Source organism: Schistocerca gregaria, unplaced genomic scaffold (assembly GCF_023897955.1).
Source record: "Schistocerca gregaria isolate iqSchGreg1 unplaced genomic scaffold, iqSchGreg1.2 ptg000491l, whole genome shotgun sequence".
In the NCBI taxonomy this organism is placed as follows: Eukaryota; Metazoa; Arthropoda; class Insecta; order Orthoptera; family Acrididae; genus Schistocerca; species Schistocerca gregaria.
Window position 1 is genome coordinate 1,805,642 of NW_026061898.1, and position 72,089 is coordinate 1,877,730.

The following is a 72,089-nucleotide window of genomic DNA, read 5'->3' on the forward strand; positions in this document are numbered from 1 at the left end:
CGTAGCAGCAGACATAGCTTTGCAGACGAAAAGTGTAACACTTTCACAGAGAAGAGCGGCCAATGTGACGATCTGGCATTAAGTCGATTCCATAGCAAATGACGAAAACGGGCAGATTTTACAGGTTTTTACTACATATGAACACTTTTCACATTCTCCCGTCCAACGTGGCTGCTAGACCTCCCTTCAGGCAAAATCTCAAGGAACTAGCTCATGTCCACAGCGCGAAAGCCGGCTAAAAAAACAATAATCGATAACTCGAACTTGAATTTTACTTCTTCTTACTGGCTATTGCATCAACTAAGAAGCTTGTTTTATGTTCTACTATGGTGCTTTTAGTGTCTCCGCATACCGCAGCAAGTGAAATAGCTTTGCAGACGAAAAGTGTAACCGTTTCATAGAGAAGATCGGCCAATGTGACGATCTGGCATTAAGTCGATTCGATAGCAAGTGACGAAAACGGGCGGATTTTAGAGGTTTTTACTACATTCGAACACCTTTCACACCCTTCCGTGCAACGTGGCTGCTAGACCTCACTTCATGCAAAACCTTAAGGTCCTAGCTCTTGTCCAAGGCACCAAAGCCGGCTAAAAAGTCAATAATCGACAACTAAAACTTGATTTGTATAGCTTCTTACTGGCTATCACATCAACTTAGAAGCTTCTTCTGCGTTCTACTATGGTCCTTTTAGTGTCTTCGCATACCACAGCACGCGACGTAGCTTTGCAGACGGAAAGTGTAACCGTTTCTTAGAGAGGAGCGGCCAATGTGTCGATCTGGCATTGAGTCGATTCGATAGCAAATGACGAAAACGGGCGGATTTTACAGGTTTTTACTACATATGTACACTTTTCACATTCTCCCGTGCAACGTGGCTGCTAGACCTCAGTTCAGGCAAAATCTTAAGGTAGTAGCTCATGTCCAAGGCACCAAAGCCGGCTAAAAAAACCATAATCGATAACTCGAACTTGAATTTTACTTCTTCTTACTGGCTATTACATCAACTTAGAAGCTTGTTTTATGTTCTACTATGGTGCTTTTAGTGTCTCCGCATACCGCAGCAAGTGAAATAGCTTTGCAGACGAAACGTGTAACACTTTCATAGAGAAGAGCGGCCAGTGTGACGATCTGGCTTAGAGTCGATTCGATAGCAAAGGACGAAAACGGGCGGATTTTACAGGTTTTTACTACATACGAACACCTTTCATATTCTACCGTTCAACGTGGCTGCTAGACCTCTCTTCATGCAATATTTTAAGGTCCTATCTCATGTCCAAGGCACCAAAGCCGGCTAAAAAGACAATAATTGAAAACTAAATTTGATTTCTACTGCTTCTTACTATCTATCACATCAACTTAGAAGCTTCTTCTGCGTTCTACTATGGTCCTTTTAGTGTCTTCGCATACCACGGCACGCGACATAGCTTTGCAGCCGGAAAGTGTAACCGTTTCTTAGACAAGAGCGGCCAATGTGGCGATCTGGCATTAAGTCGATTCGATAGGAAATGACGAAACCGGGCGGGTTTTACAGGTTTTTTACTACATATGAACACTTTTTACATTCTCCCGTGATACGTGGCCGCTAGACCTCTCTTCATGCATACTCTTAAGGTCCTAGCCATTGTCTAAGGCACCAAATCCGGCTACAAAGTCAATAACCGATAACTAAAACTTGAATTGTACTGCTTCTTACTGGCTATTACATCAACTTCGAAGCTTATTTTATGTTCTACTTGGTGCTTTTAGTGTCTCCGCTTACCGCAGCACGTGTCATAGCTTTGCAGACGAAAAAGGTAACCGTTTCAGTGAGAAGAGCGGCCAATGTGACGATCTGGCATGAAGTCGATTCGATAGCAAATGAAGAAAACTGGCCGATTTTACAGGTTTCTGCTACATATGAACACTTTTCACATTCTCCCGTGCAATGTGGCTACTAGACCTCTCTTCATTCAAAATCGTAAGTTCCTAGCTCATGTCCAAGATACCAAAGCCGGCTACAAAGTCAATAATCGATAACTAAAACTTGATTTGTAGTGCTTCTTTCTGACTATCACATCAACTTAGAAGCTTCTTCTGCGTTCTACTATGTTGCTTTTATTGTCTCCGCATACCGCAGCACGTGACATAGCTTTGCAGACGGAAAGAGTAACCGTTTCATAGAGAAGATCGGCCAATGTGACAATCTGGCATTAAGTCTATTCGACAGCAAATGACGAAAAGGAGCAGTTTTTAAGGTTTTTACTACATATGAACACATTTCACATTCCCGCGTACAACATGGCTGACAGACCTCACTTCAGGCAAAATCTTAAGGTAGTAGCTCATGTCCAAGGCACCAAAGCCGGCAAAAAGAACCATAATCGATAACTCGAACTTGAATTTTACTTCTTCTTACTGGCTATTACATCAACTTAGAAGCTTGTTTTATGTTCTACTATGGTGCTTTTAGTGTCTCCGCATACCGCAGCAAGTGAAATAGCTTTGCAGACGAAACGTGTAACAGTTTCATAGAGAAGAGCGGCCAGTGTGACGATCTGGCTTAGAGTCGATTCGATAGCAAAGGACGAAAACGGGCGGATATTACAGGTTTTTACTACATACGAACACCTTTCACATTCTACCGTTCAACGTGGCTGCTAGACCTCTCTTCATGCAATATTTTAAGGTCCTATCTCATGTCCAAGGCACCAAAGCCGGCTAAAACGACAATAATTGAAAACTAAATTTGATTTCTACTGCATCTTACTATCTATCACATCAACTTAGAAGCTTCTTCTGCGTTCTACTATGGTCCTTTTAGTGTCTTCGCATACCACAGCACGCGACATAGCTTTGCAGACGGAAAGTGTAACCGTTTCTTAGAGAAGAGCGGCCAATTTGGCGATCTGGCATTAAGTCGATTCGACAGGAAATGACGAAACCGGGCGGATATTACAGGTTTTTACTACATATGAACACTTTTTACATTCTCCCGTGATACGTGGCCGCTAGACCTCTCTTCATGCATACTCTTAAGGTCCTAGCCATTGTCCAAGGCACCAAAGCCGGCAACAAAGTCAATAACCGATAACTAAAACTTGAATTGTACTGCTTCTTACTGGCTATTACATCAACTTCGGAGCTTATTTTATGTTCTACTTGGTGCTTTTAGTGTCTCCGCATACAGCAGCAAGCGACATAGCTTTGCTGACGATAAATATAACCGTTTCATAGAGAGGAGCGGACATTGTGACGATCTGGCATGAAGTCGATTCGATAGCAAATTACGAAAACGGGCGGATTTTACAGGTTTTTACTACATATGAACACTTTTCACATTCTACCGTGCAACGCGGGCTGATAGACCTCCCTTCATGCAACATCTTAAGGTCCTAGCTCGTATCCAAGGCACTATAGCCAGCTAAATAGACAATAATAGAAAACTTAAACTTGATTTGTATTGCTTCTTACTGGCTATCACGTCAACTTACAAGCTTCTTCTGCGTTTTACTATGGTGCTTTTAGTGTCTTCGCATACCACAGCACGCGACATAGCTTTGCAGACGAAAAGTGTAACCGTTGCATAGAGAAGAGCGGCCGATGTGACGATCTGGCATTAAGTCGTTTCGATAGCAAATGACGAAAACGAGCTGTTTTTAAGGTTTTTACTAGATATGAAATCATTTCACATTCCCGCGTACAACATGGCTGCTAGACCTCGCTTAAGGCAAAATCATAAGGTACTAGCTCATGTCCAAGGCACCAAAGCCGGCTAAAAAGTCGATAATCGATAACTAAAACTTGAATTGTACTGCTCCTTACTGCCTATTACATCAACTTAGAAACTTCTTCTGTGTTCTACTACGGTGCTTTTAGTGTCTTCGCATACCACAGCACGCGACATAGCTTTACAGACGTAACGTGTAACCGTTTCATAGAGAAGAGCGGCCAATGTGACGATCTGGTATTAAGTGTGAGATGATCCACATGAGTTCCAAAAGAAATCCGCTGAAATTCCATTACTCGATAAATAGTATAATTCTCAAGGCTGTCAATTCAACTAAGTACCTGGGTGTTAAAATTACGAACAACTTCAGTTGGAAGGACCACATAGATAATAATGTCGGGAAGGCGAGCCAAAGGTTGCGGTTCATTGGCAGGACACTTAGAAAATGCAACAACTCCACTAAAGAGACAGCTTACACTACACTCGTTCGTCCTCTGTTAGAATATTCATGCGCAGTGTGGGATCCTTACCAGGTGTCTCCACATACCGCAGCACTCGATATAGCTTTGCACACGATAAATTTAACCGTTTCAGGGAGAAAAGTGGCCAATGTGACGATCTGGCATTAAGTCGATTCGATAACAAATGACGAAAACGGGCGGATTTCTCAGGTTTTTACTACAAATGAACACTTTTCACATTCTCCCGTGCCACGCGGCTGCTAGTCCTCCTTTAATGCAAAATCTTAAGGTACTAGCTCATGTCCATGGTATCAAAGCCGGTTAAAAAGTCAATAATCGATAACTAAAACTGGAATTGTACTGCTTCTTAGTGGCTGTTACATCAACTTAGAAGCTTCTTCTGTATTCTACTATGGTGCTTTTAGTGTCTCCGCATACTGCAGCACGCGACATAGCTTTGCAGACGATAAATGTAACCATTTCAGAGAGAAGGGCGGCCAATGTGACGACCTGGCTTTAAGTCGATTCGATAATAAATAACGAAAACGGACGGATTTTCCAGGTTTTCACTACATGTGAACACTTTTCACACTCGTCCGTGCAACGCGGCTCCCTGACTTCCCTTCATGCAAAATCTTTAGGTCTTAGCTCATGTCCAAGACACCACAGCCAGCTAAAAAGTCAATAATCGATAACTAAAATTTGAATTGTACTGCTTCTAACTGGCTATTGTATCAACTTAGAAGCTTCTTCTGTGTTCTACTATGGTGGTTTTAGTGTCTCCGCATACCGCAGCACGCGACATAGCTTTACACACGAAGGATATAACCGTTTCAGAGAGAAGAGCGGCCAATGTGGCGATATGGAATGAAGTCGATTCGATAGCAAATTACGAAAACGGTCGTATTTCTCAGGTTTTTACTAGATTTAAACACTTTTCACATTCTTTCGTACAACGCGGCTCCCTGACCTCCCTTCATGCAAAATCTTAAGGTCTTACCTCATGTCCAAGGCACCAAAGCCAGCTAAAAAGTCAATAATCGATAACAAAAACTTTAATTTTACTGCTTCTAACTGGCGATTACATCAACTTCGAAGCTTCTTCTGTGTTGTACTGTGGTTCTTTTTGTGTCTCCACGTACCGCAGCACGCGATATAGCTTTGCAGACGTTAAATGTAACCCTTTCAGAGAACAGAGCAGGCAATGTGACGATCTGGCCTTAAGTCGATTCGATACTAAATTACGAAAACGGACGGATATCTCTTGTTTTTACTACATATGAACACCTTTCACATTCTCCCGTGCAACGTGGCTGCTAGACCTCGATTCATGCAAAATCGTAAGGTACTAGCTCATGTCCAAGGCACCAAAGCCGGTTAAAAAGTCAATAATCGATAACTAAAACTTGAATTGTACTGCTTCTTAATGGCTATTACTTCAACTTAGAAGCTTCTTCTGTGTTCTACTATGGTGCTTTTAGTGTCTCCGCATACCGCAGCACGCGACATAACTTTGCAGACGATAAATTTAACCGTTTCTGAGAGAAGAGCGGCCAATCTGACGGTCTGGCTTTAAGTCGATTCGATAACAAATGACGAAGACGGATGGATTTCTTATTTTTTTAATACATATGAACACTTTTCACATTCTCCCGTGCAACGCGTCTGCTAGTCCTCCTTTCATGCAAAATCTTAAGGTCCCGGCTCATGTCCAAGGCACCAAAGAATGGTAAAAATTCAATAATCGATAACTAAAACTTGAATTGTACTGCATCTTACTGGCTATTACATCAACTTTGAAGCCTCTTCTGAGTTCTACTATGGTGCGTTTAGTGTCTCCGCATACCACAGCATGCGACATAGCTTTACACACAACTAATGTAACGGTTTCAGACAGAAGAGCGACCAAAGTGGCGGTGTGGAATGAAGTCGAATCGATAGCAAATGACGAAATCGGCAGTATTTCTCAGGTTTTAACTACATATGAACACTTTTCTCATTCTTCCGTGCAACGCGGCACCCTGACCTCCCTTCATACAAAATCTTAAGGTCTTAGCTCATGTTCAAGGCACCAAAGCCAGCTAAAATCAATAATCGATAACTAAAATTTGAATTGTGTTGCTTCTAACTGCCTATTACATCAACTTCGAAGCTTTCTCTGTGTTCTACTGTGGTTCTTTTAGCGTCTACACGTATCGCAACACGCGATACAGCTTTGCACACGATAAATGTAACAGTTTCAGAGAGGAGAGCGGCCAATATGACGATCTGGCATTAAGTCGATTCGATACAAATGACGAAAACAAGCTGATTTCTCAGGTCTTTACTACATAAGAACACTTTTCACATTCTCCCGTGCAACGCGGCTGCTACTCCACCTTTCATGCAAAATCTTAAGGTCGTAGCTCATGTCCAAGGCACCAAAGCCGGCTAAAAGTTTAATAATCGACAACTAAAACTTGCATTGTACTGCTTCTTACTGGCTATTACATCAACTTAGAAGCTTCTTCTGTGTTCTACTATGGTGCTTTTAGTGTCCCCGCATACCGCACCACGCGACATAGCTTTGCACACGATAAATGTAACCGTTTCAGAGACAATAGCGGCCAATGTGACGATCTGGCTTTAAGTCGATTCGATAACAAATGACGAAAACGGGCTGTTTTCTCAGGTTGTTACTACATATGAACACTTTTCACATTCTCCCGTGCAACGCGACTGCTAGTCCTCCTTTCATGGAAAGTCTTAAGGTCCTAGCTTGAAACGTCCCCTTTGAAAAATTTATACACGACTGTGCTTAAACTGACACACAATATTTTAGCGCAACGCAATCTGACTTCCAAAAATCCCTACGAAAGAATGGCCCTGATTAACATTAACGTATACGTTTCACAAATCACTTACCTCAGAAAAATCTTCGTTACTCGAACTACTGCAATACAGCGAGCGCCACTACTGCCAGCTAACTAAAAGAATCAAACTACGGAAGGCACTAACTACTGATAGGTACAGTTAGCAAATTAAAGATTTTAATAGAGAACAAACAATGTATTTACCTTAATAGTCATAATATATATATCAGTTCATGACACCAATTCTTACAAATTTCAAAACTCCGCCATCTCTCTCCCCACGTCCACCACTGCTGGCGGCTCACCTCCAACTGCGCAAGGCTACGCGCTGTTAGCATCCAGCTGCCGCTGCCCAACACTACAATGGCAGACAACAATGCAAACTAAACACAGACTGCACACGGCACAGCCAGTGATTTTTTCATACCGAGCGCTATGTGGCGTTACCAGTAAGAAGACCTAAACAGCCTACTTACATAGCCCCCATGCTCCCCACAAAAAATTTTTACAAATTGTTTTGGGCAGTGGCCAATAATGATTTGATAAAATTTTTCATAATTATTATAACAAAGATATCAAATACACACACTTATTGATACAATGTTGGTCAGAAGCTAAAACTTTCTCACAGTCCATAAAGACAGTCCTGATCGTTCATCATAGTAAAATAGCAGTGTTTTTGATCAATGTCTATGCAGTAAAAGAAAATGCACACTGAAGTAGTGGATTTCCATGCAGTCTTGAAGAAGTAGTGTTTTCCTTCCAACAGAAAGACAGTGCTGGCTCTTCAGATGCTGACAGGTAATGGGCCACCACATAGCAAACCCACAGCAGAGTCAGCCCAAGTTTTGAAGAATATTGGTAGGTAGGTCGTCACAGAATAGGCCCATTGTAGTCCTGGTAGAGATTACGGTATTGGTGGGCCACCAGAGGTGCAGACCCATTGCAGTCCTTGTAGAAATAATGGTATTGGTGAGTCATCAAAGGTGTAGACCCACTGTAGTCCTTGTAGAGATGGCCAGCAGCTATCTGTTTGACTGTGCAGGCGCACAATCACCATTGAAGAGTCTTGCGGATAATATAACAAGTCCATAACCACCACTTGTGCACTCAGAAAAATTGTTTTTGAATTGTCCTTAGAACCAGCAATGCTGTTATCCATTCCCTTACAGAGTTATTAACACACGTGCAAACACTATCAGTCCCTACTTCTCACATATTGTCCATATACTATGACCAACAGAAACGTGTGACGTGAAATGTAATTTACAAGTTACTTAATTTGATGAACTGGTGTCAATTACAATTTTATAACATAAGAATGCAATAACAAAGGTACAAAATACATCTTTAAAGAACATAACAATACAGATAACATTTGCAGTAGTACAGGCTTTACAAAAGAATCGAAATAGCAAATATATCAGTGTTACAAAAATTACAACAAAAGTACATACATAAGGTTCAGAATAACTTTTGAAACATCAACTTCACACATGAGCATTAAAACAAAACACTATAAATAATGTCTGAACATATTTACAAAGAAAATGACATAGTATTTGAAAAATTCTACAACATAAATCTTATTAGCTAAACACATAAAGACAGGAAAAAGACAAATACACAAGGGTACATAAACACATAGAGGGATAATACGAAAGGAAAGGACAGGGTTTGTTTTACTGCAGTATTTTGCATAGAGATCTCCCTTAGTTCATCATTTTTCCAAAAAGTCCTATCTAAACCTGCTTTCTGTATTCGGTTCACATCCTCTTTCAAAAATAGTTTTTCTCCACTGTACACTACTTTTTTGGCCAAACCAGTTTCTTAAAGCTTCTCAATGCTTTTCTTCCAATTCATCATAGTTAGTTTCTTATATAGTCTACCCCCTCTTAAGCTAACTTAAATCTACTGAGCTCAGATACGAAACTAAGGGACGAGGCAATGCAGCAGCACAAAACAATTAACACAAACAGCAATGATAAAAAAATGGAAATTGGCAAAAAAAGGCAGCAATATTACAACTAATATAAGGCAAACAAGAAAAATAAATCAATAATAAAATTAGCTTAACCTAGTAATACAAAGTGACATTCAGTAGCACTATGAATGGCAAGCAGCCGCAGCAAATGCTATAACTTATACCTAAACATGACAAAGCTGAAGCTGAAAAAATATTACAGTATAAATGTTTAATACCTATGTCACATCTTAACACTAGAGTGATGCATCACGAAAACATACGCTAGCAGATAAGTTACCAAATCGTAAAAAGATTATTTTTGCAATTCCTGTGAAGGGAAATGTCTATTTGTGTTCTCTTTTCTAAGAAAGTATCATAAAATGATTCTTTACTGGGTCTGTAGACAGGAAATCGTGATATTAGTACATCTATTAAATTTTGTTTTAGCCAATGCTGCAGTGCAGATAGAAACTGGATATTAAAGAAAATGAGCAATCTCTCAGCTATAAAGACAATAGATATAAAATATTTCTCATCATTTCATTTCAGTAAATATCATAAATTAAGAGCTTCACAGTGTAATCATATGTTTTCAGGTTTGGGCGTGGCGTATTTGCGATGCTTTCTACAAAGGAATGAATGTCAATAGCGAGGATAATGGCCTCTTTTTTTTTACCTGTGTCTCTGAAAGGCACACACTAATGGCTTTCTTTTTGTCAGGTGGTTGTCGCGCAGCTGGGTGCCCACGACGCATTACATGCAGGTGGTCACTTAACTGTCTTATCGAAATATTTACGACACCAGTTTCCGCTACAGTGGCAGGCTCATATAAAAAAATTCACAGGTCAAGAATTTGCGTTACACATCTGTAGAAACAAAATACTATTGATATAACAGTGTCCAAAAAATTTTCGTCGGCATTGTAATACGTTCACGCATTTACATACATTTCATAACTCTTAAAGTACGATTCTTGGTTTCCAACAACTTTTTTCACAAACCAGAGTCCCTAACCTCTTCTCATTATTTCTTACCTTATTCGTCGACACTTCTTCAATATTTCATCATAACAGATACATAGCATAATCAAATGACTCATATAGCATCGGCTTATCGATCATAAACATACCGCAAGAGCATAATACACATAGTAATCGTAATAATAACATCATAACACCTCAGTCAACTCTCAAAATCTCCGTAACTTCCTCCAATAATTTCAAAACCTAAAAAAAAAAAATTCTCTGCTCATGTCAAAAGTGTCATCTGCCTCAAACGTACTTTAAAAATCGTGATCCCATACCAAATATGTCATTCAAAGCTCTCATAGTATCACAATGGTTCCGAAAAAATATGAACAGTTCACAAAGTACAGACAAAATACAACTTCGTAAGTGTGAAGTTATCCAATGGTGTAATTACGTAAACATCTGTCGCTAATGTAGTAAAGTAAATGTTTGTCTCTCTCAGTTAAATGATCAGATAGCTGTGTAATTTATGTGTTAGAGAAATATGGTACCGATGTGTAAAGTTGTATAAGCAAATACCATATTAGCTAGGGCTCCTTGTGCTTGCCAAACACATGGTACACAAAGCATGCGTGTACCCCCCTGAGGATAATGTAATTATATCCTCAAGTGTTACAGATTACAGCAATGGAATGAAATGTATTACGGAAAACTTTCTTTGTAATTAAAATATGTTGAAAAATAAATAGTTTAATGCGTGTCCTGTAGCGCTAAATGTGCGTCTTGCTGTAAGACAATCTCTGTGGAAGTGTCGTAGTTGTTGTCCTCCGAAGGCTAAGTTCTGCAGAAGTCAATGTACTTACCTCATGATAAACGAAATTGAAATGCTATGCGTATAGATATCATAGTTATTACACTTATTGCCGTGATGAAGTAAGTACTGTACTGTACGTATTGTTGTGCTACAGAAAAGGCTGTCTCATTGTAGCTATACCACAAACGTTACTACTAAAACATGTTTTACTTTCCAGAAAAATTCAGAAAAACTGTGTAGATATAAAACAGATAAACTGCAAAAGCAACGTTGTAAATTGTCACTCATCAGTGGCGTCGTGATAAAATCGTGTAGCTGTCACATAAACTAACCACTGTATCATCTGGTATCTCACAGAAAGTACTTTAAATCCAGAATGTATTTTCAAGTAAACCAAAATGTTGCATTAAAATCCCATTAGCAATACTGGTAAATGTTCTAAGTATGTGAACCTTATGGTCGTTACGTAATCGTGCAACTAACAAGCAAGAATGTACACGCACAATAACACTGTGACGTCTGTTCACTATAACAATGCATTCGTAATTTCTGTTTAAATATGTTCCGTAGGTTCTAAACTGGATAGTAAACTTCAAACATTGTTGCATGTTAACAGTTTCTCAGTGTGACAAAGCATACTAGAAATGTGAAGTGAAATGTTTTATGGCAAAGACAAAGTTAAAAAGCAGATTATCTTTCAATAAACGGTTTTACATGTGAAATGTGGTGTAAACCTTTACTCTTCCTAGTACGCAGAGTTTCAACTTCAACGCAATTATCATGTGGTATACGTCGGATTCTGTAAGGTCCATTGTAAACTAGAAAGAATTTGTGACTCAAGTGTTTCTTCTTATGTGACAATGGATGAGCTTTAATGAGAACTTTCTGACCAATATATAATTTCTTTGCATTTGCTTTACCGTGTAATTTTTTCCTTTTGTCTGCAGCAGAATTTATATTTTTAATAGCCAAATCAATTATGTCTTTGTGTCGAAGTTTACGTGTATTCGGAAAAGGTACAAGCTCTCTGACTCTGTTTGGTGGTTCTTTATTCTTCAGTACAAGAACAGGTGGTAAAGCAGTGGAGTCATGAGGCATTTCATTCAGCACGTTTTGAAATAAGTGTAAATATCTGTCCCAATGCTGATGCTTTCTGTGACAATAAAGTCTGCAAAGCTTATTGATTTCTTTTATAATCCGTTCAGACGGGTTACAATGTGGTGAGTACAATGAAATAAAAACAGATTTGATTTTATGGTTACGAAGCATGCGTGACCAAACAGCAGATCTGAATTGCGGTCCGTTATCTGAAATTACTTTACTAACGTGTCCAACTTCACGTAAGAAATTTCTAACAAAGGCGTTGGATACAGACCGTCCAGTGGCTTTACGTAACGGAGTGAAAGAAACGAATTTTGAAGTAAGTTCAACAGCGACTAGAACGTACGAAAATCCATTAGGTGTTCTGACAAGCGGTCCCAAGAGATCAACAGCAGCAAATTCTTTTAATTTAGAAGGAATGATAGGAAACAATGGAGCACGATGAGTGACAGTAGATGGTTTCGCCTTTTGACAAAGTTTACAAATAGACAAGACTCTTCGAATTCTCTTTTCCATATTGTTAAAATAACAAGTCGTTCGAAGAATATGATAACATTTTCGTGGACCAAAATGTGCATAGCTGAAATGAATGTACCAAATGAGCTTATTAACAAAATCGTCTGGAATGCAAAGTACCCATAGCTTGTCATCAACAGTGCATCGTTTGAACAGTATGTTGTTTCTAACCAGATAATAAAGCCGAATCTGTGTGTGTGTCTTTTCATGCCATTTACTTTTGATGTCTTTCCAAATCGGATCTTTGTCTTGTTCATGAGCAATGTCCTTTAAAGATGTGCTGATGAAGTTTTCAAAGGCGACTTTCTGGATGTAAAGAATACTGAAATTTCTCTCGAGGTTGCTTTCTGTGTTACTTTTCTCAAGCCCAGCCGGTGCGCGTGACAGTGCGTCCGCAACAATGTTCTCCTTGCCGGGAATGTAGACTATTGTGAAGTGGAATTCTTGCAGAAACAATGCCCAACGTTTTAACCTGTCATGATTTAATTTTGAAGACATAAGAAATTGTAATGCACGGTGGTCACTGTATACTTTTACGTCCTTACCATAAAGAAAGAAACGGAATTTGTTAAATGCCCAAACGATAGCTAAAGCTTCTAATTCAGTAACGGAATAATTTTTTTCAGATTTTGTTAGCACTCGGCTAGCAAAAGCAATGGTTTTCTGAACAGTAATGTCATTTTCTGTGTCTTCTTGAAATAAATGGGCACCAAGACCGACTTTAGAAGAATCCGTGCTTAGGCAAAAGTCTTGTGAAAGATCTGGATGAGCTAGTATTGGCGCGTTAAGGAGCGATTCTTTCAAAGAATTGAATTCCAACTGTGCTTGTTCGTCCCAGTTCCAAATAGTATTTTTTCCAGTGAGAGAACAAAGTTTTGGTGTAACTAGAATTTGCATATTCAGAAAACGACGGTAAAAATTTACGAGACCTAGAAAACTGCGGACTTGTTTTTTTGTGGATGGAATTGGAATGGCTCTGATTGCTTCTAACTCTTCAGGAACCGGCTGGATGCCTTCAGAAGAAATAATATGTCCCAAAAACTTCACTTTTGTCCTACCGAATTCAGACTTTTCCAAGTTAACTGTAATTCCAGATTCTGCAAAAATATGTAACACGCTGTTGAGGATGCGATTATGTTGTTCCCATGAGGCTTCTGCTATCAGAATATCGTCCACATATAAGGTGATGTGACGTTTTAAGAGCTCAGGTAATATGGAATTTAGCCCGCGAATGAATGCTGCCGAGGAAATGTTCAAACCAAAAGGAAGTTTCCGAAACTGATAACAAACGCCAAAACAAAGAAAAGCTGTATATTTTCTACATTCTGGATGAAGTTCGATCTGATAAAAGCTGGATCTGAGATCAATGGAAGACAACACTTTTACACCATTAAAATTTTGAAGAAGTTCTTCCAACGTTTGCGGCCTGTCTGTTTCAGGAATAATGATAGTATTGATTTGTCTCGAATCTAAGACAAGCCTGATCGATCCATTTTTCTTCTCAACAACATGTAATGGATTGTTGTATGAGCTTACTGCAGGCTCAATAATGCCGTCGTCAAGCATGGATTGTATTTCTGTTCTAACACGGTCTCTATAATGTGCTGGAATTACGTATGGTCTAACACAAAATTTAGTATGCTCATGAACACGAAATTGGTATTGAAATCCCTTGATTGTTCCTGTTTTGTGAGTAAAAACTGTGGAATGTGCTTGTAAAATCTCAGAAAGGTCCTGCCTATCAGTGTAATTACAATTCTCAATTGTTTGAATTTTATTCTGAATTAACTCATTAGTTTCAATTGTGCCGTCGATATCATCCCTGTCAGTACTTGCAGAGCGACTGTTAGTGTTTAGTTCCGTAGAAAATTCCGAACTGTTGTCTAACAGAAGGAAAATCCGATTAATTTCCTCGTCATGGTTTGAGAGCCAATCTTCAAATTTCAAAGCTATTGACTTACCTTCTTTCTCTAAACTTATTTCAGCATCGTGAAAGTTTAAGGTTGCTTTGTATTCATTCAAAAAGTCTACTCCCAGTATAATTTCCGTCGACAACAATGGAACAATAAGAAAGTTCATAGAGAAGCTGTGGCTCTGACAAAAGAATTCTAAGTTGGTTTGTTGGTGTACATCTACACTTTTTCCAATGGCTGCACTTTGTAATTTAATCTTGCGTAACGGAAGTGTGGGGCAATCGTTCGATTTATTGCATTTGCTAAAAGCTGTTTCACTAATTACTGAAATGGGACTGCCTGAGTCAAGTACTGCCGTAAATTTTACGTCATTTACAGTAATGTGAATCACAGGATATGCAATGTTGTTGTGTTTTACGTCGTGTTCCTGGAGTAATATGTCCCTAATGTCTTCCATTTCAACGTAATTACTAGCTACGGCAGCTGCGTCGTCAGTTTGATAAGTACGTTTTGAGGCTGCCAGCGGTATGAGTCATTGCCTATTGTGTCTTTGTTGGCGCGCGTCGTTATTGGGATTTGGAGACCTAACTTCTACAAATTCACCTTGTCGAGAGGGCCCTGCTCTGTTTGATTCCCGCCAGTTCTGCTGCAATTCAGGTCTGTCGTTACGATCATATCGTCTGTCGTCATGTCGGTAGATTCCATAGTTTCTTTCTTGTCGGTCACGTGGTGGAGAATTTCTCTCTGAATCGTAACTGCGCGCTGGACCGTTGCGTCTAAAGTTATTCTGTCTCCCTTGATAGTAATTATTTTGGTTCCCATATTGTCTGTTTCTCTGATTGTCTCTGTGATAGTCATTACCGCGGAGAGGTGACCTTTCCCTGTAATTATTACTACTCTGCCAACGGTTGTCATATGGGTGGTGTCTGTTTTGGTCACGATTTGTATTGTGAGAATAGCCTTGTCGTGTCCAGTTATTATTTCTTTCATCGCGGAATTGCGACGGATGTGACCTGTAATTGTTGTGTTCCTGTTTTCGCGTTCCGCGATTGTCAATGTCAATTTCTAATTCTTGTAAGAGTCCCTGAAAAGCTTCAATGTCGTCTTTGCAACGGCCTGCCAAAATAATATGCCGTAAATGTTCAGGCAATTTGATTAAGCAAATGCGGATGAGTTCTGACAGGCTGTATGGGTTTGACAGGTACTGATTCTTGTGCAACATGTCTTCAAAATATTTCACAAGACTGGAAAATTCAGATTGTTCGAAATGTTTCATCATCATGATGCCATGTTTTACTCGGTCTTGTGTGGCTTGCGGCCAATATGCTGAGAGGAAGGCATGGTAAAATTCTCCTTCACTGTGGCAATCGTGAATGACCGATCGCATTCTTACAGCTGGTTCATTCTCTAAGCAGCCATACATAAATTCTAATCTGTGCTCTAGTGACCAGTTGGGAGGAAAACAATGAGAGAATTGATGGAGCCACGCTTGTGGATGAATGTCGTTGCCAGAATTCTTAAATGTTTTGAATTTACGTGCAGTAATGAACAGCTTATAGTCAAAATCATCGTCTCGGCGGGTAGCATATCGGTCATTGTTACGTCGTGTCGGCGGTTCCATTTCAGAATTCGGTGTACCTTGCCAATTTCTTTCATAATTTCCGAAGTGCCCTGTGATATTATTTTGTGGCTGTTCCGTATTTCTATGTCCCTCTTTCCGTGTTGGAGCGCGAGTGTCCTCTGAAATACGTAATTGTTGTATTACCTGTGTCAGCTGATCTTGTACTTCCCGGATTTCTCTTTGGTGTTGCGTACTAATTTGATTCAGACTTTGTTTGAATTTCCTAATTTGTTCGCACTCTTCTGTGTCATTAAAGACTACCGGTTTTGTGTCATTCAAATTATCATCTACCTTCGTAGATAAATTAGTGAACTGATCCGAAAGTTCGGCTACTTTCTCCGATAGTGAACACATTTCCTCAGTGTGATTTTCTGAACCAAATTTCAGAATGTCCATTTGTGTTGAAATCGAATCTACTGTGTCCTTTAAGTTTTCCTGAGTTCTTGCAAGTTGCATAACCGAATCGGTGGATGCAACTGAGTCCATTTTAGCTTGCAAGGTGTCGTGATTTTCACGAACAACAGTTTGCAATTCTTTTATGGCTGCTTCGTGATTCTGTAATGATTTTTCATGCCGCGAAAAAATAGGTTGAAAATGCTCACAAATTTGTGTTTTTACGTCATTACAGATTTTTTGACATTTCGATTCAATGTTATGTAACTCAGTAGTTAAATCTTCACGTGTTTGTTCAAGTGTGGTGTCTAACTTCCGAAGATTATGTTCCATTGTGTCCAACTGTTGCTGTGTTTGTCTCTGATTTTGTTCCATTGTGTCTAACTTTTGAAGATTTTGTTCCATTGTGTCTAACTTTTGAAGATTATGTTCCATTGTGTCTAACTTTTGAAGATTTTGTTCCATTGTGTTTAACTGTTGCTGTGTTTGTCTCTGGTTTTGTTTCATTTGTTGCATTAATTGCAATAATAATGTATTAGTGTCTGGAATTTGATCATCTATGCTTTTCGGCAGTGCATTTGTACCGGCAATATTCACAGTTTGACAAGCAGAAAATGTGTCTCGGCTTATTTGAGAAAACGGTGAGGACGCAAACCTAAATGTACAGTATTTGCAAGATTGTGTCCTGTCATATCGGATTCCTGACGCGAGCTGTTGCCGACCAATCGATCGATAATGCTTCCCTGTTCACTAACTGTTTCACTTCCTACACCATTATTTGCAGCACGCTCCATTTTCCTATGCACTATTACCAAATTACTACTTTGAACATTTGTGAATTCATTACATGGTGGCGCTAACACATTGCTTCCGTCTTCACTGTCATTTCCCAGTTTACTTTGTAGCCTAGTATTACGTTTTTCACACGCCATTATTGTCACAATATTTCACACGATAAAACAGAAAAACACAATTTGAAGAGCAAAAATAACAGAACACATTAACATAGCACTGAAAATAATATCTAGTTAATTGCAAGCGCAGCTGCGAAATACTTGGTGCAACTCTACATGCATGCCACAACTGTTGTACTGTACAACAATGAAAGACTACAACTACAAAGGAAATTCACTCTAAGATTAGGCGCTAGCAATAAACAAAAGCTACACTAATTACACAAACTACAAGGAAAAAATCAGAAGATTCCAGTGAGGTATCCTCGGCTAAGGGTCGACATATGAAACGTCCCCTTAGAAAAATTATACAAGACTGTGCTTAAATTGACACACAATAGTTTTTAGCGCAACGCAATCTGACTTTCAATAATCCCTACAAAAGAATGGCCCTGACTAACGTTAACCTATATGTTTCACAAATCACTTACCTCACAAAAATCTTCGTTACTCGAACTACTGCAATACAGCGAGCGCCACTACTGCCAGCTAACTAAAATAATCAAACTGCGGAAGGCACTAACTACTGATAGGTACAGTTAGCAAATGAAAGATTTTGATAGAGAACAAACAATGTATTTACTTTAATAGTCATAATATATATATCAGTTCATGACACCAATTCTTACAAATTTCAAAACTCCGCCATCTCTCTCCCCACGTCCACCACTGCTGGCGGCTCACCTCCAACTGCGCAACGCTGCGCGCTGTTAGCATCCAGCTGCCGCTGCCCAACACTACAATGGCAGACAACAATGCAAACTAAACACAGACTGCACACGGCACAGCCAGTGATTTTTTCATACCGAGCGCTATGTGGCGTTACCAATAAGAAGACCTAAACAGCCTACTTACAAGCTCATGTCCAAGGCACCAAAGATGGGTAAAAAATTAATAATCGATAACTAAAACTTGAATTGTACTACTTCTTACTGGCTATTACATCAACTTAGAAGCTTCATCTGTGGTATACTATGGTGCTTTTAGTGTCTCCGCATACCGCAGCACGCGACATACCTTTGTAGACGATAAATGTAACCGTTTCAGAGAGAAAAGCGGCCAATGTGACGATTTGGCCTTAAGTCGATTCGCTAACAAATGACGAAAACGGACGGATTTCTCAGGTTTTTACAACATATGAACACTTTTTACATTCTTCCGTGCATCGCGGCTGCTAGTGGTCCTTCCATGCAAAATCTTAAGGTCCTAGCACATCTACAAGACACCAAAGAAGGGTGAAAAGTGAATAATCGATAACTAGTACTTGAATTGTACTGCTTCTTACTGGCTATTACATCAACTGAGAAGCTTCTTCTGTGTTCTGCTATGGTGCTTTAAGTGTCCCCGCATACCGCACCACGCTACATAGCTTTGCAGACGATAAATGTAACCGTTTCAGACAGAAGAGCGGCCAATGTGACGATCTGGCTTTAAGTCGTAACGATAACAAATGACGAAAACGGACGGATTTCTCTGGTTCTTACTACATATAAACTCTTTTCACATTCTCCCGTGCAACGCGGCTGCTTGTCCTCTTTTCATCCAAAATCGTAAGGTCCTAGCTCATGCCCAAGGCAACAAAGAAGGGTAAAAGGTGAATAATCGATAAGTAAAACTTGAATTGTACTGCTTCTTACTGTTTAATACACCAACTTAGAAGATTCTTCTGTGTTCTACTATGTTGCTTTTAGTGTCTCCGCATACCGCAGCACGCGACATAGCTTTGCAGACGATAAATGTAACCGTTTCAGAGAGAAGAGCGGCCAATGTGACGATCTGGCTATAAGTCGATTCGATAGCAAATGACAAAAACGGATTGATTTCTCAAGTTTTTACCACATATGAACACTTTTCACATTCTCCCATGCAACACTGCTGCTAGTCCTCCTTTCATGCAAAATCTTAAGGTCCTAGCTCTTCTCCTAGGCACAAAGGCCGGCTAAAACGTCAATAATCGATAATTAAAACTTGAATTGTACTGCATCTTACTGGCTATTAAATCAACGTAGAAGTTTCATCTGTAATCTACTATGGTGCTTTTAGTGTCTCCGTATACCGCAGCACGCGACATAGCTTTGCAGACGATAAATGTAACCGTTTCAGAGAGTATAGCGGCCAATGTGACGATCTGGCTTTAAGTCGATTCGATAACAAATGACGAAAACGGACGGATTTCTCAGGTTTTTACCACATATGAACACAGTTCACATTCTCCCGTGCAACGCGGCTGCTACTCCGCCATTCATGCTAAATCTTAAGGTCCTAGCTCATGTCCAAGGATCCAAATAAGGCTAAAAAGTCAATAATCGATAACTAAAACTTGAATTGTACTGCTTCTTGCTGGCTTTTACATCAACTTAGAAGCTTCTTCTGTGTTCTACTATGGTGCTTCTAGTGTCACCGCATACCGCACCACGCGACATAGCTTTGCAGACGATAAATGTATCCGTTTCAGAGAAAATAGCGGCCTTTGTGACGATCGGGCTTTAAGTCGATTCGATAACAAATGAAGAAAACGGACGGATATCTCAGGTTTTTACTACATATGAACACTTTTCACATTTTCCCGTGCGACGCGGCTGCTAGTACGCCTTTCACGCAAAATCTTAAGGTCCTAGCTCATGTCCAAGGCACCAAGGAAGGCTAAAAAGTCAATAATCGATAACTAAAACTTGAATTGTACTGCTCCTTACTGGCTATTACATCAACTACTATGGTGCTTTTAGTGTCTCCGCATACCGCAGCACGCGACATAGCTTTTCAGACGATAAATGTAACCGTTCCAGAGAGAAGAGCGTCCAATGTGACGATCTGGCTTTAAGTCAATTCGATAACGAATGGCAAAAACGGACGGATATCTCATGTTTTTACTACATATGAACACTTTTCACATTCTTCCGTGCGACGCGGCTGATAGTACGCCTTTCACGCAAAATCTTAAGGTCCTAGCTTATGTCCAAGGCACCAAGGAAGGCTAAAAAGTTAATAATCGATAACTAAATTTTGATGTACTGCTTCTTACTGGCTTTTACATCAACTTAGAAGTTTCTTCTGTGTTCTACTATGGTGCTTTTAGTGTCTCCGCATTTCGCAGCACGCGGCATAACTTTGCAGGCGATAAATGTAACTGTTTCAGAGAAAATAGCGGCCAATGTGACGATCTGGCTTTAAGTCGATTCGATAACAAATGACGAAAACGGACAGATGTCTCCGGTTTTTACTACATATGAACACTTCTCACATTCTCGCGTGCAACGCGGCTGCTAGTCCTCCTTTCATGCAAACTGTTAAGGTCCTACCTCATGTCCATGGCACCAAAGAATGGTAAAAAGTCAATAATCCATAGCTAAAACTTGAATTGTACTGGTTCTTACTAGCTATTACATCAACTTAGAAGTTTCTTCTGTGTTCTACTATGGTGCTTTTAGTGTCACCGCATACCGCAGCACGCTACATAGATTTGCAGACGACAAATGTAACCGTTTCACATAGAATAGCGGCCAATGTGACGATCTGGCTTTAAGTCGATTCGTTGACAAATGACGAAAACCGGCGGATTTCTCAGGTTTTCACTACATATGAACACTTTTCACATTCTCCCAAGCGACGCGTCTGCTAGTTCTCCTTTCATGCAAAATCTTAAGGTCCTAGCTCATGTCCAAGGCACCAAAGCCGGATAAGAAGTCAATAATCGATAACTAAAACTTGAGTAGTATTGCTTCTTACTGGCTATTACATCAACTTAGAAGTTTTTTCTGTGTTCTACTATTGTGCTTTTAGTGTCTTCGCATACCGCAGAACGCGACATAGCTTTGCAGACGATAAATGTAACCGTCCCAGAGAAGAGAGCGGATAATGTGACGATCTGGCTTTGAGTCGATTCGATAACGAATGACGAAAACGGACATATTTCTCCTGTTTTTACTACATATGAACACAGTTCACATTCTGCCGTGCAACGCGACTGCTAATCCGCCATTCATGCAAAATCTTAAGGTCCTAGCTCATGTCCAAGGCACCAAAGCCAGTTAAAAAGTCAATAATCGACAACTAAAATTTGAGTTCAACTGCTTCTTACTGGCTATTACATCAACTTAGAAGCTTCTTCTGTGTTCAACTATGGTCTTTTTAGTGTCTCCGCATTCCGCCGCACGCGACATACCTTTGCAGACGATAAATGTAACCGTTTCAGAGAGAATAGTGGCCAATGTGTCGATCTGGCTTTAAGTCGATTCGATAACAAATGACGAAACCGGACGGATTTCTCAGGTTTTTACCACATATGAACACAGTTCACATTCTCCCGTGCAACGCGGCTGCTAGTCCGCCATTCATGCTAAATCTTAAGGTCCTAGCTCATGTCCAAGGAACCAAATAAGGCTAAAAAGTCAATAATCGATAACTAAAACTTGAATTGTACTGCTTCTTGCTGGCTTTTACATCAACTTAGAAGCTTCTTCTGTGTTCTACTATGCTGCTTCTAGTGTCACCGCATACCGCACCACGTGACATAGCTTTGCAGACGATAAATGTATCCGTTTCAGAGAAAATAGCGGCCTTTGTGACGATCGGGCTTTAAGTCGATTCGATAACAAATGAAGAAAACGGACGGATTTCTCAGGTTTTTACTACATATGAACACTTTTCACATTCTCCCGTGCGACGCGGCTGCTAGTACGCCTTTCACGCAAAATCTTAAGGTCCTAGCTCATGTCCAAGACACCAAGGAAGGCTAAAAAGTCAATAATCGATAACTAAAACTTGAATTGTACTGCTCCTTACTGGCTATTACATCAACTACTATGGTGCTTTTAGTGTCTCCGCATACCGCAGCACGCGACATAGCTTTTCAGACGATAAATGTAACCGTTCCAGAGAGAAGAGCGTCCAATGTGACGATCTGGCTTTAAGTCTATTCGATAACGAATGGCAAAAACGGGCGGATATCTCATGTTTTTACTACATATGAACACTTTTCACATTCTCCAGTGCGACGCGGCTGCTAGTACGCCTTTCACGCAAAATCTTAAGGTCCTAGCTTATGTCCAAGGCACCAAGGAAGGCTAAAAAGTTAATAATCGATAACTAAATTTTGATGTACTGCTTCTTACTGGCTTTTACATCAACTTAGAAGTTTCTTCTGTGTTCTACTATGGTGCTTTTAGTGTCTCCGCATTTCGCAGCACGCGGCATAACTTTGCAGGCGATAAATGTAACTGTTTCAGAGAAAATAGCGGCCAATGTGACGATCTGGCTTTAAGTCGATTCGATAACAAATGACGAAAACGGACAGATGTCTCCGGTTTTTACTACATATGAACACTTTTCACTTTCTCGCGTGCAACGCGGCTGCAAGTCCTCCTTTCATGCAAACTCTTAAGGTCCTACCTCATGTCCAAGGCACCAAAGAATGGTAAAAAGTCAATAATCCATAGCTAAAACTTGAATTGTACTGGTTCTTACTAGCTATTACATCAACTTAGAAGTTTCTTCTGTGTTCTACTATGGTGCTTTTAGTGTCACCGCATACCGCAGCACGCGACATAGCTTTGCAGACGATAAATGTAACCGTTTCAGAGAGAAGAGCGGGCAATGTGAATATCTGGCTTTAAGTCGATTCGGTAACAAAGGAGGAAAATATACGGATTTTTGAGGTTTTTACTACATATGAACACTTTTTACATTCTCTCGTGCAACTCGGCTGCTAGTCCTCTTCTCATGCAAAATCTTAAGGTCCTACCTCATGCCCAAGGCACCAAAGAAGGGTAAAAAGTCAATAATCGATAATTAAAACTTGAATTGTACTGCATCTTACTGGCTATTACATCAACTTAGAAGCTTTTTCTGTGTTCTACTATTGTGCTTTTAGTGTCTTCGCAAACCGCAGAACGCGACATAGCTTTGCAGACGATAAATGTAACCGTTCCAGAGAGAAGAGCGGCCAATGTGACGATCTGGCTTTGAGTCGATTCGATAACGAATGACGACAACGGACATATTTCTCCTGTTTTTACTACAGATGAACACAGTTCACATTCTCCCGTGCAACGCGGCTGCTAATCCGCCATTCATGCAAAATCTTAAGGTCCTAGCTCATGTCCAAGGAACCAAGGATAGCTAAAAAGTCAATAATCGATAACTATAACTTGAATTGTACTGCTTCTTACTGGCTTTTACATCAACGTAGAAGTTTCCTCTGTGTTATACTATGGTGCTTTTTGTGTTTCCGCATGCCGCAGCACGCAAAATAGTTTTGGAGACGATAAAAGTAAACGTTTGAGAGAGAATAGCGGCCAATGTGACGATCTGTCTTTAAGTCGATTCGATGACAAAAGACGAAAACCGACGGATTTCTCAGGTCTTTACTACATAAGAAAACTTTTCACATTCTCCCAAGCAGCGCGTCTGCTAGTCCTCCTTTCATGCAAAACCTTAAGGTCCTAGCTCATGTCCAAGGCACCAAAGCCAGCAAAAAAGTCAATAATCGATAACTAAAACTTGAGTTCAGCTGCTTCTTACTGGCTATTACTTCAACTTGGAAGCATCTTCTGTGTTCAGCTATGGTGTTTTTAGTATCTCCGCATACCGCCGCACGCGACATACCTTTGCAGACGATAAATGTAACCGTTTCAGAGAGAATAGCGGCCAATGTGACGACCTCTTTAAGTCGATTCGATAACAAATGACGAGAACGGACGGGTTTCTCAGGTTTTTACTACATATGAACACTTTTCACATTCTCCCGTGCAACGCAGCTGCTAGTCCTCCTTTCGTGCAAAATCTTAAGGTCCTAGCTCATGTCCAAAGCACCCAAGAATGGTAAAAAATCAATAATCGATAGCTAAAATGTGAATTTTACTGCTTCTTATAGGCTATTACATCAACTTAGAAGCTTCTTCTGTGTTCTACCATGGTGCTTTTAGTGTCTCCGCATACCGCAGCACGCGACATAGCTTTTCAGACGATAAATTTAACCGTTTCAGAGAGAATAGCGGCCAAAGTGACGATCTGGCTTTAAGTCGATTCGATAACAAATGACGAAAGCGGGCGGATATCTCAGGTTTTTACTAGATATGAACACTTTTCACATTTTCCCGTGCAAGGCGGCTGCTAGTCCTCCTTTCATGCAAAATCTTAAGGTCCTAGCTCATGTCCAAGGCACCAAAAAAGGGTAAAAAGTCAATAGTCGATAGCTAAAACTTCAATTGTACTGCTTTTTAAAGGCTATTACATCAACTTACATGCTTCTTCTGTGTTCTACTATGGTGCTTTTAGTGTCTCCGCATACCGCAGCACGCAATGTAACCGTTTCAGAGAGAATAGCGGCCAATGTGGTGATCTGGCTTTTACTCGATTCGAGAACAAATGACGAAAACGGACGTTTTTCTCAGGTTTTTTCTACATATGAACAGTTTTTACATTTTCCCGTGCAACGCACCTGCTAGTCCTCCTTTCATGTGAAATGTTAAGGTCCTATCCCATGTCCAAGTCACCAAAGAAGGGTAAAAAGTCAATAATCGATAACTAAAACTTGAATTGTACTGCTTCTTACTAGCTATTACAACAAAATAGAAGCTTCTTCTGTGTTCTCCTATGGTGCTTTTAGTGTCTTCGCATACCGCAGCACGCGACATAGCTTTTCAGACAATAAATGTAACCGTTTCAAAGAGAATTGCAGCCAATGTGGCGATCTGGCTTTAAGTCGATTCTATAACAAGTGACGAAAACGCACGGATTTCTCAGGTTTTTAGTATATATGAACACTTTTCACATCCTCCCGTGCACCGCGGCTGCTAGTCCTCTTTTCATGCAAAATCTTAAGGTCCTAGCTCATGTCCAAGGCACCAAAGAAGGGTAAAAAGTTAATAATCGATAGCTAAAACTTGAATTGTACTGCTTCTTTCTGGCTATTACATCAACTTAGAAGCTTCTTCTGTGTTCTACTATGGTGCTTTTAGTGTCTTCGCATACCGCAGAACGCGACATAGCTTTGCAGACGATAAATGTAACCGTTCCAGAGAGAAGAGCGGCCAATGTGAAGATCTGGCTTTAAGTCGATTCGATAACAAATGACGAAAATGGACGGATTTCTCAGGTTTTTACTACATATGAACACAGTTCACATTCTCCCGTGCAATTCGGCTCCTAGTCCGCCATTCATGCTAAATCTTAAGGTCCTAGCTCATATCCAAGGAACCAAATAAGGCTAAAAAGTCAATAATCAATAACTGAAACTTGAATTGTACTGCTTCTTGCTGGCTTTTACATCAACTTAGAAGCTTCTTCTGTGTTCTACTATGGTGCTTTCAGAGTCTCGGCATTCCGCAGTACGCGCCATACCTTTGCAGACGATAAATGTAACCGTTCCAGAGACAAGTGCGGCCAATGTGACGATCTGGCTTTGAGTCGATTCGATAACGAATGACGAAAACGGACGGATTTATCCTGTTTTTACTACATATGAACACAGTTCACATTCTCCCGTGCAACACGGCTGCTAGACCGCCAATCATGTAAAATCTTGAGGTCCTAGCTCATGTCCAAGGAACCAAGGAAGGCTACAAAGTCAATAATCGATAACTAAAACTTGAATTGTACTGCTTCTTACTGGCTTTTACATCAACTTAGAAGTTTCTTCTGTGTTCTACTATGGTGCTTTTAGTGTCTTCGCATACCGCAGAACGCGACATAGCTTTGCAGACGAAAAATGTAACCGTTTCAGCGAGAACAGCGGCCAATATGACGATCTGGCTTTAAGTCGATTCGATTAAAAGTGACGAAAACGGACGGGTGTCTCAAGTTTTTACTACATATGAACACTTTTGACATACTCCCGTGCAACGCGGCTGCTAGTCCTCCTTCCATGCAAAATCCTAAGGTCCTAGTTCATGTCCAAGGCACCAAAGAAACGTAAAAAATGAATAATCGATAACTAAAACTTGATTTGTACTGCTCCATACTGGCTACTACGTCAACTTAGAATCTTCTGCTATGTTCTACTATGGTGCTTTTAGTGTCTCCGCATACCGCAGTACGCTACATAGCTTTGCAGACGATAAATGTAACGGTTTCAGAGAGAAGAGCCTCCAACGTGACGATCTGGCTTTGAGTCGATTCGATAACAAATGACGAAAACGGACGGATTTATCCTGTTTTTACTACAAATGAAAACAGTTCACATTCTCCCGTGCAACGCAGCTGCTAGACCGCCATTCATGTAAAATCTTAAGGTCCTAGCTCATGTCCAAGGAACCAAGGAAGGCAAAAAAGTCAATAATCGATAACTAAAACTTGAATTGTACTGGTTCTTACTGGCTTTTACATCAACTTAGAAGTTTCTTCTGTGTTATACTATGGTGCTTGTTGTGTCTCCGCATACCGCAGCACGCGACATAGCTTTGTATACGATAAATGTAACCGTTTCAGAGAGAATAGCGGCCAATGTGACAATCTGGCTTTAAGTCGATTTGATAACAAATGACGAAAACGGACGGATTTCTCAGGTTTTTACTACATATGAACACCTTTCACATTCTTCCGGGCAAAGCGGCTGCTAGTCCTCCTTCCATGCAAAATCTTATGGTCCTAGCTCATGTCCAAGGCACCAAAGCCGGCTCAAAAGTCAATAATCGATAACTAAAACTTGAATTCTACTGCTTCTTACTGGCTATTACATACACTTGTAAGCTTCTGCTGTGTTCTAGTATGGTGCATATAGTGTCTCCTCATAACGTAGCACGCGACATAGCTTCGCAGACGATAAATGTAACCGTTTGAGAGACAATAGCGGCCCATTTGACGATCTGGCTTTATGTCGATTCGATAACAAATGAGGAAAACGGACGGATTTCTTAGGTTTTTACTACAAATGAACACTTTTCACATTCTCCCAAGCAATGCGTCTGCTAGGCCTCCATTCATGCACAATCTTAAGGTCCTAGCTCATGTCCAAGGCACCAAAGCCGGCTCAAAAGTCAATAATCGATAACTAAAACTTGAATTGTACTGGTTCTTACTGGCTTTTACATCAACTTAGAAGTTTCTTCTGTGTTATACTATGGTGCTTGTTGTGTCTCCGCATACCGCAGCACGCGACATAGGTTTGCAGACGATTAATGTAATCGTTGCAGAGAGAAGAGCGGCCAATGTAACGATCTGGCTTTTAGTCGATTCTATAACAAATGACGAAAACGGACGGATTTCTCAGGTTTTTACTGTATATGAACACAGTTCACATTCTCCCGTGCACCGCGGCTGCTAGTCCTCTTTTCATGCAAAATCTTAAGGTCCTAGCTCATGTCCAAGGCACCAAGGAAGGGTAAGAAGTCAATAATCGATAGGTAAAACTTGAATTGTACTGCTTCTTACTGGCTATTACATCAACTTAGAAGCTTGTTCTGTGTTCTACTATGGTGCTTTTAGTGTCGCCGCATACCGCAGCACGCGACATCGCTATTCAGGCGATAAATGTAACCGTTCCTAGAGAGAAGAGCGTCCAATGTGACGATCTGGCTTTAAGTCTATTCGAAATCGAATGACGAAAACGGACGGATATCTCAGGTTTTTACTACATATGAACACTTTTCACATTCTCCCGTGCGACGCGGCTGCTAGTACGCCTTTCACGCAAAATCTTAAGGTCCTAGCTCATGTCCAAGGCAACAAGGAAGGCAAAAAAGTTAATAATCGATAACTAAATTTTGATGTACTGCTTCTTACTGGCGTTTACATCAACTTAGAAGTTTCTTGTGTGTAATACTGTGGTGCTTTTTGTGTCTCCGCATACCGCAGCACACGACATTGCTTTGCAGACTATAAATGTAACCGTTTCAGAGAGAAGAGCGTCCAATGTGACGATCTGGCTTTAAGTCGATTCGATAACGAATGACGAAAACGGACGGATATCTCAGTTTTTACTACATATGAACACCTTTCACATACTCCCGTGCAACGCGGCTGGTAGTCCTCCCTTCATGCAAAATCTTAAAGGCCTAGCTCATGTCCAAGGCACCAAAGCCGGCTAAAAAGTCAATAATCGCTAACTAAAACTTGAATTGTACTGCTTCTTACTTGCTTTCACATCAACTTGGAAGCTTCTGCTGTGTTCTACTATGGTGCATATAGTGTCTCCGCATACCTCAGCACGCGACATAGCTTGGCAGACGATAAATGTAACCGTTTCAGAGAGAAGAGCGGTCAATGTGAATATCTGGCTTTAAGTCGATTCGATAACAAAGGAAGAAAATGGACGGATTTTTCAGGTTTTTACTACATATGAACACTTTTCACATTCTCTCGTGCAACGCGGCTTCTAGTCCTCTTCTCATGCAAAATCTTAACGTCCTACCTCATGCCCAAGGCACCAAAGAAGGGTAAAAAGTCAATAATCGATAATTAAAACTTGAATTGTACTGCTTCTTACTGGCTATTACATCACCTTAGAAGCTTCTTCTGTGTTCTACAATGGTGTTTTTAGTGTCTTCGCATACCGCAGCACGTGACATAGCTTTGCAGACGATAAATGTAACTGTTCCAGAGAGAAGAGCGGCCAATGTGACGATCTGGCTTTACGTCTATTCGATAACGAATGACGAAAACGGACGGATATCTCAGTTTTTTCTACATATGAACACTTTTCACATTCTCTCGTGCAACGCGGCTTCTAGTCCTCTTCTCATGCAAAATCTTAAGGTCCTACCTCATGCCAAAGGCACCAAAGAAGGGTAAAAAGTCAATAATCGATACCTAAAACTTGAATTGTACTGCTTCTTACTGGCTATTACATCACCTTAGAAGCTTCTTCTGTGTTCTACTATGGTGTTTTTAGTGTCTTCGCATACCGCAGCACGTGACATAATTTTGCAGACGATAAATGTAACCGTTCCAGAGAAAGAGCGGCGGCCAATGTGACGATCTGGCTTTAAGTCTATTCGATAACGAATGACGAAAACGGACGGATATCTCAGGTTTCTACTACATATGAACACTTTTCACATTCTCCCGTGCACCGCGGCTGCTAGTCCTCACTTTTTTATGAAAATCATAAGATTCTAGCTCATGTCCAAGGCACCAAAGAAGGTTAAAAAGTGAATAATTGATAACTAAAACTTGAATTGTACTGCTTCTTACTGGCAATTACATCAACTACTATGGTGCATTTAGTGTCTCCGCCTACCGCAGCACGCGCCATAGCTTTGCAGACGATAAATGTAACCGTTCGAGAGAGAAGAGCGGCCAATATGACGATCTGGCTTTGAGTCGATTCGATAACGAATGACGAAAACGGACGGATTTCTTCTGTTTTTACTACATATGAACACTGTTCACATTCTCTCGTGCAACGCGGCTGCTAGTCCGCCATTCATGCAAAATCTTAAGGTCCTAGCTCATGTCCAAGGAACCAAGTAAGGCTAAGAAGTCAATAATCGATAACTAAAACTTGAATTGTACTGCTTCTGACTGGCTATTACATCAACTTAGAAGCTTGTTCTGTGTTCTACTATGGTGCTTTTAGTGTCTCCGCATACCGCAGCACGCGACATAGCTTTGCAGACGATAAATGTAACTGTTCCAGAGAGAAGAGCGGCGGCCAATGTGACGATCATTCTTTAAGTCTATTCGATAACGAATGACGAAAACGGACGGATATCTCAGGTTTTTACTACATATGAACACTTTTCACATTCTCCCGTGGGACGCGGCTGCTAGTACGCCTTTTACGCAAAATCTTAAGGTCCTAGCTCATGTCCAAGGCAACAAGGAAGGCAAAAAAGTTAATAATCGATAACTAAATTTTGATGTACTGCTTCTTACTGGCTTTTACATCAACTTAGAAGCTTCTTCTGTGTTCTACTATGGTGCTTTTAGTGTCTCCGCGTACCGCAGCACGCGACATAGCTTTTCACACGATAAATTTAACCGTTTCAGAGAGAGTAGCGACCAGTGTGACGATCTGGCTTTAAGTCGATTCGATAACAAATGACGAAAGCGGGCGGATTTCTCAGGTTTTTACTAGATATGAACACTTTTCACATTTTCCCGTGCAATGCGGCTGCTAGTCCTCCTTTCATGCAAAATCTTAAGGTCCTAGCTCATGTCCAAGGCAGCAAAGAAGGGTAAAAAGTCAATAGTCGATAGCAAAAACTTGAATTGTACTGCTTTTTAAAGGCTATTACATCAAGTTAGAAGCTTCTTCTGTGTTCTACTATGGTGCTTTTAGTGTCTCCGCATACCGCAGCACGCGACATAGATTTGCAGACGATGAATGTAGCCGTTTCAGAGAGAAGAGCGGCCAATGTGGCGATCTGGCTTTTACTCGATTCGAGAACAAATGACGAGAACGGACGGGTTTCTGAGGTTTTTTCTACATATGAACACTTTTTACATTCTCCAGTGCAACGCACCTGCTAATCCTCCTTTCATGTGAAATCTTAAGGTCCTAGCTCATGTCCAAGTCACCAAAGAAGGATAAAAAGTCAATAATCGATAACTAAAACTTGAATTGTGCTGCTTCTTACTGGCTATTATATCAACTTAGGAGCTTCTTCTGTGTTCTCCCATGGTGCTTTTAGCGTCTTCGCATACCGCAGCTACAAAGCGAGGTGGCGCAGTGGTTAGCACACTGGATCGCATTCGGGAGGACGACAGTTCAATCCCGTCTCCGGCCATCCTGATTTAGGATTTCCGTGATTTCCCTAAATCGCTTCAGGCAAATGCCGGGATGGTTCCTTTGAAAGGGCACGGTCGATTTCCTTCCCCATCCTTCCCTCGCCCGAGCTTGAGCTCCATCTCTAATGACCTCGCTGTCGACGGGACGTTAAACGCTAATATACTACTATACCGCAGCACGCGACATAGCTTTTGAGACAATAAATGTAACCGTTTCAAAGAGAATTGCAGCCAATGTGGCGATCTGGCTTTAAGTCGATTCGATAACAAATGACGAAAGGGGGCGGATTTCTCAGGTTATTACTACATATTAACACTTTTCACATTCTCCCGTGCAACGCAGCCGCTAGTCCTCCTTTCATGCAAAACCGTAAAGTCCTAGCTCATGTCTAAGGCACCAAAGAAGGGTAAAAAGTCAATAATCGATAACTAAAAAGAATTGCACTGCTTCTTACTGGCTATTACATCAACTTAGAAGCTTGTTCTGTGTTCTACTATGGTGCTTTTGGTGTCTCCGCATACCGCAGCACGCGACATAGCTTTGCAGACGATAAATGTAACTGTTCCAGAGAGAAGAGCGGCAGACAATGTGACGATCATTCTTTAAGTCTATACGATAACGAATGACGAAAACGGACGGATATCTCAGGTTTTTACTACATATGAACACCCTTCACATTCTCCCGTGCAACGCGGCTGCTAGTACTCTTTTCACGCAAAATCTTAAGGTCCTAGCTCATGTCCAAGGCAACAAGGAAGGCTAAAAAGTCAATAATCGATAACTAAAACTTGAATTGTACTGCTTCTTACAGGCTATTACATCAACTACTATGGTGCTTTTAGTGTCTCCGCATACCGCAGCACGCGACATAGCTTTTCAGACGATAAATGTAACCGTTCCAGAGAGAAGAGCGTCCAAAGTGACGATCTGGCTTTAAGTCTATTCGATAACGAATGACGAAAGCGGGCGGATTTCTCAGGTTTTTACTAGAAATGAACACTTTTCACATTTTCCCGTGCAACGCGGCTGCTAGTCCTCCTTTCATGCAAAATCTTTAGGTCCTAGCTCATGTCCAAGGCAGCAAAGAAGGGTAAAAAGTCAATAGTCGATAGCTAAAACTTGAATGGTACTGCTTTTTAAAGGCTATTACATCAACTTAGAAGCTTCTTCTGTGTTCTACTATGGTGCTTTTAGTGTCTCCGCATACCGCAGCACGCGACATAGATTTGCAGACGACGAATGTAACCGTTTCAGAGAGAATAGCGGCCAATGTGACGATCCCTTTATGTCGATTCGATAATAAATGAGGAAAACGGACGGATTTCTTAGGTTTTTACTACATATGAACACTTTTCACATTCTCCCGTGCAACGCGTCTGCTAGTCCTTCTTTCATTCAAAATCTTAAGGTCCTATCTCATGTCCAAGGCACCAAAGCCGGCTAATAAGTCAATAATCGATAGCTAAAACTTGAATTTTACTGCTTCTTACTGGCTATTACATCAACTTAGAAGTTTCTTCTTTGATCTACTATGACGCTTTTAGTGTCTCCGCATACCGCAGAACGCGACATAGCTTTGCAGACTATAAATGTAACCGTTTCAGAGAGAAGAACGGTCAATGTGAAGATCTGGCTTTACGTCGATTCGATAACAAAGGAGGATAACGGACGGATTTTTCAGGTTTTTGCTACATATGACCAGTTTTGACATTCTCTCGTGCAACGCGGCTGCTAGTCCTCCTCTCATGCAAAATCTTAAGGTCTTACCTCACGTCCAAGGCACCAAAGAAGGGTAAAAAGTCCATTATCGATAGCAAAACTTGAATTGTGCTGCTTCTTACTGGCTATTACATAAACTTAGAAGCTTCTTCTGTGTTCTACTATGGTGCTTTTAGTGTCACCGCATACCTCAGCACGCGACATAGCTTGGCAGACGACAAATGTAACTGTTTCAGAGAGAAGAGCGGTCAATGTGAATATCTGGCTTTAAGTCGATTCGATAACAAAGGAAGAAAATGGACGGATTTTTCAGGTTTTTACTACATATGAACACTTTTCACATTCTCCCGTGCGACGCGGCTGCTAGTACGCCTCTCACGCAAAATCTTAAGGTCCTAGCTCATGTCCAAGGCACCAAGGTAGGCTAAAAAGTCAATAATCGATAGCAAAAACTTGAATTGTACTGCTTCTTACTGGCAATTACATCACCTTAGAAGCTTCTTCAGTGTTCTACAATGACGATTTTAGTGTCTCCGCATTCCGCAGCACGCGACATAACTTTGCAGACGATAAATGTAACTGTTTCAGAGAGAATAGTGGCCAATGTGACGATCTGGCTTTAAGTTGATCCGATAACAAATGACGAAAACGGACAGATTTCTCCGGTTTTTACTACATACGAACACTTTTCACATTCTCGCGTGCAACGCGGCTGCTAGTCTTCCTTACATGCAAATTCTTAAGGTCCTACCTCATGTCCAAGGCACCAAAGAAGCGTAAAAAGTGAATAATCCATAGCTAAAACTTGAATTGTACTGCTTCTTACTGGCTATTACATCAACGTAGAAGCTTCTTCTGTGTTCTAATATGGTGCTTTTAGTGTCTCCGCATTACGCCGCACGCGACATACCTTTGCAGACGATAAATGTAACCGTTTCAGAGAGAGGAGCGGCGATTGTGACGATCTGGGTTTAAGTCGATTCGATAACAAATGACGAAAACGGACGGAATTCTCAGGTTTTTACTACATATGAATACATTTCACATTCTCCCGTGCAACGCGGCTGCCAGGAATCCTTTCATACAAAATCTTAAGATCCTAGATCATGTCCAAGGCACCAAAGAAGGGTAAAATCTCAATTATCGATTACTAAAACATGAATTGTACTGCTTCTTACTGGCTATTACATCAACTTAGAAGCTTCTTCTGTGCTCTACCATGGAGCTTTTAGTGTCTCCGCATACCGCAGCACGCGACATAGCTTTTCAGACAATAAATTTAACCGTGTCAGAGAGAATAGCATCCAATGTGGCGATCTGGCTTTTAGTCGATTCGAGAACAAATGACGAGAACGGACGGGTTTCTCAGGTTTTTTCTACATATGAACACTTTTCACATTCTCCCGTGCAACGCACCTGCTAGTCCTCCTTTCATGTGAAATCTTAAGGTCCTAGCTCATATCCAAGGCACCAAAGAAGGGTAAAAAGTCATAATCGATAGCTAAAACTTGAATTGTACTGCTTCTTACTGGCTATTACATCAACTTAGAAGCTTCTTCTGTGTTCTCCTATGGTGCTTTTAGAGTTTTCGCATACCGCAGCACGCGACATAGCTTTTCAGACAATAAATGTAACCATTTCAAAGAGAATTGCAGCCAATGTGGCGATGTGGCTTTAAGTCGATTCGATAACAAATGACGGAAACGGACGGGTTTCTCAGGTTTTTGCTACATATGAACACTTATCACATTCTCCCGTGCAACACGGCTGCTAGTCCACCTTTCATGCAAAATATTAAGGTCCTAGTTCGTGTCCAAAGCACCAAAGAATGGTAAAAAAAATCAATAATCGATAACTAAAATATGAATTGTAATGTTTCTTACAGGCTATTACATCAACTTAGAAGCTTCATCTGTGTTCTACCATGGAGCTTTTAGTGTCTCCGCATACCGCAGCACGCGACATAGCTTTTCAGACGATAAATTTAACATTTTCAGAGAGAATAGCGTCCAATGTGACGTTCTGGCTTTTACTCGATTCGACAACAAATGACGAGAACGGACGGATTTCTCAGGTTTTTCTACATATGAACACCTTTCACATTCTTCCGTGCAACGCGGCTGCTAGACCTCCTTTCATGCAATATCTTAAGGTCTTAGCTCATGTCCAAGGCAACAAAGCCTGCTAAAAAGTCAATAATCGATTACTAAAACTTGAGTAGTACTGCTTCTTACTGGCTATTACATAAACTTGGAAGCTTCTTCTGTGTTCTCCTACGGTGCTTTTAGTGTCTTCGCATACCGCAGCACGCGACGTAGCTTTTCAGACAATAAATGTAACCGTTTCAAAGAGAATTGCGGCCAATGTGGCGATCTGGCTTTAAGTCGATTCGATAACAAATGACGAGAACGCACGGATTTCTCAGGTTTTTAGTACATATCAACACTTTTCACATTTTCCCGTGCAACGCAGCTGCTAGTCCTCCTTTCATGCAAAATGTTAAGGTCCTAGCTCATGTACAAAAGCACCAAAGAAGGGTAAAAAGTCAATAATCGATAACTAAAACTCGAATTGTACTGCTTCTTACTGGCTATTAGATAAACTTAGAAGCTTCTTCTGTGTTCTACTGTGGTGCTTCTAGAGTCTCCGCATACCGTAGCACGTGACATAGCATTGCAGACGATAAATGTAACCGTTTCAGAAAGAAGAGCGGACAATGTGACGATCTGGTTTTAAGTCGATTCGATATCAAATGACGAATACGGACGGATTTCTCTGGTTCTTACTACATATGAACACTTTTCACAATCTGCAGTGCAACGCGGCTAATAGTCCTCCTTTCATGCAAAATCTTAAGTTCCTAGCTCATGTCCAAATTCACCAAAGAAAGGTGTCGATGAAAACACAGAAATTGCATCGCGATTGAATACAACAGGCACCATGCGGACTTTTCCCCATGGGAGTAATGTCTCAAACTCTCCACGCTTTGATCGTTCCCTAGCAGACCAATAGTAGTTTCCGAAGCACATCTGGAGGCAGTTCGTAATCTGTGGACCTTCAGAGTGTTGATGAAACACAGAAGTTGCACCGAGATGGAATACAACATTCACCATGCGGACTTTTCTCCTTGGGAGTAATGTCTCAAACTGTCTGCGCTTTGATCGATTCCTTGGAGACCAGTAGTGGTTTCTGAAGCACATCTGGAGGCAGTTTGTAATTGTGGACCTTCAGAGTGTTGATGGATCACAGAAATTATATCGAGATTGAATACAACAGGCACCATGCGAAATTTCTCCATAGGACTAATGTCTCAAACTGTCTACGCTTTGATCGTTCCCTGGAAGACCAGTAGCAGATTCCGGAGCACATCTGCAGGAACTCTGTAATCTGTGGACCTTCCTTTCAGAGTGTTGTTGAAATATTAAAATTGTATCCTGATTGAATACAACAGGCACCATGAGGACTTTTCTCCATGCGAGTAATGTCTCTAACTGTCTACGCTTTGATCGTTCCCTGGAAGACCAGTAGTAGTTTCCGAAACACATTTGGAGGCATTCTGTACTCAGTGGAGCTTCAGAGTGTTGATGAAGCACAGAAATTGCATCGTGATGGAATAAAATATTCACCTTGCGGACTTTTCTGGATGGGAGTAATGTCTCAAACTGTCTACGCTTTGATCGTTCCCTGGAAGACCAGTAGTTGTTTACAAAGCACAACTGGAGGCATTCAGTATTCTTTGGACCTTAAGAGTGTTGATGAAACACAGATATTGCATCGGGATTGAATACAACATGCCTCATGCGGACTTTTCTCCATGGGAGTAATGTCTCAAACTGTCTACGCTTTGATCGTTACCTGGAAGACAAGTAGTAGTTTCCCGAAGCAAATCTGGAGGCATTCTATAATCTGTGGACCTTCAGAGTGTTGGTGAAACACAGAAATTTCATCGAGATGGTATACAACATTCAACATGCGGAATTTTCTCCATGGAACTAATGCTCAAACTGTCTATGCTTTGATCGTTCCCAGGAAGACCAGTAGTAGTTTCCGAAGTACATCTGGAGGCATTCTGTAATCAGTGGACCTTCAGAGTGTTGGTGAAACAAAGAAATTGCATCGTGATGGAATACAACATTCACCATGCGGACTTTTCTCCATGGGAGAAATGTCTCAAACTGTCTAGGTTTACATCATTCCCTGGAAGACCAGTAGTATTTTCCGAATCACACCTGGAGGCACTCTGCAATCTTTGGACCTACAGTGTGTTGATGAAACACAGAAATTGCATCGGGATTGAATACAACAGGTACCATGCGGACTTTTCTCCATGGGAGTAATGTCTCAAACTGTCTACGCTTTGATCGTACCCTGGAAGACCAGTAGTAGTTTCCAAAGCATATCTGGAGGCATTCAGTAATCTTTGGACATTCAGATGTTGATGAAACACAGAAATTGAATCGGCATTGAATACAACACGCACCATGCGTACTTTTCTCCATGGGAGTAATGTCTCAAATTGTCTCCGGTTTGATCGTTCCTGGGAGACCAGTCATAGATTCAGAAGCACATCTGGAGCCATTCTTTAATCTGCGGACATTCAGATTGTTGAAGAAACACAGAAATTGCATCGGGATTGAATACAACAGGCGTCATGGAAGTAATGTTTCAAACTGTCTACACTTTGATCGTTCCCTGGAAGAACCAGTAGTAGTTTCCAAAGCACATATGGAGGCATTCAGTAATCTTTGGACCTTCAGAGGTTTGATGAAACACAGAAATTGATAAGGGATTGAATACAACAGGCACCAGGCGGACGTTTCTCCATGGGAGGAATTTCTGAAACTGTCTACGCTTAGATATTTCACTGGAGGACCAGTACTAGTTTCCGAAGCACATGTGGAGGCATTATATAATCTGTGGACCTTCAGAGTGTTGGTGAAACAAACAATTGCATCGTGATGGAATACACCATTCACCATGCCGAATTTTCTCGATGGGAGTAATGTCTCACACTGTCTACGCTTTGATCGTTTACTGAAAGACCAGCAATAGTTTCCGAAGCACATCTGGAGGCATTCTGAAATCTGTGGACCTTCAGAGTGTTCATGAAACACAGAAAGTGCATCGGGATTGAATACAACAGGCACCATGCGGCTGTTCCTCCGTGGGAGTAAAGTCTCAAACTGTCTGGATTTACATAGTTCCCTGGAAGACTAGTAGTAGTTTCCGAAGCACATCTGGAGGCACTCTGCAATCTTTGGACCTTCAGAGTGTTGATGACACACAGAAATTGCATCGGGATTGAATACAACAGGTACCATGCGGACTTTTCTCCATGGGAGTAATATCTCAAACTGTCTACGGCTTGATCGTTCCCTGGAAGACCAGTAGTATTTTCCAAAGGACATCTGGACGCATTCAGTAATCGTTGGACATTCAGAGTGTTGATGAAACACAGAAATTGCATCGGCATTGTAAACAACAGGCACCATGCGGACTTTTCTCCATGGGAGTAATGTCTCAAACTGTCTACGCTTTGATCGTTCACTGAAAGACCAGCAATAGTTTCCGAAGCACATCTGTAGGCATTCTGAAATCTGTGGACCTTCACAGTGTTCATGAAACTAAGAAAGTGCATCGGGATTGAATACAACAGGCACCATGCGGATGTTCCTCTGTGGGAGTAAAGTCTCAAACTGTCTGGATTTACATAGTTCCCTGGAAGACTAGTAGTAGTTTCCGAAGCACATCTGGAGGCACTCTGCAATCTTTGGACCTTCAGAGTGTTGATGACACACAGAAATTGCATCGGGATTGAATACAACAGGTACCATGCGGACTTTTCTCCATGGGAGTAATATCTCAAACTGTCTACGGCTTGATCGTTCCCTGGAAGACCAGTAGTAGTTTCCAAAGGACATCTGGACGCATTCAGTAATCGTTGGACATTCAGAGTGTTGATGACACACAGAAATTGCATCGGGATTGAATACAACAGGTACCATGCGGACTTTTCTCCATGGGAGTAATATCTCAAACTGTCTACGGCTTGATCGTTCCCTGGAAGACCAGTAGTAGTTTCCAAAGGACATCTGGACGCATTCAGTAATCGTTGGACATTCAGAGTGTTGATGAAACACAGAAATTGCATCGGCATTGAAAACAACAGGCACCATGCGGACTTTTCTCCATGGGAGTAATGTCTCAAACTGTCTACGCTCTGATCGTTCCCTGGAAGACCAGTAGTAGTTTCCGAAGCACATCTGGAGTCATTATGTAATCTGTGGACCTTCAGAGTGTTGATGAAACACCGAAATTGCATCGTGATAGAATACAACATTTACCAAGCAGACTTTTCTCCATGGGAGTACTGTCTCAAACGTCTACGCTTTGACCGATTCCTGGGAGACCAGTAGTAGTTTCCGATGCAAATCTGGATGCATTCAGGAATCTTTGGGCATTCAGAGTGTTGACGAAACACAGAAATTGCATCGGGATTGAATACAACAGGCACCATGCAGACTTTCCTCCATGGGAGTAATGTCATAAACTGTTTACGCTTTGATCTATTCCTGGGAGACCTGTCATAGATTCCGAAGCACATGTGGAGGCATTCTGTAATCTGTGGACCTTCAGAGTGTTCATGAATCACAGAAAGTGCATCGGGATTAAATACAACAGGCACCATGCGGACTTTTCTCGATGGGAGTAATGTCTCAAACTGTCTACTCTTACATCGTTCCTGGAAGACCAGTAGTAGTTTCCGAAGCACATCTGGTGGCACTCTGTATTCTGTGGACGTCCAGAGTGTTAATGAAACATAGAAATTGTATTGTGATTATATACAACAGGCACCATGCTGACTTTTCTCCATGTTAGTAATGTCTCAAACTGTCTACGCTTTGATCGTTTACTGAAAGACCAGCAATAGTTTCCGAAGCACATCTGGAGGCATTCTGAAATCTGTGGACCTTCAGAGTGTTCATGAAACACAGAAAGTGCATCGGGATTGAATACAACAGGCACCATGCGGCTGTTCCTCCGTGGGAGTAAAGTCTCAAACTGTCTGGATTTACATAGTTCCCTGGAAGACTAGTAGTAGTTTCCGAAGCACATCTGGAGGCACTCTGCAATCTTTGGACCTTCAGAGTGTTGATGACACACAGAAATTGCATCGGGATTGAATACAACAGGTACCATGCGGACTTTTCTCCATGGGAGTAATATCTCAAACTGTCTACGGCTTGATCGTTCCCTGGAAGACCAGTAGTAGTTTCCAAAGGACATCTGGACGCATTCAGTAATCGTTGGACATTCAGAGTGTTGATGAAACACAGAAATTGCATCGGCATTGAAAACAACAGGCACCATGCGGACTTGTCTCCATGGGAGTAATGTCTCAAACTGTCTACGCTCTGATCGTTCCCTGGAAGACCAGTAGTAGTTTCCGAAGCACATCTGGAGTCATTATGTAATCTGTGGACCTTCAGAGTGTTGATGAAACACAGAAATTGCATCGGGATTGAATACAACAGGCACTAGATTTTTCTCTATGGGAGTAATGTCTCAAACTGTCTACGCTTTGATCGTTCCCTGGAAAACCAGTAGTAGTTTCCGAAGCACATCTGGAGGCATTCAGTAATCTTTGGACATTCAGAGTGTTGATGGAACACAGAAATTGCATCAGCATTGAATACAACAGGCAACATGGGGACTTTTCTCCATGGGAGTAATGTCTCAAACTGTCTACGCTTTGATCGTTCCCTGGAAGACTAATAGTAGTTTCCAAAGCACAACTGCAGGCATTATGTAATCGGTGTACCTTCAGAGTGTTGATGAAAGATAGAAATTGCATCGGAATTTAATACAACAGGCACCATGCGAACTTTTCTCCATGGTTGGAGAGGAATGTAGAAAATTGGGATGTGGAAGTAGGTGAGAACCAATGATTATGCAACACTGAGTCTGTGACAATGGCAAAAAAGAAGAGAGACAGTGTGTCAGTGAGAAGATACAAAAGCAGTAGGAAGGAGTGAAACAGATAGTAGCAGTAAGATAGAGCAAGGCAGAGACAGTGACAGCAAGAGGAAATACTACTACTACTACTAGTACTACTAGTAGTGGTAGTAGTAGTAATAGTAGTAGTGAATGAGTGAGAATGGGCAAGCCGCTGTGAGGGGTATGAGTGACATTTTAGTGAGAAGAGAACAAGTATATTTGTGTACCAAAAGTTTTGGGAAATTTTTGGGAAGGTGCTGTGTAAAGTAGGATGAGGCAGCTAGAATCAGATTTTTCAGTCAATTATTTAAAAAGGAGCATATACACTTATTTGTGTTTAGAGAGGAGCATTTTCCCATTGGTAGATAAAACACTCAAAAAATATTACGTGTAACTGAACCAAGACATCAGATTCTTCCATTTTGTCCCTATATAACACTTAAAATGCTGAGATGAAGTGAGAGATATGATGCTGCGCGAAGAGTTTGACAGAGCACTGAAAGACCTAAGTTGAAACAAGGCCCTGGGAGTTGGCAACATTGCATTAGAACTACTGACAGCCTTAGGAGAGCCAGTCCTGACAAAACTCTACCATCTGGTGAGCAAAATGTATGAGACAGGTGAAATACCCTCAGACTTCAAGAAGAATATAATAATTCCAATCCCAAAGAAAGCAGGTGTTGACAGATGTGAAAATTACCGAACTATAAGTTCAATAAGTCACAGGTGCAAAATACTAACGAGAATTCTTTACGGATGAATGGAAAAACTGGTAGAAGCTGACCTCGGGGAAGATCAGTTCGGATTCCGTAGAAATATTGGAACACGTGCAGCAACACTGACCCTATGACTTATCTTAGAAGCTAGATTAAGAAAAGACAAACCTGTGTTTATAGCATTTCTAGACTTGGAAAAAGCTTTTGACAATGTTGGCTGGAATACAGGGAGTCGTTTCTGAAAGTATTTGTATGGAGTGTAGCTATGTATGAAAGTGAAACATGGATGATAAATAGTTCGACAAGAAGAGAATAGAAGCTTTCAAAATTTGGTGCTACAGAAAAATGCTGAAGATTAGATGGGTAGATCACATTACTAATGGGGAGGTATTGCATAGAATTGGAGAGAAGAGGAGTTTGTGGCACAGCTTGACTTGAAGTAGGGATTGGTTGGTAGGACATGTACTTAGGCATCAAGGGATCACCAATTTAGTATTGGAGGGCAGTGTGGAGGGTAAAAATCATAGAGGGAGACCTAGAGATTAATACACTAAGCAGATTCAGAAGGATGTAGGCTACAGTATGTACTGGGAGATGAAGAAGCTTGCACAGGATAGAGTTGCATGGAGAGCTGCATCAAACCAGTCTCAGGACTGAAGATCACAACAACAACAACAACAACAACAACACTAAAAATCTTGAAAACGGCTTAATGTTTTTACCATTTGTGTGTTATTATTAGTGTATCAAAGAAATAAAAGAAGAAACTACTCCATCTTCATCAGTGACCCATTATAAAGTTAGTTAGTTACACATTCCATGGACAATTTTGCATGACAGATTGTAATGATGTGGAGAAAGTCATTTTACATTGACATTCCAAGTTAATTTGTACATATAATTACTTTCCGATCATTTCCTAGTTTGTGTTTTTTCTTTATTATTTACAAAAAGAAAAGTGTGTTCAGATTTAAGTAAGTAATTACTGTTCACCATAGTATCCTTTGCATCACATACATGATGTAGGTATTGTCATAATGAGATACAGCATACATACATCACAATTCTAGATGTTAATATAACTAATATGAAATTAACATTATACAATGTGTTTAAAAAATTTCATAATGGACTAATGGATTGGTATTGGATGTGCCCTATAACAATTCTGACATACAAGCAGTACACTTCAAGAAACAAGAATATACAAACAATATTTAATATTTACAATCAGAACAGCATGTTTGAATGACAATGAAAAGAAAACAAGTGGTTATTAGTCATCAAGGAATTCAAAATACTCATCCATGATATAGAAACATTAATTTAATACTTAAGTTTTATTTCTGACTTAAATTTTTTGTCATCCATAATTCCCTTGATCTAAATTGACAGTGTGTTATACAGCTTTATTCCATAATGGCTCAACCTGTTTTGAGTTTTTGTTTTTATAGCTCTTTCTACATGCAGATTCTTACTGACGTGTGTTGTACTTCTGTAAATCTGAATTCATATGTAAATTACTTGTGTGTGTACTTCTATCAGACATACTTTTGAATATGAACAACAATGGTACTGTAAGTATTATTAAATGCATGAATAAGGGCTTGCAGTGTGTTTGTGGAGAGCTGTATTTAATAATTTTAATGACATTTTCCTGTCTTTTCAAAGTATCTGCAAGTGAGGTTTTTTGACACCTCAGAACATTCTTCTATAAGATACAGCAGACTGGAAATAAGCAAAATACACTAACATTGTACATTGTTTGTAACAAATTCCATAAATTATGCTCGGTGCAAAACATGCAGAATTGAGTTTTTGGGATATGTAAATGCAATGGCTTTTCCAGCTGAAGACATGGTCAGTGTGCATGCCCAATAATTCTGTAAACTTTACTTTCTCTATTTCGTGGGCACTCAATAAAAACTGGAGGATATACTTCTCATTTCCTTTACTGTACTGTAGCTAATTTATTTTATTTAAATTAAATGTTAACTTATTAGGAAGAAACTGCTGCAGCACGCATTTCACAACTTTTTCAGCAGTAATAGATAAGGATTTTCCATCATCACCAAATTATGGTTGTATGGTCTGCAAATAACATCATTTTTGACAAACTGTTTGGGCTTTTAATGTCAATTATATAGATCAGAAATTATAGGTGGGGCCATGAACAGTACCCTACAGGACACCTTTTGCCACCCTCTTAGCATTTGATAGCCACTTTATTTTTTGCCTGTTTTGAGACCCTGTGAGTTCCAAAACCTGTGTTCTATGTTGTAGATAGGATTAAGTTAGTTCCTTGCCAATATCTTTGATGCTATAGCTTCCAGTTTCTCATGGAGTATTTAGTGGTTTACTGTATCAAAGGCATTGATAAGATCTTGGTTGATTGCTACAACACTTTTGTTATGGTCGAAATTCCTTCTGGCTCCTTCATGAGGCTTGTATGGCTCCTGTGTTATAACCTGTATGAAAGCTGTGTTGATTACAATTCAGAAGATTGGAGGTGTCGAGATAGCTTATGATCCTGATTTTCATCAACTTCCTAAAGATTTATGAAAGAGATTGAAGGAGGGACATACGTCTGCAGTTTTCTACCTAGCATGAATACCCATTTTTGAACAGAGTTCTAACCTTAGAAATTTTCATCCTCTGTGTGAACACACCTTCACTGAATGAGAAATTGGCAGTATGTACCTGTGGCTACAAAATTTGTGGCGCAACTTTTTTATTTGTGACACTTGCACTTTATCCATTTCTGCAGACATTTTTGGCCTCAGACTATTAATTACTTCCACATTTCATATTCATTAGTGGACCTTGGAACTTATTCTCCTACTGATGCCTACTTTGGTGCTGGTTTTTACTTTTGTTTGTTAAAGTTCATGCTTAGTTTCTCAAGTACACTTAGAAAGTAGTTAATAATGTAATTGAGCAATGCTTCTTTTTTTAGTTGATTGTTATCTCCAGATATAAGTATAGTCTCCTGTTCCTTACTGCTTTTCCCAGTTCTCTTTAACTATTTACCATGTTCTGCTTGATTCATTGTCTGACTCCCTTACCAATCTATAATTATGTAATATGTATGCTACATTAATTATCCTTTTTATACACTTACATTTGCAGTTTCATACTTTTTTTCTTTTTTAGTGTCAGAAAAAATTTTCACTTCAGTGTAGAAGTTTCTCAGTGTGTTTTTGTAAGTGTATGTGAGTGGACTTTCATGAATCTTTATAGACAGCACATTTCCAGATCTATCATGGAAAGAGAGAACATGTCATTTGTATTTGTTTGTGACAATACGTATGCTGAGGATTGGTCAGTCAGTGTGGTAGTAAACTGGTGGCAGTTTTCAGGGGAGAAAATTCTTTTGTACCTATGATGTACTATTGTTGTATTTACGGGAAGTGTGAGAACTGTAATGAGTGCATTGTGGTCAGATAAGCCTAGGTCAATGTTCCTTACTTCTATATCTGAGGTTTCTAGATTTGAAGATGTATTGTCTATGAAACTTTTTGAAGAGTTTGTTAGCATAGCTGGGATATTTATACACATGCCGGAAAAGTTTTGCATCATCCCAGTTCCAAGAACTCCTGAAGATAGATGTTGACTGTGGATATTGTATTACAGACACAGTCCCTTTGACTGTTAAGAGATGTCACTAAACCCACCCAAAGATGTAAACAACCATGCATGAGCAGCACCTATTAGACGGAGGGGCTCCGACAGCCAATAAGTTCGAGTCATTCCACCTGGAAGGAGGTAGACAGCTCATGTTGTCTGAAGTTCAGCCATGCCTAGATGGCCAATACTGTGGTTTGATCACATCCACTTAGTTACTTTGTGCTAGGAAGGTCTCTCAACAGGGGAAGTGTCCAGGCATCTCGAAGTGAACCAAAGTGATAATGTTCAAACATAGAGGACCTACAGAGATACAGGAACTCCTGATGACAATCCTCACTCAAGCCACCCAAGGGCTACAACTGCAGTGGATGACTGCTAGCTATGGATTATGGCTCATAGGAACCCTGACAGCAATGCCAGAATAATGCTTTTTGTGGAGCCACAGGATGTCGTGTTATGACTCAAACTGTGCACCACAGGCTGTATGATGGGCAGCTCCACTCCTGACATCCATGGTGAGGTTCATTTTTGCAACCATGACAACATGCAGTGTCTTACAGATGGGTCCAACAACATGCTGAACAGACCACTCAGGATTGGCATCACATTCTCTTCACTAATGAGTATCATATATGCCTTCAACCACACAATCGTTGGAGACGTGTTTAGAGGCAACACGGTGAAGCTGAACACCTAAGACACACTGTACAGCAGGTGTAGTTTCATTATGTGGGGCTGATGTATGTTGCTGCTGGTCATGGAAGGCATCATAATGGCTGCATGATACATGAATGCCATTCTCCAACCAATAGCGCAATGATATCGGCAGCATATTCGTGAGGCATTAATTGTTGTGGACGAGAATTCATACCCCCATGAATGACTTCCTTCAGGATAATTATATTGTTTAACTAGAGTGGCCAGCATGCTCTCCAGACAGAACCCATCAAACTTGTCTGGGATTTATTGAAAATGGTTGTTTATGGATAACATGACCCGCCAACCACTCTTTGGGATCTATGCCAAATCGCCGTTGAGGACTGTGACAATCTGGACCAACAGTGCCTTGATGAACTTGTGGATGGTATGCCATGACAAATACAGGCATGCATCAATGCAAGTGGATGTGCTATTGGGTATTAGAGGTACCAGTGTATACAGAAATCTGGACCCCCTACCTGTGAAGGTATCACTGTATAGTGGTACAACATGCAGTGTGTGGTTTTTATGAGCAATAAAAAGGGCAGAAATGTTGTTTATGTTGATTTCTATTCCAATTTTCTGTACAGGTTCTCTACTCTCCAACTCTAGGGAATGAGGTTATGCAAAACTTTTTTGATGTGTGTATTAGAATAAAAGTTGAAACTACATAGAAAGTTAAGGAACGGAATTTTAATTGCACTGTGTACCAACATATTGACATTATAAAGTCCCCAGATACAATTATTGACTTTTTCTCACCACATAAGATGCGCAGTCTAATTAATAAAAATGTCTGGATCTCAGTTCTAGTTTCTAGAACACTTTCACAGCTGCAACACTTTCTATACCAAGAAGTCCCTTCCATACAGCCTAGTCATCCATGGCTGTTGCATCAGTAGTGATGAGCAGTTCCTCTGAAAATATGCTGAGGATCTCACTGAGGCCTTCACACACTGTTATTACCCTCCCAGCTTCGTACAACAACACATCCCCGTGCCTTATTGCTCCAGTCACCCACCACCTCCCAAAGGTGCAGCATTCCACTCATGAATGGTAGCACAATCAGGACTGGAGCAACCATATCATATTCTCCTTCTCCCCTGCAGGTCCGGGGTATTCCTGCCTGTCGTACAAGGTGACTAAAAGGAGTTTCACTTGTTTCAGCCTTTATGTGATGGCCCCCTGTAGGGTTTGACTTCCATTCTTCAAACATTTCCAAAAGAATGAGCCAACTGGAGAAGGGAGCCTTAAAAGGTCCATCGTGTTCTTCGTGAATTAAGATCTTTAGACCCATAACCACACAGGCATTGTGCTGCTGATGACTGCACTGTTAACTCCCTGCATATGCCAAGGGGTAGATGCCCATCCTCCTGAGGCATCAGGACTCCCAGCAAAGGCCATCCTATCAGGTGGCGCCTGTTGGGAGGGCCCCTGGTCAGAGTGGGCGGCATCAGGGTGGATGACAAACGATGAAGCGCAGTCCATCACCTCTTGCTGGTGGTGAAACACCAGCAGTCTCTAAGCGATCACAAGCACAATTCAACACACAACAGTACAACAAGTAAGAGCCTAAATGTGGTCCAGGGTATCACATTTCATAGAGACATTCTTTTGCAGTCCGAAATTGAGCTGCTGGCCAATTTAGAGTGACGAGGTGTAAATTTCGTCCAGCATGTCCACCGGGGTCGGAAGGATAATGAGGTTGCCAGCGGTGCCTTCATATTGGCCTTTGAGGGTGATACATTGTTCGAGAAGGTCAAGGTGATGGTCTACTGGTGTGATGTAAGGCCCTGTATCCACCCCCCAACTCGGTGCTTGAAGTGCTGGAAGTTCAGCAATATGTTTTCCCTCACTACTTCCAGTGTCACAAACCAAGATTTTGGATGCCCATCACATCCCAATACTCCATGTGCACTGCCTTCCACCTGTGTCAACTGCAGAGAGCACCATTCACCTTGCTCACCTGACTGCAGGATTCTCCAGAAAGAAAGGAGAATCATGGAGTACAAGACCCTGGAATGAATGACCTACACTGAGGATAAAAGAAAATTTGAACACCTGCATCCTGTGTGTATGACATAGTCTTACACCACCACTACAACAGTTCTGACACCATGAGCTCTGCCAACCCAGGTCAACTCTCAGAGCTGGTAGACTCACCTGCCCCCTTGATGTTGGAGAGCATTTCCATCCCTGTTGATCCTGCACCACCTACTTGAGGAGCAACACCACCCTGCCCCCCCCCCCCCCCCCCCGCCGCCCCCCGCCGCCACCATCATTGCGCAACAATCATGGCTGGAGCTGGAGAAGCGTAAGTGTTCTTCAGCTTCTCTCCCTAGGAAGTGGTCCCTTGGGTCACTCCATTCCTGGGTAGCTTCTAGTGGGAAACAAGACACCTGCCAGTGGCCAAAGAGCAAAAAAGCAGCTGGTTGTAGGACGTCACGCTCATCCTCAGTCCTGGAGACTGAGCCAGTGAAGTCCTCCCAGCCAGGGAAACCCAAGGAGCAGTGAGAGAAATCCAAAACGAAAACCGCTAAGACCAAAGAAATTGCGGTCGCACCCACACCACTGCTACCTACAGGCTCTGCAGCTGAGGGTGGGGTGGAGATTTGGGCACCTGCTAAGTACCTACACTCCTGGAAATTGAAATAAGAACACATTGAATTCATTGTCATAGGAAGGGGAAACTTTATTGACACATTCTTGTTGTCAGATACATCATATGATCACACTGACAGAACCACAGGCACATAGACACAGGCAACAGAGCATGTACAATGTCGGCACTAGTACAGTGTATATCCACCTTTCGCAGCAATGCAGGCTGCTATTCTCCCATGCAGACGATCGTAGAGATGCTGGATGTAGTCCTGTGGAACGGCTTGCCATGCCATTTCCACCTGGCGCCTCAGTTGGACCAGTGTTCGTGCCGGACGTGCAGACCGCGTGAGACGACGCTTCATCCAGTCCCAAACATGCTCATTGGGGGACAGATCCGAAGATCTTGCTGGCCAGGGTAGTTGACTTACACCTTCTAGAGCACGTTGGGTGGCACGGGATACATGTGGATGTGCATTGTCCTGTTGGAACAGCAAGTTCCCTTGCCGGTCTAGGAATGGTAGAACGATGGGTTCGATGACGGTTTGGATGTACTGTGCACTATTCAGTGTCCCCTCGACGATCACTTGAGGTGTACGGCCAGTGTAGGAGATTGCTCCCCACACCATGATGCTGGGTGTTGGCCCTGTGTGCCTCGGTTGTATGCAGTCCTGATTTTGGCGCTCACCTGCACGGCGCCAAACACGCATACGACCATCATTGGCACCAAGGCAGAAGCAACTCTCATCGCTGAAGACGACACGTCTCCATTCGTCCCCCATTCACGCCTCTCGTGACACCACTGGAGGCAGGATGCACGATGTTGGGGCGTGAGCGGAAGACGGCCTAACGGTGTGCGGCACCGTAGCCCAGCTTCATGGAGACGGTTGCGAATGGTCCTCGCCGATACCCCAGGAGCAACAGTGTCCCTAATTTGCTGTCAAGTGGCGGTGCGGTCCCCTACGTCACTGCGTAGGATCCTACAGTCTTGGCGTGCATCCGTGCATTGCTGCGGTCCGGTCCCAGGTCGACGGGCACGTGCACCTTCCGCCGACCACTGGCAACAACATCGATGTACTGTGGAGACCTCACGCCCCACGTGTTGAGCAATTCGGCGGTACGTCCACCCGGCCTCCCGCATGCCCACTATATGCCCTCGCTCAAAGTCCATCAACTGCACATACGGTTCACGTCCACGCTGTCGCGGCATGATACCAGTGTTAAAGACTGCGATGGAGCTCCGTATGCCACAGCAAACTGGCTGACACTGACGGCGGCGATGCACAACTGCTGTGCAGCTAGTGCCATTCAACGGCCAACACCGCGGTTCCTGGTGTGTCCGCTGTGCTGTGCGTGTGATCATTGCTTGTACAGCCCTCTCGCAGTGTCCGGAGCAAGTATGGTGGGTCTGACACACCGGTGTCAATGTGTTCTTTTTTCCATTTCCAGGAGTGTAGATCTTGCCAGATCCTCTCACATGATGGATATAGACTATTCAGGCAATAAATCAGTGGAAACAGGTGACTGTGAGCCATACAGTGCTTCACTGAATTTTCCGTGCCTTCCCAGTCTCACGATGTCATCTTCCAGTGCAACTGTGGTGGTTTTATCCACTGCCTGGCTGAGCTACAGCAACTGTTGAGGTTTAAACCTGCCATCTGCATTGCCCTCCAGGTAACCTGGTTCCCTGCCCTCCGTGACTATAAGGCATATTACAGCAACTACAGTGACTATAATCGATTGACAGGTGGAGTTTGCGTTTATGTTCTAAACTCAGTCTGTAGTGAACATGTGCCCCTTCAAAACTCTCTTGAAGCTGTGGCTGTCAGAATAAAGATGATGCAGGAAATAACTGTCTGAAATGTATATCTTCATCTAGATGGTGCAGTACCCCTGAATGTATTAGCTGCACTAATTGATAAACTGCCTAAACCTTTCCTTCTTCGGGATGATTTTAATGCCCATAACCCCTTGTGGGGTGGTACCATAGTTACTGGGCGAGGCAGAGTTGTCGAAATTTACTGTTGCAATTTGACCTATGACTCTTAAATACTGGGGCCGCCACATGTTTCAGTGTGGCTCATGGGAGTTACTAAGCCATTGACGTATCAATCTGCAGCCCAGAACATCTCCCATCCATCCACTGAAGAAGACATGACTACCTGTGTGGTAGTGAGCACTTCCCCATCTTCCTGGCAGTGCCCCAGCATCAGGCACACAGATGCCTGCCCAGATGGGCTTTGAACAAGGCTAACTGGGTAACTTTCACCTTAGCTGTCACCGCTGAATCTCCCCTACATTGTAATATCGATGTGATGGTTGAGCAGATGACTAGCACAATTGTTTATGTCACAGAAAACGGAATCCCTCGCTCTTTAGGTTGCCCAAGGAGTAAGGCAGTCACTTGGTGGTCACCGCAAATCGTTCAGGCAATTGAAGAGTGTCTGCAAGCTTTACAGCCCGTAAGTGGCACCCTTCCCTGGAGCACATCATAGTCTTTAAATGGCTCTGTGCCAGTGTTCGCTACCTTATCGAGCAACAGAAGGAGTGGTGTTGGGAGAGATAAGTCTCCACCATTGGAGGCCACATGTCTTCCCAAGTCTGGAAAAAGATCAAATGTCTCTTTGGGTACCAAGCCTCAATGGCTGTCCCTGGTGTTACCTTAAATGGCGAGTTATGTACCAACACAAATGCGATTTCCGGGCACTTTGCCGGGCACTGCATTGGATAATCACCCCCCAAGGTTTCGCACACTGGAACGGTGGCTGAAAGGTAATGTACTCTAATGCACTACATGCTGTGGTGAATCCTATAACGCCCCATTTACAAAGTGGAAGCTTTTCAGTGCTCTTGCACATTGCACCGACACAGTTCCTGTGGGTGACCGCATCCACAGCCAGGTGATTAAACATATCTCATCTGACTACAAGTGACATATAATCATCATCTTCAACCGGCTATGGTGAGATTGTGTAAAAACGCACTTGATGTGGACAGCTATCACACCATCTGCCTCACCAATGTTCCTAAAAAGCAATGCCACAAGAGTGAGAATAAAACGGATTAAATGTGTAACACAAAACAGAAAGAAAGGAAAAGCCATAAGAATGAAGGGCACACTATGAACACTAAAAGGAACAAAAGAGGACAAGGAAACAACAGAAGAGAGTAAAACATGAAAGCAGATTACAGTGGCTGGCAAGCACGAGAATAGAAAGGGAAAGCCAGTGACTCTGCAACACATTAAAAACTCAACCGTAAAGCACTAGGCTGGAGGACACAGAGGGTCAAAGGATACACTAAACCCTATATAGAAGTATAAAACCCACTCTCACGGATAAAATGTAAAACTAAAGCTGCTGTGGAGTCATTGTGTCCAACACCGAAGGCAGGTTGGTGGGAAAGTTGAAAGTCTGTCACAGAGGGGTTAAATGTGAGTAGTCCAGCAAGAGGTGAACAACTGTCATTTGGTAGCCACAGCGACACTTAGGTGGCTTCTCGCAACAGAGTAGTTAACCATGCATTAGCCTCATATAGTCAATGCAGAGCCGGCAGAGGATGACTGATTCCCTGGGAGAGGCCTGCCTGGAAGACTTCCACACATTCATAGCCTCCTTAACGACATGCAGTTTGTTATGTGTGCTGTTATGCCATTCCATCTCCCAAAGCCAGAAAACCCCATGGTGTAGACAGAATGTAGGTCAGCTTCAGAGAATGCCTATCTCATGAAGCAGTTTCCACGTCGCCTGCTTGGGAGCCATTCCGTGGTTTATCAGTGGACCCCAGGACACGTCATTATCCCTGGCCATGAACTTGTATGATAGGCAGTTGTGAGAAAATGCAAATCACCAAAATGTAAGTAGCTACTCTTTTTTTAAAAAAATGTGAATTTAACTGTTTAATAATATGAAACTAACACAACTGTATCGTTATAAATCCCACTGATGATACCTTAGAACAGGAGAAGGTGAAAAGTGTACGGGATAAATAAAGTAACTAGCAGCAGGGTAAGGCAGCTTTATTTACAAAACAAATTTTTATATGCTTGCTGCAGAGGATGGCCACACAAACAGACTTGTTATTCATGCCATGCCAGGCATTTCCACATGGCCCATACCAGAAATTCAGAAGAATCATCTGAACATCCATAAAACCATACAACACACAAAATTCAACATATGCAAATGTAACAATCTGGTACCTAAATATTCAATGTAAAAATTAAAAACAGTTCAACCACCACCCAAAAAGCAATGCATTCTGCTCAGAAAATATTGTTAAAATACGAGATAAAATCCCTAGACTCTAAAAAACAAGAGTTAAATTACGAGTTGTATAAAACATATTTACAACTCGCAGACACCATAAATAATATGAAAGTTTTCTCCCATCTGGTCAACAGGGTCGAAAAGCTTACAAAAACTGCTGCACAAAGAATAGAAACAGTTCATAGAAGAAAGATCAACCAACTCAAAAAACTCCAGTCACAACATATTACCTTTACTCACACACACAAATTCTACCCAAGATTAGTGAACCTTACAGACGCACAGTTAAACAGTAAAGAAAGACAGCTGTTGGAGAAAGGATGAAAATACAATCTAAATTCAGAAATAGATGAAGGTTACTTATGAAATCTAATTATAGAAGCATAAAGTGTTTTGACAAGGGATGATAGGAATGAAAATAGCAGTGTCAGCATTGGATTAACTAGAGAACTAGTAAAAAAAGAAATCCAGAATATAATAACCAGCATAAAAATGCAACAACACAAAACAACAAAAACTGAGATCTGCAACACTAGGAAAAATTAGGAGAAAACTACAAAAAACAAAATGTTATCATTTTAAAATAATAATTCCAATCCCAAAGAAAGCAGGTGTTGACAGATGAGAAAATTACCAAACAATCAGTTTAATAAGTGACAGCTGCAAAATACTAACATGAATGTCTTACAGACGAATGGAAAAACTAGTAGAAGCTGACCTCTGGGAGATCAGTTTGGATTCCATAGAAATACTGGAACACATGAGGCAATACTGACCTTACGACTTATCTTAGAAGAAAGATTAAGGAAAGGCAAACCTATGTTTCTAGCATTTGTAGACTTAGAGAAAGCTTTTGACTATGTTGATTGGAATACTCTCTTTCAAATTCTAAAGGTGGCAGGGGTAAAATACAGGGAGCGAAAGGCTATTTGCAATTTGTACAGAAACCAGATGGCAGTCATAAGAGTCGAGGGGCATAAAAGGGAAGCAGTGGTTGGGAAGGGAGTGAGACAGGGTTGTAGCCTCTCACTGATGTTATTCAATCTGTATATTGAGCAAGAAGTAAAGGAAACAAAAGAAAAATTCAGAGTAGGTATTAAAATCCATGGGGAAGAAATAAAAACTTTGAGGTACGCCTATGACATTGTAATTCTGTCAGAGTCAGCAAAGGACTTGGAAGAGCAGTTGAATGGAATGGATAGTGGCTTGAAACGAGGATATAAGATGAACATAAACAAAAGCAAAATGAGGATAAAGGAATGTAGTCAAATAAAGTCGGGTGATGCTGAAGGAATTAGATTAGGAAATGAGACACTTAAAGTAGTAAATGAGTTTTGCTATTTGGGGAGCAAAATAACTGATGGTGGTTGAAGTAGAGAGGATATAAAATGTAGACTAGCAATGGCAAGGAAAGCGTTTATAAAGAAGAGAAATTTGTTAACATCGAGTATAGATTTAAGTGTCAGGAACTCTTTCCTGAAAGTATTTGTATGAAGTGTAGCCATGTATGGAAGTGAAACATGGATGATAACTGGTTTGGACAAGAAGAGAATAGAAGCTTTCGAAATGTGGTGCTAGAGAAGAATGCTGAAGATTAGATGGGTAGATCACGTAACTAATGAGGAGGTATTGAATAGGATTGGGGAGAAGAGAAGTTTGTGGCACAACTTGACTAGAAGAAGGGATCGGTTGGTAGGACATGTTCTGAGGCATCAAGGGATCACCAATGTAGTATTGGAGGGCAGCATGGAGGGTAAAAATCATAGAGGGAGACCAAGAGAAGAATACACTCAGCAGATTCAGAAGGATGTAGGTTGCAGTAGGTACTGGGAGATGAAGAAGCTTTCACAGGATAGAGTAGCATGGAGAGCTGCATCAAACCAGTCTCAGGACTGAAGACCACATCAACAACAACAACAACAACAACAACAACATTTTAAAAGGAGACCACAATATTACTGATACACAAAGAACAATACATTGAAAAAACACAAGAATTCATTTTACAAAATAGCATTACAAATTTAAAATCAGACATGACATTCAGATTAAAGACAAAAGTAAAAAAAAAAAAAAGAAAACACACTCTGAAAAATATTGACATCATATTGGATAACATAGAGAAAAGAAAGTTGTCATAGATCAGTCCCACTGCGCTGGTTCTCCAAAGCCAACCAAAAATCCACAAACCGAATCTTCTGTGAGGCCAATACTGGATTTCAGAAACTCCCCCCACTTCAGAGCTTGCAGGATACATGTTAAAATTTCTGTCTGAAAATTTCAAAGTACAAGAAGACAGAACCATTAAAAACACTACACAGCAAATACAACGAACAAAAGATATAACCCTCTTTTCATTTGTTATAGAAATGATGTATTGCAACATACCAGTACCAGAAATGGTTCAAATGGCTCTGAGCACTATGGGACTTAACATCTGAAGTCGTCAGTCCCTTAGATCTTAGAACTACTTAAACCTAACTAACCTAAGGACAACACACACACTGTCATGCCCGAGGCAGGATTCGAAATTGCAACCTTAGTGGCTGCGCAGTTCCTGACTGATGTGCCTAGAATGGCTTGGTCACACCAGCCAGGAGTACCAGAAGTAATAGAAATTATAGATAAGTACCGGAAAACTTATAGTCACCTTCCTGATGAACAGATTAAGGAAATATACACACTAATAAAGCTCATAACACAACAAAATTACTTCAAATTCAGTAATGAATTTTATTTAGAAGAAGATGGATTACCAATTGGGTCCCCAGTTTCAGAAGCCTTAGCAGATATTTTGGTAAACCACATTTAACAGATCATTTTCACAAAAATATTAGCAAAAGAATACAACATATTATAGTGGTTCAGATACATGGATGACATCCTTTGCTTAAGAAATATACCACAAAGATAAATTGAAAAACTACATACTGACATCAGCAAGATCCATAAAAATATAAAATTCACAATTGAAAGAGAACAGAACAACCAAATTGACTTCCTGGATATAACAATAAAAAAACAGTACCATAAGCATATGTTTGAAATTTACCGTAAACCCACAGCAACAGACAATATGATTCCTCAGTCCTCTAACCACCCGCACACACAAAAGCAAACAGCACTTCAACACATGCTCCATAGACTCAACACAGTACCACTTGCCAAAGAAGGCTACCAAAAAGAATGGGACATAATGATGCAGGAGGCACAAAATAATGGTTACAACAGTAACACAGTAACAAAGCTTAACAACAAAATTAAAAGTAAAATAAAAGCAGAAAGCTCCAAACCACAGACAACAACACAACAGAACCAAACTTAAACATGTAGTCCCATAACAACTGCACAGGATGATCAGAAAAAGTTGAAAGAAAACAATAGATGGTACACAATGACATACAAACGCAAACTCACCTATCAAATCACCAACATTTTCAAGAGACAAGGAATAAACATAGCAGACACAACAGACAGTTCTATGCAAAAATACACCCCAAAACTGACTAATAACAGAGACATATACCAGAAAGCAGGTATATATCAGCTACAGTGTAACACTTGTGAAGGCAGTTACATAGAGCAAACAGGGGAACATCTGATGTCAGCTAAAAAAACACATGAGAGTTTGGAAATATGGGACAAACCACATCACATTTGCAGAATGCCTAAGAGAAAATGACCACAAACCAACCACTAGAGACAATGACATAAAATAATTATAATCGACAGTAAAACAACACCTCCTAATAATGCAAGAAAATTACCACATACAGAAAACCAAAGCAGAAGGGAAAATCCTGTTGAATGACCAAGTACACATGCCAAGCCATTCATTATTTAAAATAATAGAATACCATCTGCAAAAAGGATTAATAAAATAATACAGTCCAATATAATAATAATAGAATCCAAAAAATCCATGAGCCCCTCCACAGAATATTGAAAGGAAAAGTCAAATCAGCTGTCGCTGTCACCAAAGTTTTCAACCACTCACTGATAGCTTGTATTCCCCCCTCCACTGCCCCCCCCCCCACCCAAATTAAAACTTGTCAGCTCTATCCCCCTCCCTCCCTCTCTCTCAATCATACGCACACACAGTATAAACATCAGAAATAGAAGTTAGTCTCGAACATATACTTCGTTACATTTGCAACAAATAGGTAAATTTCTCAAAGAAGATGAAACAAATAATAGAGTTGCAATATTTACGTTGAGAAAAACAGTGTACGACGAAATAAATGTATTGAGTGACAAAGGAACAATAGTCGACCAAAGAAAGGGAAGAAATATGGTGAATGGTGTATGGAAGGTGAGAACACAAAAATTTGATTATATGGCAGTGATAAAAGTGGTAGTGTGACCTCCAGACCAGATGTGAGGATAAGCAAATTAGCAAATCATAAGTAATTACTTTTTTTTACAAAGTGAACTGTTTAATAATCTAAAGCTAACAAAATTGTATCATTATATATCCCACTGATGATGCCTTAGAACAGAAGGCGAAACACATATAGGATAAATAAAGTAACTAGCAGAAGGAAAAGGAAGCTTTATTTACAAACCAAAAATATATATCATAGTACCCTGGAATGGGGAATGTATTAAGCACTATCTTTTACATCCCTTCCACAGTAGTATTCCACTGACCACTGAACCTAGAGAATATCACTACTACACAACCCCTGCTTGCTGCCCTTTACCTCATGGCTCATGCCCCTGTAATAGACATAGATGCAAGACTTGTCCCATACATCCTCCCTCCACCACCTACTCCAGTCCACTCACAATTATCGCTTGCCCAATCAAAGACAATGCTACCTGTGAAACCAGTCATGTGATCCAAGAGCTAAGCTGCAACCACTGAGCTGTATTTTATGTTGACACGGCAACTGACAAAATGTATGTTCACATGAATGACAACCAAAATCCTGTGATGAAGAAACAGTTGGGCCAATCAATTGCTGAGCATGCTGCGCAGCATGACATTTGTCATTTCAGTGACTGCTTCACAACCTGTGCCTTCTGGATTCTTCCCACCAACACCAACTTTTCTGAATTGCACTAGTGGGAACTCTCCCTACAGTATAGCTTACATTTAAGTAACCCTCAACCTTCATTAGTCACTGTCTACCACCAAACTATACCATTCCTTGTTCCCATTCCAGAACTCAATTCCAGTAATGCACCCACAGTTTTTATAGCTACCTCCTTTTCTGATGGCCCTCCCACCCCCCTGCTGACATCTGTCTAATCTCCTGACTCCAACTAGCTGCCGTACTCTCTCCCCACTTTGTCCCTGTAACCGTCCACAAGCAGCATATAACTGTCCCCCTACCCTACTATCTCTCCCTGCCCCATTCTCCTCCTTCCCTACCACCTGTTTGCTTCTCCCACCATGTGCTTCTGCTTGCAGTCTGGTCTTGGGTGCCAGAGCTTGTGTGCTTTTGTGTTTGTTTTCCTTGCTCTGATGAAGATTTGTTATGATTATTAATATGCAGCCAATATGCAAGGTATCAACATTCTATTAAAGAATGGGATTATCATTGTCTACCGTCAAAGAAAAGCTCTACAGTTGGGTGCATTTCCTTGAAGAAGCTTCAGGCTTTGAAACAATTAAAACACTGTGGGCTCAAACTTATTTCTGTTATCTCTCTCTGAAAATAATGCTAATAATCAAGAACATATATTTAAGATTATTTCTATTTTCTTTCATCTGTGATCAGATTCTACATATTTCAAAAAATTTACTTATTTTCAGTCTTAATATCCATGGAGCAATAGTGACTGTTTACTAGCACTGAAGTTAACTAAATCAAAACAATAGTTGTTAGCAACACTATCCCACAAGGATTTTTGTGCATGATCTTTCACACAGCACTGAAGATGAGCTCCCACTGTCGTATTTGTAGTCCTCTACTATTTCATGTTTCAGGTTCAGAACCCACTAAATTATTGAGATGTTCATCATCATGATTATGGTTCAAGTAAGGTTAAACCCTGTAATGGATAGAATGGGATCTTCATTCCAGATGACAATAGAAAATATACCGTAGGTGTTATGTCACATCAATAGTTGTGATACAAGCCGTTCAGAAGCTGTACAGTTTCAGAGGATCAGCACCTGAAATTACTGTTGATAGTTCCGTACTTAAAATGGATAGCCAGAAGTTTCTTTTATAAGTTCAAAATTATGAGCTCACTAATCTTTAATCATGTCTTTAAGATCCTGTTGGGGATGACCAGATCTCTTACAGTTTCTAATGATGTATGCAGACAGGTACTTAGTATGGACATCTGTGGAGCACAATACTTATTATCTCTTCAGAAAGTAAATGTGCACACAATACAGATGAAGTGATCAAAAGTTGTTTCACATACAGTTAAGTAAAACACGGCAAAGAATGGTTGTTGTAAACACAAATATTACTAAACAAAACTGAAATACACACATAATGATATTTATTGCTCATAATTGTAAAATAAGTTCCCTCAGCCTGACTTAAATGAATGGAGAGGCAACACAAATAGTTCCCAAGAGTGGTCTAGAATGCAGCCAAGTTAAACTGAAGCCATACCTGAAGAAGATTAACAGCAGACTCAAGAAAGTGGAGTGAATGTAGGCCGTAAACAGATTTGTTCTACGGTATTAATGAATTATGTTAATTTATTATTATTTACAAAACCTGTGAGCCAGAAGGCCAAGTTTTATTGGCTGTGGATATTGTCATTATTTTTTGTTTGTAGCAGTATGTTACTTTGCATGAGCAGCGTCTATTCAAAAGTTCAATTCTAATTTATGCCTATGCATTGGAAATCAAGGGCTTATTATTATTATTATGGGACCCATCTTGCAAATTAAAATGTAGTTACTGAAAAATCTGTAATTTGTAATTCAGGACTCTTGCTCATTAGTACTGGTGTCAATAGAAATTAGAAAAATCAGATGATCAAAAGTGTATCAACAGATCCTGGAAATTCACAGCAATATGTCCATAACTGGCACTACAAATGTGGATAAAGTTAAACTAACAATTATCAATATCTGTTAATGCATATAACAAAGAAAGTTGCTGTGACTTACAAAATGAGAAAGTGATGGTAGATAGACACAATAAAAAATACACAAACACACACACAAATTTCAAACTTTCACAACCCATAGATGAAGCAACGTCTGTCTACCAGTGTTTTATCATTTGGTGAGTCACAGCATCTTTGTTTTTTATGTATATTTTTACCATGTGGAATGTTTCCCTCTATTATATTCAATATCTGTTAAGATAGTAAAGTTTACTGAAAAGAGGAAAAATAGCCCTTTAATTTGAAAGTGATCTTTCCTTCAAAGTATACCTATTAACTCGTAAGACTTTGCATAAAGTATGAACTTCATCATCAGAATTTTGAAAATAAAGTTACCAAAAGTCTTATGTGGATCTTAATATACGATACTGGTGTGGTGCCACTGCTCCACACTTCTCTCCAGTGCTAAACTAGTGATCCGTTAACATCTTAGAATGCATCCTGTCCGCTAATCCTTTCTTTTAGTCAGATTGTGTAGGAAATTTCTTTTCTCTCCAAGTCCATTCACCCACCTTATGTTCAGTATACATCTGTAGCACCACATTTCAGAAGCTTCTATTCTCATCCTGTCTAAGCTGTTTGAGATCCATGTTTCACTTCGTATATGACAACAATCAATACAAATGTTTCCAGAAAAATCTTTGTAACACCTAAATCTATAAACATGTTGTGAATATTGCAGTTCCATGTTGTGAATATTGCAGTTCTCTTTATTTCTGTGTCTAAGAAAATTAGAGAGAAATTTCCCCTCTCTTTTTTTTTCGGGCATGTTCATAGCTGTGTTTTCACACAAACCTGTTTCAGCATTTTCTGTACTATCTACATCTACATGTCTGAAGATAGCAAAAAAAAGTGCTGAAAAATGTCTCACTGAAAACAAAGCTACAAAGGTGTCTTGCATAAAGTGCAATTACTCTACAACCTAAGTTTATATTCAATGCTCCAAAATTTCTCTTCTTCAGAAACACTTTCCTCTCCATTGTCTGCCTAGATTTTATATCATCTCTACCTTGAACATCATTAGCGATTTTGCTACCCAAATAGCAAAAATCATCATCTTTAAGTGTCTCATTCATTAATCTAATTCCCTCACATCACCTGATTTAATTTGACTACATTCCATTATCTTCTTTTGCTTTTGTTTATGTTCATATCATATCTTCCTTTCAAGAACTGTCCATTCCGTGCAACTGCTCTTGCAGGTCCTTTGCTGTCTCTGACAGAATTACAATGTTGTCAGCAAACCTCAAAGTTTTTTTATTTCTTCTCCATGTATTTTAATTCCTATTCTGAACTTTTCTTTTGTTTCTTTTACTGGTGGCCAAATATACAGTTCGAATAACGTCACGTATAGGCTACAACCCTGTGTCACTTGCTCCCCAACCACTGCTTCCCTTTCATGCCCCTCAACTGTTATAGCTGCCATCTGGTTCTGTAAAAATTTTAAATAGTCTTTCACTCCCTGTATTTCATCCCTGCTTCATAATTTGAAGAAGAGCATTCCAGTCAACATTGTCAAAAGCTTTCTCTAAGTCTACAAATGGTAGAAACATAGGTTTGCCTTTCCTGAATGCATCTTCTAAGATAAGTTGTAGGGTCAGTATTGTCACATGTGGTCCTACATTTCTCCAGAATCCAAAGTTATCTTCTATGAAGTCAGTATCTGCTGCTTTTTGGTCCTTTTATATAAGAATTTGTGTTTGTATTCTGCAATGACAAATTCCTAAACTGACAGTTTGGGAATATTCACACCTCACAGCACCTTATTTCTTTGGAAGTGAAATTAATACATTCTTAGTGAAATTTGTGGATATTTCACCTGTTTCGTACATCTAGCACAGCAAATGGAATAATTTTGTCATTGTTGTCTCTCCCAATGCTATCGGTAGTTTTGACAGAATGTTGTCTACCCCTGGGTACTTGTTTCCTTGTTTCACTGTGAGTCTTCAGTGCTCAGTCAAATGCTTCTCACAGTATATCTCCCTTGTTACCTTCATCTGTCTCTTCTACTATTTGTATGATGTTGCCCTCAGTTATATCTCCCTTGTATAGATCCCCTATACACCGAGGAGCCAAAACATTATGACCACTGCCCACTGTGATGTCGGATGCCACCTGGTAGCGTTACAGGCATATGACACTCTAAAAACAGTAAGTAAGTGGGAAGCAGATGCATATGGGGATCACCCTAATGAAGATACAGGTCCTCACAGCTTTACTTCTGCCAGTATCTCGTCTCCTATCTTCCAAACTTTATAGAAGCTCTCCTGTGAACCTTGCAGAACTAGCACTCCTGAAAGAAAGGATACTGTGGAGATATGGCTTAGCCACAGCCTGGGGGATGTTTCCAGAACAGTTTTAATCTGCTAGAAAGTTTCATATCAGTGCACACTACACTGCAGAGTGAAAATCTCATTCTGGAAACATCCCCCAGGCTGTGGCTAAGCCATGTCTCCGCAATATCCTTTCTTTCAGGAGTGCTAATTCTGCAAGATTCACAGGAGAAAATCTGTAAAGTTTGGAAGGTAGGAGCCGAGATACTGGCAGAAGTAAAGCTGTGAGGACCGGGCGTAAGTCATACTATGGTAGCTCAGATGGTAGAGCACTTGCCCACAAAAGGCAAAGTTTCTGAGTTCGAGTCTCGGTAGGGCACACAGTTTTAATCTGCCAGGAAGTTTCATATCAATGCACACTCCGCTGCAGAGTGAAAATCTCATTCAGGAAACCAACAAAGTGATTGTATTGTGAGGGGGCTTCATGCAGCTTATGTCCCATAAAGCACTTAGGATTATGGATGAAATGGGATGACTGTTGCTTTGTAGTAACCATACCAACACAGTGTAATAGAGTGAGAGGAGCTTGCTGGAGCTTCTTTCAGAAATAATTCACATAGGGTTTTGGATGAAGTGTGATGGTTGTGGCTATGTAGTAACTATACCAACAGGATGATAGTATTGTGAGTGGAGTTTTCTGAAGCTCCTTTCAGAAATAATTCACATAGGACTATGAATGAAATGCAATGATTGTGGCTTTTTAGTAACTGTACCAAAACTCGTGGTATTGGTCGGAAAGCTTTTTACAGTTTCTTTTGGAAATAATTCACATAGGACTACGAATGAGATGAGATGATTGTGGCTCATTAGAAATTATACTGGAAAAGTGATAGTATTGTGAGGGGAGCTTCCTGCGGCTTCTTTCAGGGATAAATCACATAGGCTTATGGATGAAATGCTATGATTGTGGCTTTGTAATAGCTATACCAACAGATTGATACTTGAGTGAGAGGAGCTTGCTGCACCTTCTTTCAGAAATAATACACATATGGTTATGGATTAAATGCAATGTTTGTATGTCTTCAGTAACTATAACAACAAAGTGATAGTATTGTGAGGGAATCTTCCTGCAGCTTCTTTAAGAAATAAATCTCATAGTGTTATGGGTGAGATGCCATGTATGTGGTTTTGTTGTAGCTATACCAACAAAATGATTCTACAGTGAGAGTACCTTTGTGCAGCGTCTTTCAGAAATAATTCACATAGGTTTATGCATAAAATGCGATGGATATGACTTTGTAGTTACTATACCGACAAGGTGATAGTATTGTGAGCTTTCTGCAGCTTCTTTCAGAAATAATTCACATATCATTATGAGTGAAGTGCAATGATTGTCACTTTTTAATAACTATACCAACACTTTGGTTCTAGAGTGAATGGAACTTTTTGCAGATTCTTTCAGAAATATTTCACAGCATGCTATGAATCAAATGCAATAATTGTGGCTTTGTAGTAACTACACCATCAAGGTTTATAGTATTTTGAGGGGAGCGTTCTGTGGCTTCTTTCAGAAATAATTCACATGATGTTACAAATTAAACGCAACGATTGTTGCTTTGTAGTAGCTATATGAACAGATTGATTGTTAAGGAAGAGCATCTTACTGCAGATTCTTTCAGAAATAATTCACATAGTGTTATGAATGAAATGTGATGATTCTGGCTTTATGGTAACTACACCAAGAAAGTGATTGTAGTGTGAGAGGAGCTTTCTGCAGCTTCATCCAGAAATAATTCACATAGTGTTATGGCTGAAATGAGACGACTGTGGCTTTGTAGTAACTAACTGTGAAAGTGATTGTAGTGTGAGAGGAGCTTTCTGGAGCTTCTTCCAGAAATAATTATCATAGTGTTAAAGATGAAATGCCATGATTGTGGCTTTTTTGTAACTATACCAACAAAGGGATAGTAATTTGAGAGGAGCTTTTGTCAGCTTCTTTCAGATATAATCTTCATAGGGTTATCGATAAAATGCAATGCTTGTTGCTTGTTGTGGACCTTTCCTACAAGAGAGTGCAAGAATTCAAATACCTAGGGGCACTTTCCACTGTGAACTCGTCATGTGATGCAGAGATCAATGCCAGAATACAAGCAGGAAACCGATCTTTCCACAGCCTAGCACAACTGCTTTGGTAGAAATATCTCTCCAGACAGTTCAAGATTCAACCGTACAAAACCTTTATCCAGCCTCTTGTTCTATATGGCTGTGAGATATGGAGTATCCGGAAACAGGGCTTCCATAAGCTCCTTGTTTTTGAGAGAAAAGTGCTTCGGAAGATTTTTGGTACAGTTCTGGATGCAGATACTGGGGAATGGAGGATCAGATACAATGAAGCGCTTGAGGAACTATTACAGTGGCCCAACATAGCAGGTACCCTCAAAGCCAAACAAATGCAGTGGGCCGACATTATAGCTTGGATGGAGGATCACAGATGGCCTCGGAAGCTCCTGGATTTCACACCTACAGGAAAGAGACTTCCTGGGAGACCCAAGAACCATTGGAGTGGTGGATCCCATGAAGATTTAATCCAAGTGTCAATAGATGTGGACGAATGGCAGATAGCAGCATTGGACAGAATACAGTGGAGGAGGTAACTTGTAGATGTGTGTGGTCTACTGGGCCTGATCACATAGTAGTAGTAGTAGTATTGCTTTGTGTAAAATTTCAAACAATGTGACAGTACTGAGAGAGGTGCTTTTGCAGCTTCCTTCAGAAATAGATCACAACTGAACCAACAATGTGATAGTAATGTGAGACAATCTTTCTGCAGCTTCTCTCAGAAATAATTTCCACAGATTTATGGATGAAATGCGATGAATGTGGCCTTGTAGAAACTGTACTAACAAAGTTACAGTACTGTGAGCAGAGCTACAAGCAATTCATTTCAGCAATAATTAACCTATGGTAGTGGATGAAATCAGAAGATTCTGGCCTTGTTGTAACTATACCATGAAAGTGATAGCAGTGTGGTAGGAGCTCCCTGCAGTTCCTTTCAGAAATAATACTCATAGGGCAATGGATGAAATGTGATGATTCTGTCTTTGTAGTAACCGTAGGATCAAAGTGTAGTAGTGTGAGTGGAGCTTTCTGCAGCTCCTCTCAGAAATATTTCAGGTAGTGTAATGGATAATATGCAATGATTCTGGCTTTTATGTAATCATACCAACAATGTGAAGCTGCTGTGGTATGAGCGTTCTGCTGATTCTCTTGAAAAAAAAAAATTCACATATGGAAATGCATGAAATGCGATGATTCTGGCTTTGTAGTAATCATACCAACAAAGTGATGCAAATGTGGGAGGAGCTTTCTGCAGCTTCATTCAGAAATAATTCGCATAGGGTTATTCATGAAATTCAATGACTCTGGCTTTGTAGTAATCATACCAACAAAGTGATGCGAATGTAGGAGGAGCTTTTTGCAGCTTCTTTCAGAAATAATTCGCATGGTGTAATTGATGAAATGTAATGATTCTGGCTTTGTAGTGTGACGCAAGTGTGGGAGGAGCTCTTTGTAGCATCATTTAGAAATAATTCTCATAGGGTAATGGATGAAATGAAATGATTCTGGCATTGTTGTAATCATAGCAACAAAGTGACACAATTGCGGCAGGACCTTTCTGCAGCTCCTTTCAGAAATAATTCACATAGGGTAATCAAAGAAATGCAATGATTCTCACTTTGTAGTAATCATACCAAGAAAACAACGCAAATGTGAGAGGCGTTTTCTGCAGCTTTTTCCGGAAAAAAATTCAAATAGGGTAACAGATGAAATGTGATAATTGAGGATTTGTATTAATCATACCAACAGAGTGACGCCATTGTGGGTGGAACATTTTGCAGCTTTTTTCAAAAGTAATTCACATAGGGTAATAGATGAAAATTGATGATTCTGGTCTTGTAGTAATGACACCAACAAAGTAACGCAAATATGGATGGAGCTTTCTGTAGCTTCTTTCAGAGAAAATGCACGTAGTGTAATGGATGAAATGTTTTGATTCTGGTTTTGGAGTAATCATACCAACAATGTGACGCTGCAGTGGGAGGTTCTTTTGACACTGCCTGTGAGAAATAATTCATATAGTCTTAAGGATGAAATGAGATGATTCTGGCTTCGTAGTAATCATACCAACAAAGACACGGTGCTGTGGGAGGAGATTTCTGCAACTTCTTTCAGAAATAATTCACATAGCATGATGGATGAAATGGGATGATTCTCACTTTGCAGTAATCATATGAACAATGTGACACTGCTGCCTGAGGAGCTTTCTGCAACTTCTTTTAGAAATAGATCAGATACGGTTATGGATGTAGTGTGACGGTTATGGCTTTGTTGTAATGATACCAAAAAAGAGATGCTGCTGCGGGAGGAGCTTTCTGCAGCTTCTTTTAGAAAATAACCACATACAGTAATGGATGAAATTGGATGATTCTGGCTTTGTAATAATCATACGGAGAAAAAGATGCAGCTGTGGGAGACGCTTTCTGTAACTTCTTTGAGAAATGATTCACATAGGGTAATGGATGAAATGCGATGATTCTGGCATTGTAGTAATCATAGCAACAAAGAGATGCTGCTGCAGGAGGAGATTTCAGCAGCATTGTTCAGAAATAATTCACTTAGGGTAATAGATGAAATAGGATGATTCTAGCTTTGTAGTAATCATAACAACAGAGAGGTGGTGAGGTGGGAGAAGCCTTCTGCAGCTTCTTTCAGAAATAATTCACATAGGATAATGGATGAAATGCGATGATTCTGGCTTTGTGGTAATCATACCAACAAATAGACACTGCTGCTGGAGGAGGGACTGCAACTTCTTTCAGAAATAATTTGCATAGGGTAATGGATGAAATGTGTGATTGTGGCTTTGTAGTAATCATATCAACAAAAAGATGCTGCTGTGCTAGGAGCTTTTCTGCAGCTCCTTTCAGAAATAATTCACATAGTGTAATGGATGAAATTCGATGATTCTGGTTTTTATAGTAATCTGATGAAAAAAGAGAAACTACTGTGGAAGGAGATTTCTGCACCTCTTTTCGGAAATAATACACATATGGTAATGAATGAAATGGAATGATTCTGGCTTTGTAGTAATCATATGAACAAAAAGACGCTGCTATGTGAGGAGCTTTTTGCAGGTCCTTTCAAAAATAAATCACATATGCTAATGGATTAAATGCATTGATTCTGGCTTTGTAGGAATCATACAAGCAAGGAGACACTACTGCAGAAGGAACTTTCTGCTGCTTCATTCAGAAATTATTCACATAGTGTAATGGATGATATGCGATGTTCCTAGCTTTGTAGTAACCATAACAAGAAACAGGTGGTGCTGTGAGTGAAGCCTTCTGCATGTTCTTTCAGCAATAATTCACATAGGATAATGTATGAAATATGTTGATTCTGGCTTTGTGGTAATCATACCAACAGAGAGACGCTGCTGTGGGAGGAGCTTTCTGCAACTTCTTTCAGAAATAATTCACATAGCGTGACGAATGAAATGGGATGATTCTAGCTTTGTATTAAATATACGACCATAAAGACACTGATGTAGCAGGAGCTGTATGGAACTCCTTTCAGAAATAATTCGCATAGGGTAATGGATGAAATGCAATAATTCTTGCTTTGTAGTAATCATATCAATATAGATATGCTGCTGCAGGAGGGGATTTCTGCAGCTTCTTTCAGAAATAATTCACATATGGTAATGGATCAAATGCAATGATTCTGGCTTTGTAGTAATCATACGAACAAAGAGACACAAATGATGGAGGACCTTTCTGCAGCTTCTACATCTACATCTACATCTACATCTACATCTACATCTACATCCATACTCCGCAAGACACCTGACTGTGTGTTTTTGGAGGGTACCCTGAGTACTTCTATCCGTTCTCCCTTCTATTCCAGTCTCGTATAGTTCATTGAAAGATGTATTGTCGGTATGCTTCTGTTTTTGCTCTAATCCCTGATTTTGTACTCATGGTCTCTCTGCGAGGTATATGTAGGAAGTAGCAATATAATGCTTGACTCTTCGGTAAAGGTATGTTCCCGAAACTTTAACAAAAGCCCATACCGAGTACTGAGCGTCTCTCCTGCAGAGTCTTCCACTGGAGATTGTCTATCATCTCCGTAACCCTTTCGAGATTACTAAATCATCCTGTAACGAAGTGCGCTGCTCTCCGTTGGATCTTCCCTATCTCTTCTATCAACCCTATCTGGTACGGATCCCACACTGCTGAGCAGTATTCAAGCAGTGGGCGAACAAGCGTACTGTAACCTACTTCCTTTGTTTTCGAATTGCATTTACTTAGGATTCTTCCAACGTATCTCAGTCTGGCATATGCTTTACTGACGATCAACTTTATATGATCATTCCATTTTAAATCACTCCTACTGCGTACTCCCAGATAATTTATGGAATTAACTGCTTCCAGTTGCTGACCTGCTATTTTGTAGATAAATGATAAGGGATCTATCTTTCAGTGAATTTACAGCACATTACACTTGTCTACATTGAGACTGAATTGCCATTTCCTGCACCATGCGTCAATTCGCTGGAGATCCTCCTGCATTTCAGTACAATTTTCCGTTGTTGCAACCTCTCAATACACCACAGCATCATCTGCAAAAAGCCTCAGTTAACTTCCGATGTCATCCACAAGGTCATTTATGTATATTGTGAATAGCAACAGTCCTATGGATGTCTCTATAGGCCTCCTGGCTCAGCAGCTGTTGTCGCTGAGCACCTGAAGGGTAATTTGGAAAATATTTTGAGCAGATTTCTCCACCATGTTATAGTTCATGGTGGAGATTTTAATTTGCCAGATATAGACTGGGAGACTCAAACGTTCATAACGGATGGCAAGGACAAAGAATCCAGTGAATTTTTTTTTAAGTACTTTATCTGAAAAATACCTTGAGCAGTTAAACAGAGAACCAACTCGTGGCGATAACATATTAGACCTTCTGGTGACAAAAAGACCTGAACTATTTGAAACAGTGAATGCAGAACAGGGAATCAGCAATCATAAAGCAGTTACTGCATCGATGATTTCAGCCATAAATTGAAAAATTAAAAAAGGGAGGAAGATTTTTCTGTTTAGCAAAACTGACAAAAAGCAGATTACAGAGTACCTGACAGCTCAACACAAAAGTTTTGTCTCAAGTACAGATAGTGTTGAGGATCAGTGGACAAGGTCAAAACCATCGTACAATATGCGTTAGATGAGTATGTGCCAAGCAAGATCGTAAGAGATGGAAAAGAGCCACCATGGTACATCAACCGAGTTAGAAAACTGCTGCGGAAGCAAAGGGAACTTCACAACAAACATAAACATATCCAAAGCCTTGCAGACAAACAAAAATTATGCGAAGTGAAATGTAGTGTGAGGAGGGCTATGTGAGAGGCACTTAATGAATTCAAAAGTAATGTTCTATGTACTGACTTGGCAGAAAATTTAAGAAATTTTGGTCTTACGTCAAAGCGATAGGTGGATCAAAACAAAATGTCTTGACACCACAGATGACAAAAGGGTAGATACCAAAATAGACGACAGAGTGATAGAGAAAAAATTAAAATCACACAAAAGAGGAAAGCCCACAGGACCTGAAGGGATACCAGTTAGATTTTACACAGAGCACGCGATGGAACTTAGCCCCCTTCTTGTAGCAGTGTACCGTAGGTCTCTAGAAGAGCATAGCATTCCAAAGGATTGGAAAACGGCATGGTCTTCCCCATTTTCAAGAAGGGACTTGGAACAGATGTGCAGAACTATAGACCTATATCTCTAATGTTGATTAGTTGTAGAACTTTGGAACACGAATTATGTTAGAGTATAATGAGTTTTCTGGAGACTACAAACCTACTCTGTAGGAATCAGCATTTGTTTTGAAAAAGACGGCCATGTGAAACCCAGCTCTTGCTAATCATCCACAAGACTCAGAGGACCATAGACATGGGTTCACACTTAGATGCCGTGTAGCTTCTTTCAGAAATACTTCACATAAAGTAATGGATAAAATGCAATGATTCTGGCTTTGTAGTAACCTTACTAACAAAGAGAAGCAAATGAGAGATTAGCTTTCTGTAGCTCTTCTCAGAAATACTTCACATAGTGTAATGGATGAAATGCGATGAATCTGGCTTTGTAGTAACCATACCAACAAACAGACGCCAATGGGGGATGAGCCTTCTGCAGTTTCTCACAGAAATGCTTCACAAAGGGTAATGCATGGAATGCATTGATTCTGGCTTTGTAGTAACCGGAAGAACAGAGAGAGGCAAATGAGGGAGGAGCTTTCTGTAGCTTCCCTTAAAAAATTTCACATAGGGTAAAGGACCAAATGTGATGATTCTGGCTTTGTAGTCACTTCTCCAATAAAGAGACACCTATGAGGCAAGCACATTCTGCAGCTCCTCTCAGAAATACTTCACGAAGTGTAATGGATAAAATGCGATGATTCTGATTTTGTAATAACCTTACCAACAACGACACGTCTTTGAGGGAGGAGCTTTCTGCAGCTCCTCTCAGAAATAGTTCACATAGGGTAAGGGATGAAATGTGATGATTCTGGCTTTGTAGTAACCATACCAACAAAGAAACAGAAATGAGGGACGAGCTTTCTGTAGCTTCTTTTAAATACCTCACATCAGGTAGTGGATGAAATGTGATGATTCTGTCTGTGTAGTAATCATACCAACAAACAGATGTAAATGAGGGAGGAGCTTTCTGTAGCTTCTCTTATGTACACCACATCAGGTAATAAATGATATGTGATGATGCTGTCTGTGTAGTAATCATACAAACAAAAATTGCAAATGAGGGAAGGGCTTTCTGTAGCTTCTCTCAGAATTACTTCACATAAGGTAATGGATGAATTGCGATGATCCTGGCTTTGTAGTAACGTTACCAACAAATGTACACGTATGAGGGGAGAGCTTCCTGCAGCTTCTCTCTGAAATACTTCACATGGGGTAATAGATGAAATGCGAATATTCTGGCCTCTGAAGTAATCATACCAACAAACAGTCACAAATGAGGGAAAAGCTTTCTTTAGCTTCTTTCAGAAATACTTCACATTGTGTAATGGACACCCCATGAACAATGGACCTTCCCAATCGTGGGGAGGCTTGCGTGTCTCTGTGATACAGATAGCCATACCGTAGGTGCAACCACAACGAAGGGGTATTTGTTGAGAGGCCAGACAAATGTGTGGTTTCTGAAGAGGGGCAGCAGCCTTTTCAGTAGCTGCAAGGGCAACAGTCTGGATGATTGACTGATCTGGCCTTGTAACAATAACCAAAACGGCCTTGCTGTGCTTGTACTGTGAACGGCTGAAAGCAAGGGGAAACTTCCTGAGGGCATGCAGCTTTACTGTATGATTAAATGATGATTGGGTCCTCTTGGGTAAAATATTCCGGAGGTAAAATAGTCCCCCATTCTGATCTCCAGACGAGGACTACTCAAGAGGATGTCGTTATCAGGAGAAAGAAAACTGGTGTTTTACGGATCGGAGCATGGAATGTCAGATCCCTTAATCTAGCAGGTAGGTTAGAAAATTGGTGAAGTTCCGTGGCAGGAGGAACAAGACTTTTGGTCAGGTGACTACAGGGCTATAAACACAAAATCAAATAGAGGTAATGCAGGAGTAGGTTTAATAATGAGTAGGAAAATATAAATGTGGGTAAGCTACTACAAACTGCATAGTGATAGCATTATTGTGGCCAAGATAGATACGAATCTGACACCTACTACAGTAGTACAAGTTTATAGGCCAACTAGCTCTGCAGATGATGACTAAATTGAAGAAATGTATGATGAGATAAAAGAAATTATTCAGATAGTGAAGAGAGGTGAAAATTTAATAGTCATGGGTGACTGGAATTCGAGTGTAGGAAAAGGGAGAGAACGAAACATAGTAGGTGGATATGGATTGGGGCTAAGAAATGAAAGAGGAAGCCGCTTGGTAGAATTTTGCACAGACTTCAACTTAATCATAGCTAACACTTGGTTTAAGAATCATGAAAGAAGGTTGTATACATGGAAGAACCCTGGAGATACTAAAAGGTATCAGATAGATTATATAATGGTAAGACAGAGATTTAGGAATCA